At 42.3% G+C, this 72,089-nt stretch overlaps 1 protein-coding gene across 1 annotated transcript; it reads right to left on the bottom strand.

The window, feature by feature from the left end:
- Window positions 1-12,765: 12,765 nt before the first annotated feature.
- On the bottom strand, window positions 12,766-68,397 carry LOC126356323 (leucine-rich repeat-containing protein 15-like). The gene is made up of 5 exons (XM_050007295.1): window positions 68,276-68,397; window positions 50,143-50,454; window positions 46,737-46,874; window positions 15,935-16,212; window positions 12,766-13,478 (listed from the first exon to the last, which is right to left on the bottom strand). Exons 1-5 carry the CDS (start codon window positions 68,342-68,344, stop codon window positions 13,157-13,159), a joined length of 1,119 nt encoding a protein of 372 aa, XP_049863252.1. The 5' UTR covers window positions 68,345-68,397; the 3' UTR covers window positions 12,766-13,156.
- Window positions 68,398-72,089: the final 3,692 nt, after the last annotated feature.

The raw sequence follows: 72,089 nt of genomic DNA, 5'->3' as shown, positions 1-72,089 counted from the left end.
GCGAAGTCTTGCCTGGAGACGACCAGGACGGCGGTGGGATGCCAACCTCATTATTGTCAGCCATATAGCTTAACAAACCGAGTGATGGTTTGGTGTGCCATTTCTTTTCATAGAAAGACCCCTTACGTTGTCACCTGCAGCAGCCTTACAGCACAGCGCTACGGTGACGATGTTCTACACCCTACTTTGTTGCCTTCATGGCAAGCCATCCTGAACTTACATTTCCGCAAGATAATAGCCGCCCTCACACGGCGACAATTTCGGCTCCTCAACTCCGTGCTTGTCAAATCGTACCGTGGCCAGCAAGGTCGCCAGATCTGCCCCCTGAACGTTTGGAGCATTATGGGCAGGGGACTACAACCAACTTAAGATTTTGATGATCTAAAGCGCCAATTGGGCAGAATTTGGTTCGATATCCCTTAGGAGGACGTCCAACAAATATATCAATCAAAGTCGAGCTGAATAACTGCTTGCATAAGGACTAGACTGAGACCAGTGCCTTGTTGACTTTCCGAATTTGTGAAGTTCTTTCTCTTGAACAAAAATGTTGTTGCTCTACCGATATCCGTCCCTTTGAATAATTCCTAAGTGGTGCATTGTTTTTTTTTTCTTAGAGTGTATGTATATACATTGAAGAGCCAAAGAAATAGGTAAAACTGCCTAATATCGTGTAGGGTCTCCGAGAGAACGGAGAGGTGGCATAAAATCACGTGAGGTGGACTCAACTAATGTCTGAAGTAGTGCTGGAGGGTACTGACGCCATGAATCCTGCAGAGCTGTCCATAAATCCGTAAGGCTACCAGCGGGTCGAGATTTCTTCTGAACAGTACGTTGCAAGGCATGCCAGAAATGCTCAATAATCTTCATGCCTGCGGAGTTTGGTGGCCAGCAGAATAATTCAAATTCAGAAGAGTGTTTCTGGAGCCACTTTGCAGATATTATGGACGTGTGGGGTGTCGCGTTGTCCTGCTGGAATTGTCCAAATGCCTCGGAATTCACAATGGACATGAATGGATGCAGGTGATCACACAGGATGCTTACGTACGTGTCACCTGTCAGAGTCGTATCTATATGTGTCAGGGGTCCGATATTACTCCAGTTGCACACATCCCACACCATTACAGAGACTGAAAAATGTTCAAATGTGTGTGTAATATTATGGGACTTAACTGCTAAGGGCATCAGTCCCTAAGCTTACACACTACTTAACCTAAATTATCCTAAGGACAAACACACTCACCCCTGCCCGAGGGAGGACTCGAACCTCCGGCGGGACCAGCCGCACAGTCCATGAATGCAGAGCCTAAGACGGCTAGGCTAATCCCGCGCGGCTTTACAGAGACTCCACCAGCTTGAACAGTCTCCTGCTGACATACAGGGTCCTTGGATTCATGACGTCGTCTCCATCATGTACATCCGCTCGATGCAATTTGAAACGAGACTCGTCCGACCAGGCAACATTTTTCCAGTCATCAACAGTCGAATGTCGGTGTTGAAGGGCCGAGCCGAGGCGTTAAGCTTCGTGTCGCGCAGTCATCAAGGGTACACGAATGGGCCTTCGGTTCCAAAAGCCCATATCGATGATATTCAGTTGAATGGTTTGCACGCTGGCAGCACTGAAATCTGCAGCAACTTCCGGAAGTGTTGCACGATTCCCTTGAGTCCTCGTTAGTGCTGTTCTTGCAGGATCTTTTTCCGGCAGTAGTTCTGTCGGAGACCTGATGTTTTACCGGTTTCCTGATATTCATGGTACACTCGTTTCATGGCCGTACGTGAAAATCCCACGTCATCGCTACCTCGGAGATGCTGTGTCCCATCGCTCGTACGCCGACTATAACGTGACGTTCAAACTCACTTAAATCTTGATACTTTGCCATCGTAGCAGCAGTAACCGATCCAAGAATTGCGTCTGACACTTGTTGTCTTATATAGGCGTTGCCGATAGCATCGGCGTATTCTGCATGTTCACATATCTCTATGTTTGAGTACGTATGTCATTACCTGTTTCTTTGGCACTTTAGAGTAACTTACGTGACCGCAGAAATAGAATTTCTCTCTTTTCATGTAACGGCTGATCACGTGTTTAATGGGTGACGTTTTGCTGCCTTTGAGGACGATGGAAAACGCTATTGCAGTGTCCGTGTTATTCAGAATAACCGTTGCGGCGACTACAGACGTTACGAATTACACTTCATGTTTTGCCGGACTAGGACTCGAACTCGGATCTCCCGCTTATCATTTGTGTGACGCTGATGCCCCATGTCGTCAGCCAAACGTTTCCAAAGGAACTTTGCATCGTAATTTAGAATATGACAGGTCCTGCAATATCGTATTTATCCGCCGACACTGGGCAAGCGACTTTCAAGTAAAATGTCTCGCCTGTATGGGGATACATACAATGGATGTACGAGTACATGTTGTGGACGCACGGTTGTTGACATACGGCAGTTGGGGCCTGGCCGTGGTTGGTGCACGGATAGCCAAATGGTAAGGCAACTACTCGCCAAAGCGGCAAATACGAATTCCAGTCCCCGCCCGGCGCAAATTTTCACTGTCTCCATTCCATTCTACAGCTCACAACTGCGAATACATTTAGTGTCTTTGAGGACGAGCCGCGTTGTCGACTACCTGAACACAATACGTAAGGGGACGAAGGCCTTCCGTTTCTCAGAAAACTGTCATATATTGTTCTTGCCGTTTCTGTCTGTGACACTTTTATCGCGACTTCGTTTATGTTAATAGGACTTATATGGTTCAAATGGCTCTGAGCACTATGGGACTCAACTGCTGTGGTCATCAGTCCCCTAGAACTTAGAACTACTTAAACCTAACTAACCTAAGGACATCACACACATCCATGCCCGAGGCAGGATTCGAACCTGCGACCGTAGCAGTCGCACGGTTCCGGACTGCGCGCATAGAACCGCGAGACCACCGCAGCCGGCAATAGGACTTATATATGAGGATGATATCTGTTCTTTTGGACACGTCCGAAAGAACAGATACCATCTTCATATATATATATATATATATATATATATATATATATATATATATATATATATATATATATATATTGGAAATTGAAATAAGAACACCGTGAATTCATTGTCCCAGGAAGGGGAAACTTTATTGATACATTCCTGGGGTCAGATACATCACATGATCACACTGACAGAACCACAGGCACATAGACACAGGCAACAGAGCATGCACAATGTCGGCACTAGTACAATGTATATCCACCTTTCGCAGCAATGCAGGCTGCTATTCTCCCATGGAGACGATTGTAGAGATGCTGGATGTAGTCCTGTGGAACGGCTTGCCATGCCATTTCCACCTGGCGCCTCAGTTGGACCAGCGTTCGTGCTGGACGTGCAGACCACGTGAGACGACGCTTCATCCAGTCCCAAACATGCTCAATGGGGGACAGATCCGGAGATCTTGCTAGCCAGGGTAGTTGCCTTACACCTTCTAGAGCACGTTGGGTGGCACGGGATACATGCGGACGTACATTGTCCTGTTCGAAGAGCAAGTTCCCTTGCCGGTCTAGGAATGGTAGAACGATGGGTTCGATGACGGTTTGGATGTACCGTGCACTATTCAGTGTCCCCTCGACGATCACCAGAGGTGTACGGCCAGTGTAGGAGATCGCTCCCCACACCATGATGCCAGGTGTTGGCCCTGTGTGCCTCGGTCGCATGCAGTCCTGATTGTGGGGCTCACCTGCACGGCGCCAAACACGCATACGACCATCATTGGCACCAAGGCAGAAGCAACTCTCATCGCTGAAGACGACACGTATCCATTCGTCCCTCCATTCACGCCTGTCGCGACACCACTGGAGGCGGGCTGCACGATGTTGGGGCGTGAGCGGAAGACGGCCTAACGGTGTGCGGGACCGTAGCCCAGCTTCATGGAGACGGTTGCGAATGGTCCTCGCCGATACCCCAGGAGCAACAGTGTCCCTAATTTGCTGGTGCGGTCCCCTACGGCACTGCGTAGGATCCTACGGTCTTGGCGTGCATCCGTGCGTCGCTGCGGTCCGGTCCCAGGTCGGCGGGCACGTGCACCTTCCGCCGACCACTGGCGACAACATCGATGTACTGTGGAGACCTCACGCCCCAAGTGTTGAGCAATTCGGCGGTACGTCCACCCCGCCTCCCGCATGCCCACTATACGCCCTCGCTCAAAGTCCGTCAACTGCACATACGGTTCACGTCCACGCTGTCGCGGCATGCAACCAGTGTTAAAGACTGCGATGGAGCTCCATATGCCACGGCAAACTGGCTGACACTGACGGCGGCGGTGCACAAATGCTGCGCAGCTAGCGCCATTCGACCGCCAACACCGCGGTTCCTGGTGTGTCCGCTGTGCCGTGCGTGTGATCATTGCTTGTACAGCCCTCTCGCAGTGTCCGGAGCAAGTATGGTGCGTCTGACACACCGGTGTCAATGTGTTCTTTTTTCCATTTCCATAAGTGTATATATAGTTAAGGCTCACCGTCCATTTGACCGTCTTCTTCTGTGCGGATGAACAAACAGTGCCCGAACTCTTACGGGAATCGGCAGTAAAGCCGCGAGTAATGAGTATAATGGGCAGGGGCAGTATGAGTATAGTGAGGTACAATAAGCTGCGAATGTGGGTCTCACGGGAGGCGTGCCAGAGATAATTCCCTGCAGTCCCTTTATCCTCTGTGTCCTCGGTAGCCCAGATGTATGCCGGCACGGTAGCTCAGCCTGTTCGGTCAGAGGCGGTGGCCCTCTCTAATAAAAAAAAACTGAGTAAAGGAATCAACGATCGACTTGAGCGGGAACGGTTGTCATGTGACGTCCGCCAAGACCAGACGCAACGTCCAACACTGGAAAAAAAAACAACAACAGATAGAGCGTCTGCCATGTAAGCACAGGAGATCCTGGTATCGAGTCCCGGTCGGGGCACACATTTTCAACTGTCTCCGTTGACTTATATCAACGCCTGTATGCAGCTAAGGGTTTTCATTTCATTGTAATTTAGTAACATTTGATTCAGTTGTTAATTTATGGTTTTTGAGATTTTGCCTGCTTAGCTAGGAGGAGAATAAATGTTTAAGTTTAGTGAAAGTAGGTGTATTAGTAGAAATTCGAGAACTTGCTGATTTACTGAGATAAAATTTTTATGAAGTTATAATTTTATAAAGTGATCCATTTTTCTTTACAAGCTGCAAAAGTAGAGGAAGACTTTACAAAACAATTTTGAACAGAAAGTGGTGGTTTTTGGAGGACTGTGAGTGTACTTCACGTGAGGGGAGGATTTTATTTTCTATGATTTTCGAACCGTATAAAGGAGTATGACACCACTACATGTACATTTAACGAATGATGCTGGCGACAGTGTATTAGACGTTTTTCACAGTCGAATCCTTGCTCAACGTATCCCATTAACGCTTCCTTCTCACTTTGCATGAAATCTACAGATCTACACCGGAAATCAGTATTTTCAGTCAGTGAGAAATTTGTTACACATCAGAGAACAAAGAACTTTGTTTAATACTTCTTTCTGTCCAAATAGTTATGTCGTGTTCAAAAAACTTGGAGGGGACAAAAAATGTAGTAACTAAAAGAACTCTGACGTGACACACCACAAGGGATCAGTTACTTTGCTGGTTCAGTTTCCCATTGGTGTAAGAGGAGTCGTGTTGAACAACAGTGTAATATGCGCCTTTGCTCTGAAGTGGCAGTAGGCGCTACGGAAATGCCTGCAGAAAGAAAATGGCTTGCTTATGGTCGGGCGGCAGTGAAAGTGAGTTCACGCAACGGGTCGCAGAGGTCGAGGCGGCGGAAAGTTGCTCTCGCCCGGCTGCAGGCGGGGGCGTCTCTCACCGAGCGCCGAGTCGTCTGGAGTCGCTCAGCCCTTCACGTGTGTAGCCCAGGCAAGTCACGCTAAACCTGCCCCGAAGTGAGTTGTAGAGTACGACTCGTTACATCAACTTGTTCAGGGTTCAAGCAACCATCACGGCCGATACTGCGATGTTTTTCAAATATTAGAGGTCGATGAAAAACTATTTCCGTCACTTTTAGTTGCACTGCTCTACGGGCATCACGTACTTACCTGGGTTTCCCGAAGATATTCGGAACATAAAACCGTATTGAAGACTGTAAGAAAATGAAACGCAAACAGTCCTCCTTATCATCTTATTTATTGTGTAGCTACCAGTTTCGGCGTTTCAACGCCCCCATCTTCAGTTTGTTATTGATGCTGAACGGGTTTCACGATGTATATACACTCAAGCGCCAAAGAAAATGGTGTTGGCATCCATATTGAACTACAGAGATATGTCAACATTGAGAATACAGCGTTGGGGTCGGCAACGCCTATGTAAGACAACAATTGTCCGGCGTAGTTGTTAGATCGCTTACTACTGCTACAATTGCAGGCTGTCAAGATTTAAGTGAGTTTGAACATGGTGTTATAGTCGGCGCATGGGCGATGGGACACAGCATCTCCGAGGTAGCGATGAGGTGGAGATTTTCCCACACGACCACGTCACGACTGTACCGTGAATATCAGGAATCCGGTAAAATATCCAATCTCAGACATCGCTGGGGCCGGAAACAGATCCTGCAAGAACGGGACTGTCGATGACTGAAGAGAACCGTTCAGCGTGATAGGAGTATAATCCTTCCGCAAACTGCTGCAGGTTTCAATGCTGGCAAGTGTCAGCGTGCGAACCATTCAACTGAATATCATCGATATGGGCTTTCAGACCCGAAGGCCCACTCGTGTACCCTCTGTGACTGCGCGACACAAACCTTTATGCCTCGCCTAGGACCGTCAACACCGACATTGGACTGTTGGTGACTGGAAACGTCACCTGGTCGGACAAGTCTCGTTTCAAGTTGTATCGAGCGGATGGACGTATACTCGTATGGAGATAAACTCATGAGCCAATTGACCCTGCATGTCAGCAGGGGCTGTTCAAGCTGGTAGAGGTCCTGTAATCGTGTGGGTCGTGTGTAGTTGGAGTGATATGAGAGCCCTGATACGTCTAGATACAAGTCTGGCAGATGACGCGTACGTAAGCACCCTGTGTGTTCACCTGCATCCATTCATGCTCATTGTGCATTCCGACAGACTTGGGCAATTCCAGCAGGACAATGACACGCCTCACACGTACAGAACTGCTACAGAGTGGCTCCAGGAACACTCTTATAAATTTAAAGGCATCTGCTGGCCACCACACTCTACAGACATGAACTCTATTGAGCATATCTGGGATGCCTTGCAACCTGCTTGTCAGAACAGATCCCCACCCCCTCGTACTTTTACGGATTTATTGAAAGCCGTGCAGGAACCATTGTGTCAATTCTGTCAAACGCTACTTAGTCAAGTCCATGCCTCGTCGTGTTGCGGAACTTCTGCGTGATCGCGGGGTCCTACACGGTATTAGGTAGATGTACCAGTTTCTTTGGCTCTTTAGTACATACACTGCATAGTTAGTAGTTGATGGTTGGATTGCTGACACCACAGTGACAGATAGTCTGCGTACAGTAGGCATGTTGGCCACTGACTCATTGTATATAAAAATCGTGGTAACCCCTTCAGCATCAACTACGGCCTGAAGATGGCCCGTTGAAGCGACGAAACTGGTAGCTGCACAATAAATAAGGTCATAAGGACGGCGGTAAGCGCTTAATTTTCTCACAATAGTGCACGGTCGTGGTCCCCAAGACCTCCAGTAAAAAGGATGGACAAACAAAAACCGTATTTAGGTGGAACGTGAACCGTGAGCAAAATACAGGATCGGCCAAATAAAGCGCCCGGAAAATATTTACAATAAAACTGACGCGGGGTAGACACCTGTTAGTAACCGCTGCAGAAGATGCTGGAAAAGACCACCGCCAACCCAGATGGTACGCTATGCTCGATTTATGAAACTGTCACGCCCGTGGTAACTCTGCGTAAGGGATAGAAGCAAAACGTTTACAGTGTTCTCCCAGTGTGTGAGGACTATTTCAGTACACCTGATCCTTCTGTTTGCCCCACAGGTAAAAATGACAAGGAGAGAGATCGGGTGATCGAGGTGGAAGGAGATGCAGTACGTGTGCTGGTTGTGCCCTCCTCATTGAAAATCACATGCATTCATGACAAGGTTGTAAAGATCCACAAAAGATTAATAACTTTCCTTACATACGGATTAGCACTAACATTTTGGTGAAAGAATCCTATTACGATGCAGGCACCAGATACTGCACACCAAGAACCAATCTTGAGATGATGGATTGGCAGTTCAAAGTACTGTTCGGAATTTTCTAATTCATAATAGCGCACATTCGGTGAGTTAACATATCCTGACACGTTCAATCAGGCCTTATCTGAAAAAATGAAAAATTGAGGATACTAAAGTCCTGATTCCTCTTCAGTCAGAAACCACCGGAAGCATACTACACCCAAAAGTTCGTCTAGACGCTTTAACTAGTGCACCACGTTTGTGAGGATACAGATGCAAGTCCGTTTATATAATGTTTCGACACTACGCTCTCTTAATTCTCACTTGCACAGATAAACGGCGTTGACATTTCGTAGGAGTTTGTTCCAGCTGTCCTTGACTCGAACAACATTTCCCGGTGTTCGAACTCTTTTCGGATTTTTACGGTTCTTATTCGCTACACAGCCCGTTTCGCTCCATTTCTAAAATTTCACGAAGTTCCCCTTAGTTGCGGCGCTATACGTTGCCTTCAAAATGGCATCTGTAACGAAGGTGCCATCAAATCAGAGAGCTATCAATGAGTTTTTTTGACGGAAAATCAGAGAATCGAAGATATTCTTAGGCGCTTGCAGAGTGTCTACGGAGACCTAGAAGAGAACAAAAGCACGCTGAGTCGTTAGTCTAGGCGTCTGTCAGCATTGAAACAATGTTGCGCATACCTGTCTAATCTTCTGCTTGCCGGCCCGCAGCACACAGCAGTGACGCCTGTTATGCAGGAACGTGTGGACTCTCTCGTTCGAAGTGGTTGACAGGTCGCAATCAAACACATCGGTGCAAAATTGGACGTCTGTGCTGCTAGTGCTGACACACTCATCCACTAGCTCACAAAACTTGATTGGATTGTTTTCCTTCAGTCACCCTACAATCCAGATCTCGCTACTTCCGACTTGCGTCTGTTTGGTCCAATGAAGGATTCACTCCTTAGGAAGCAGTACGTGGTTGATGGGATGGTTATTCATCCAATAAGACGTTGGCTCCGACGTCAACCAATAGAGTACTACCATGCGGGTATGCATGCCCTCCCAGTAAGATGGCGTAAGGTCGTCACATTGAACAGAGATTATGTTGAAAAATAGAGTTCTGTAGCAACAGGATGGGGAATAGTATGGTGTATTGGCACCCTGAATAAGACCAACCTACTTTCAGTAAAAAAAGTGTTGCATTACTTACTGAATGTCCCTCGCACATAAGAAAGTTCTGAGCAGCTACGAGGAATTCATGCACAGAGTACAAGGAGTGCGCTATAAGGAAATATATGAAGTAAAATTTGAAGGATGATGTTTATGAGCGGAAGAATACTGAAAAGTGTAACCTGATGAATAAAGCCCACATTTCTCTACAATGCTTAAGCAATGGTTATCTAATTGCAGATCATTTTTCCGTCAAGTGTAACAGCTTTTTTCCCATTGTATCAATATTTTCAACAACAAATCCCATGATAGTGTAAATGAACAGGAAGGGTAGGACTACAGTTCCGACGCACCTCAACAAAACACGATGATTGCGAAATGATACCGTAAATCTGGCTGGCTCCGTGTTTCTGGGCGGAGAATATTCTTCGTAAGGCAGAGAGAGCTACCTCAAAATACGATTTCATATGAGACAGTAGAGATTCAGGTCCTGCACAAGACGTTGAATGTGGTATTTCAGGAAAGTATTTTATCCAACGTAAACCCCACGAATTTAAGATGGACACTCTTAGTTGCTGTTGGGCGACCCTGGGACAATACAACTTGTCTTTTACAAGAGTTTCGTGCTGGAAAGTGTATGCACTAAATTTTGCTGCAGTTAAGCATTAATCCTGTCTCTGAAAGGTACTGAATGATCTTTACGCCAACATTATTAGCAGGATTATTTACACCAAATTCAGCGCTTTTTTGCAATAGCCTTTATGTCTTTCGCAACGAGAAAAACTTTGATCCATCTGTCATGATGGCTGGTCATTGAAATGTATCAAGAACGGCAATGGACTCAGTACAGAACTCTGTGGCACCTCTTCCATATGACTCAAATATACGTACTGTTTAAAGCCAATGTTAAGTGAACGTAATATTATTTTTGACTGAGAAGAACAATTTTTTGGTTGTTTTGTGCGACCTTTTGTAATTGTGCGTATATGTAAATCTAGTGTATTGAACGTAATTTTGGCTTTACACAGTCTAGGCGCAGAAACATAGTGCCAATGTTTCCCTTTCCTAATTGCATGTAAAGTTGGTAATATTATTTAAAATACTCTCATAATTAGTTGGTTTATGTTTATTCTCGGTGTTTTATTCAGATTTTGTTACTTCATTTCAGTTAGAGCACACAGCAGCTGATACGTAGTGACAAATTTTGATTCTGAGAAGGTCGACAAAATTAGCAAAAAATGCTAGTGAGTTAGTATAAAACCAAGCTTTATTCTGTCATTTTAATGTAATATTGAGCTTTATTTACCGTACATGGATGTAGTAGTTTCATTTCCAGAATATTTCACTTTTAACACATTTCACAGATACGAATGATCACCAAGACCGAAGCTCAGAGACGGAAAGTTCTTCAATATCACCTTTCCTAAGAGTTTATTGCAATAGTAATACAGTTTAAATGTTTCAGTTTGGAAGATCCTTAGGAGGAGATACCATTTAACGTTACTGAGAGCCTAAGCGTAACTAATGGTTATAACAGGTATTCATTGAATACGAATGAGAGGGGTTTAACTAAGAGTATGCCTGTAACTGAGACTTGAGATTTGAGTCTGAAGGGGAGTGGGGGGGGGGGGGGGGATGTACGTAAAATTCATAAAAAATGTTGACATTTTTTGCCACCAGATAGTTATGTGGCGTGCTAGAAATATTGTCTCCAATTTTCAGTGTTTGATTCGTGCTACAAATGATGTAAAAGCCACCTAATTTCAACCAACGTGCAATGCCACGCACCCTTTTCTACACGACGCTGTGCTTATTTGCGATATTTTATTATTTCCTGCCATCAGAGAAGATATCTGTGGAGCATAGAAGGCTGTGAGCCCATTTACAATGCGATTGATTACGATTTATCAAAGAAATACAACCATGGGGCAACATAAAACCCGAACAAAAGCTGTAATAAGCTACTTTACAAAAGACGCCCAAATACAATGTTTTGACATGTACTATTGTTAAAATTTTCTCATTAGTTACTTGCCTGTGTTCAACGATATCAACTTTGGAATAATTAGGGTCATTTGAAGACTAGGGTTTGATGCAGGTTTCAACCTATCTAAGAATTGTAGTGCATGTTTTGGTAGTTCTGGAATGTCAGTAAAGGATATTCCCGAAAGGGCACGCCAGAAGCATCAGACTAGAAGGAAAGAGTATCTGAAAAATTATAACAGATACTTTATAATCGAATGTTGTTTATTCAAAAAATGCTACCAGTTCTGACGCCAAAAAGCGTCATCCTCAGGTTCCAAGTGAAATCTGCCATCAGCGTACAAGTCACATTGACGGAGACGGAGTTTTCAAATGGAAACATGACGACTTTTTAAGCATTTTACGTCAGAATGTGCACTCGAGTGCAGCAGGACCAAAATCAATTGGTTTCCGCATCTTAGTTTCTGTAACAAACCCGCCAATGGTGCAAAGAGAGCTACGTGGAAGACCTAAAATATGGTTATGGCTAAAATTAAGGCACTTGTTTCTGGAATAAAGGCGAATGAAAACTTTCTTCTACATTTCCCGCAACTTTCATTTTTCGGTGTACAAGCAATATTTTCTGCTAAACCACTGCAGATAAAAAACTGAAATTTAAACAACTTAGTTTCCATCAGTAACCGTTGTGCACGGCGACCGTAGACTATAAGGAAGGAGAGGGGTCAGTCGCAATCTCAGTAGCTTCTGTTATTCTTGTAAATCTAGATTGTTTGACAACCTCCTCCGTGTCCTTCTGCCTATACACCTGTGAGAACGTTTGGTGACATGAACTGCCGTGAGTCTCTTGAAGTAATAACGAAAATGCGCTGAAGATGGGTATTTATAGCCGAAATGTAGATTTGCCACAGTAATAGTAGCTAATGGGATTACGACTGACATCTGTGTGCCCAGTCTTACTTAAAGCTGAAATTTACTACAGGCTTTGTATATAGTCTAATACAATATCCTGTGGTATAAAATTTTTTTGACGGCCTGTGTGGCCGAGCGGTTCTAGACGCTACAGTCTGGAACCGAGCGACCGCTACGGTCTCCACTTCGAATCTTGCCACGGGCATTGATGTGTGTGATGTCCTTAGGTTAGGTGTGCCCAGTCTTACTTAAAGCTGAAATTTACTACAGGCTTTGTATATAGTCTAATACAATCTCCTGTGGTATAAAATTTTTTTGACGGCCTGTGTGGCCGAGCGGTTCTAGACGCTACAGTCTGGAACCGAGCGACCGCTACGGTCTCCACTTCGAATCTTGCCACGGGCATTGATGTGTGTGATGTCCTTAGGTTAGTTAGGTTTAAGTAGTTCCAATAGTGCTCAGAGCCATTTGAGCCACTATAAAATTTTTGAAAGAACGTTATTGACAAATTTATTTAAATTTTTTGAAACGAAAATTGCTTTGTGTCATAGAAATAAATAACAACTTTCTTTTTGAGTTCGGAAACTGATATTAAAAAACTGGTACAGAGATGTATTTATTTAATTACTAAGGAGATCCTACCACATATTGGAAGTGACACGTAAAGCAAAAAATAATCCATATTATAATCAATAACAAAATTACAACATGTGCAAAATTTTCTTTGGCTATCTCTGAAATTAGTTAGCTGTGTATTTACTCATAAATCGCTGTTTAAATGCCGCATTTTGCAAACTACATATCACGTCCTGTTTGTAGTTAAGAGAGACAGTTATGGTTAAATGCTAGATCGTGGCGTGAGCAGTAGTCTCCACGGCGCCTCGGTCTATGGCTGACCGCTCGCAGTGGTGCTGGTGTCTGATTCTTCCGTGGTGGTGGAGTTGCAGTCGGCGCCGCAGCAGAGGGGCGGCACGGCGTCCGCCAGCAGCTGCCCCTGCAGCTCCGGCGGTGCTGCGCAGTAGCCGCTGGGCACGCCGGCCCACAGCTGGGACGACAGCCACTGCACGGCCGGCTGCAGCGAGCAGTCGCACAGCCATGGGTTGCCATAGAGACGCATCCCCAGGAGGCGCGGCCACCCAGACACCAGCGCCGCGTCCAGCGCCTGCAGCGCGTTGTTCTCCACGAACACGTACTCGATCACAGAGCTCCTGCACACAACGCCACACACAGCTTCAGTCCAACTGTCGTGTTTCTGTAGTGAGAAAATAACACTGAGGTGGCAAACGTCATGGGATATCTTCTACATTGCTGCGGCCGGCAAAAGATCCTGCAAGGACAGAACCAATGACGACTCAAGAGAGTCGTTCAAAGTGACAGAAGTGCAACCCTTCCGATAATTGCTGTGCATTTCAGTTCTGGGCCATCAATAAGTGTCAGCGTGCGAACCATTCAACGAATAATAGTTGATATGGGCTTTCAGAGTCGAAGGCCCACTCGTATACCCTTGATGGCTGAATGAGACAAAGCTTTACGCCTCGCCCAGACCCGTCAGCACCATTGGACTGTTGATGACTGGACACATGTTGCTTGGTCGGACTAGTCTCGTTTCAAATTTTATCAAGTGGATGGACGTGTATGGGTTTGGAGACAACCTCTTGAATCCATGGGCCCTGTATGTCAGCAGGGGACTGTTCAAGCTGGTAGAGGCTCTGTAATGGTGTGGGGCATGTGCACTTGGAGTGCAATGGGGGCCTGATACATCTAGATATGACTATGGCAGGTAAGATGTACGTAAGCGTCCTGACTGTTCACCTGCATCCATTCGTATCGATTTTGGACTCCGACAGACTGAAGAAATTCCAGCAGGATAGTGCTACACCAAGAATTGCTACAGAGCAGCACCAGGAACAGTCATCTGAGTTTAAATGCTTCCGCTGCCAATCGGACTCTCCAGACATGAACATTACTCAGCAAATCTGGGTTCTATTTATTGCGTTCGGTGTTACCAGTTACTCTTGTAAGAGGAAAAACATATAATCTGAATTTATTAAGCCTCTTGCTTAAAATACTTACCATTCTGGCCGTATGTTGGTAACAGTGACCGACCTTGCACGGGGTAGATATCGTTGATATTGAAAGACTTTTTTTTTCAACACAAAAAAAGAGAGAAAAGGCCACACCACAAAACATGAAATTGGTTACTTCACCAAACTGAATTCTAAGGTAAGCTACGGCGTCGCAATTTTTTCGACGCTGGAGATATAGACGCAGCATCTAGCCATGACAATTCATGTTTGTTATTTTTTTTCGATTCTTAATACAGGCTGGTGATCCTTCGTTTCATGGTTGTTTAAATTAGGGGTCCACCCAGTGAGGATGGTTAGTAACGTCCTTGTCGAAAGTAATGGAAAACTGTATTTAACTTATTTAAGCCCGTAAACGTTTTCGCAATCTGTGCCCTTTGTTAAAATACATACAGCCTGAAGTTTAAACGATTATAACATTTGGTCGTGGTTGGACATTCAAGATTTCCAGTTTATGAGCTTGTCTATAAGAAATTATAATTTAATAAAAAGGCACTGTTTCATTTTGGAACTGTTGTTGGTATCCAAACTGTTGTTCACTTTACGACTGCTGTTAAAGTGAATATTGCTGATGTCAGAAATTGTGTCTGTTACTGTATATACGGTGCTTCTTTAATGGTAATAATGTTTGGGATATGGTGAATGATGTGTTCTTAAAACCCCGGAACAATCCTTTCGAGTGTTTTATTTTGATTAAGTAGGAATCTGAAAAGTAGCATTTCGCATAGAAACTGTCTGGCACTATCTGCAACAGCGAGTGAGACGTAGCAGCCAACATCCCGGCAGTTTAGTGACGCTACGGGTTTGAATCATTAACGGATTTCAGCTGAATATTGCATATCGAAAGAAAATTGATGACTATCTTTCAAGTAGAATCGAAGGAAGGAAATAATATTCGACATCCGTCGACAGCGAGGTCACTAGAGACGGAACACAAGCTCGGATTGTGTCAAGGATGTGGAAGGAAATCGGCGGTGCTCTTTCACATGCACCATCCCGCCATTTGCCTGGAATGATTTAGGGAAAGTGCAAGAAACATAAATCTGTGTGGCCTGATGCCGGTTTGAACCGTTGTCCTGCGTAATATGAGTCCGCTGTGTTAACCACTACGCCGTCCGCCCCTGGTAGCTGAGTGCTCAGCGCTACGGAATGTCATACCTAACGCCCCGGGTTGGATTCCTGGCTGGGTCGGAGATTTACTGCGCTCAGGGACTGGATGTTGTATCATCATCGTTTCATCCCCATAGACACGCAAGTCGCCGAAGTGGCGTCAGCTCGAAATACTTGTACCAGACGAAGGGTCTATTCGACGCGAGGCCCTAGCCCCAGGGCATTTCATTTTCCATTACGCCATCTAGCTCGGTACGCAGGATCAAGAGCAGTGTGAAGGCTCAACGTCATGACCGTGATATCTTTCTTGGTAACAATTTCTTGTCCAGTGTGCTTATGTATGAACGAATGCATGTTATTTTGCTTCCAACTGAGTCAAGTTACTTGAATTTCAAAACAATGTGTTGGTTCTTTGTCGCAGTACACCTACTAAGAGCACGCCTAGGACGCTCACCGTTCCTGTAGCTTACCCGTTTACGAAGGCGTCTAGCGGCAAGTCGACGAGGCTGTTGGATCCCAGCCAGAGGATGGTGAGCTGCGGCAGGGGCGAGAACAGCCCGGGCTCCAGCTGCACCAGGCTGTTCTCGCAGAGGTGCAGCTCCCTGAGCAGCGGCAGGTCCGCGAATGCGTCGCCCGCCACGTACTCCAGCCTGTTGCCGCACAGCAGCAGGTACCGCAGAGAGGGCACTTCCGCGAACGAGCTGCGGTCCAGGCTCGTCAGCAGATTGTACTCCGCACTCAGGTAAGTCTGTCGACGAACGAGGCTTGTTATTGTATTTATTTTGCACGTCTAGCTCCGTAGGACCAAAGTGAGGAGCAAAACCCCAACGTCATAGAACGCGTCATTGCATGAAATTGCAACAGAAAGTTAATAATGGAAAAAATAACATTTTTATTAATAAAAACGACAAGCGATAAGTCCATGTAAAAGCAATCGACGCTACCATGTTGTTATAATTAAAATTTCCAAATTTAACACGGAAAGGAGGGTATAAGATGAACATCAACAAAGGCAAAACTAGGATAATGTAATGTAGTCTAATTAAGTCGAATGATGCTGAGGGAATTAGATTAGGAAATGAGACACTTAAAGTAGTAAAGGAGTTTTACTATTTGGGGAGCAAGGTAACTGATGATGAAGTAGAGAGGGTATAAAATGTAGACTGGCAACGGCAAGGAAAGCGTTTCTTAAGCAGAGAAAATTGTTAACATCGAGTATAGATTTAAGTGTCAGGAAGTCGTTGCTGAAAGTATTCGTATGGAAGTGAAATATGGGCAATAAATAGTTTGGACAAGAAGAGAATAGAAGCTTTCGAAACGTGGTGCTACATTACTAATGAGGAGGTGCTGAATAGGATTGGGGGGGAAGAGAAGTTTGTGGCACAACTTGACTAGAAGGAGGGATCGGTTGGTAGGACATGTTCTGAGACATCGAGGGATCACCAATTTAGTATTGGAGGGCAGCGTGGAGGGTAAAAATCGTAGAGGGAGACCAAAATATGAATACACTAAGCAGATTCAGAAGGATGTAGTCTGCAGTAGGTACTGGGAGATGAAGAGGCTTGCGCGGGATAGAGTGGCGTGGAGAGCAGCATCAAACAGTCTCTGGACTGAAGACCACAACAACAACAAGACGGAAACTAATTACTGTACAAGTGACAGACGTTATAGCATTAATGTCAAGGACACGAGGAAGAGAAATAATGCAGAATAAATTCAGTTGAAACACTGTTAATGTGCTACTACGGTACATCATACCATTACATAGCAGTACCCTTACTGCTACAGCCGGCCGATGTGCCCGTGCGGTTCTAGACGCTTCGGTCTGGAACCGCGTGACAGCTACAGCCGCAGGTACGAATCCTGCCTCGGGCGTGGATGTGTGTGATGTCCTGAGGTTAGTTAGGTTCAAAAATGGCTCTGAGCACTATGCGACTTCTGAGGTCATCAGTCGCCTAAAACGTAGAACTAATTAAACCTAACTAATCTAAGGACATCACACACATCCATGCCCGAGGCAGGATTTGAACCTGCGACCGGAGCGGTCGCTCGGCTCCAACTGCACCGCCTAGAACACCACGGCCACTCCGGCCGGCGTTAGTTAGGTTTAAGTAGTTCTAAGTTCTAGGGGTCTAATGACCACAGATGTTAAGTCCCATAGTGTTCAGAGCCATTTGAACCATCTGAATCTTACTGGTACAAAAGGGGCACAATATGATTAGGAAATGAGACACTTAAAGTAGTAAAGGAGTTTTGCTATTTAGGAAGTAAAATAACTGATGATGGTCGAAGTAGAGAGGATATAAAATGTAGACTGGCAATGGCCAGGAAAGTGTTTCTGAAGAAGAGAAATTTGTTAACTTCGAGTATAGGTTTAAGTGTCAGGAAGTCGTTTCTGAAAGTATTTGTTTGGAGTGTAGCCATGTATGGAAGTGAAACATGGACGATAACTAGTCTGGACAAGAAGAGAATAGAAGCTTTCGAAATGTGGTGCTACAGAAGAATGCTGAAGATAAGGTGGATAGATCACGTAACTAATGAGGAGGTATTGAATAGGATTGGGGAGAAGCGAAGTTTGTGGCACGACTTGACTAGAAGAAGGGATCGGTTAGTAGGACATGTTTTGAGGCATCAAGGGATCACAAATTTAGCATTGGAGGGCAGCGTGGAGGGTAACAATCGTAGAGGGAGACCAAGAGATGAATACACTAAGCAGATTCAGAAGGATGTAGGTTGCAGTAGGTACTGGGAGATGAAGAAGCTTGCACAGAATAGAGTAGCATGGAGAGTTGCATCAAACCAGTCTCAGGACTGAAGACAACAACAACAACATGGCGCCCATCAGTTCAAATGTCTCTGAGCACTATGGGACTTAACATCTGAGGTCATCAGTCCCCTAGAACTTAGAACTACGTAAACCTAACTAACCTAAGCACATCACACATCCATGCCCGAGGCAGGATTCGAACGTGCGACTGTAGCGGTAGCGGCGCCCATCAGTGTCCAGAAGAGTCTAAAAGTGCAGGATTGCATTCTGCATAGCAGAAAGAAGCTTGTCCGTAGATATACTGGCTACCTCTCTTGATATGCTGCGCTTCACATCAGCATATGTGTGAATGTTCCTGTGGTAGAGCCTGTCCTTCATGTATCCCCTCAACAAGAAATCAAAGAGGGTGAGATCAGGTGTTCGTACCGGCCAATCATTTGGAAACGATCAGCTGATAATTCGATCGTTTCCAAATATGTTCCAGAGGAGCAGTTAGACTTGACGAGCTATGGGCGGTGGCGCCCCGTCTTGGATGAAAACTGTTGAGTTCACCGCCATTCTCTCTCCTGTAGGACGGGTATGACATGCTGGCGAAGCATATCACAGTAACGTTGGCTAGCTACACTATTCATCTTTGGTCCTCGAGGGCCAACCACTTCAAAAAAGAATATAGTCATGCGGCCACAACATATGGTGACACATCCACCATACAGAGGAACTTTGTACAATCACTGGAGGTGAAGATCCCCACACCCGACAAATGTGTGTGTTCACCTCACCCATAAGAGAAAAATGAGCTTCGTCTCTCCACAGGATGGTCCAGGGCCAGAGCTCGTCAACTTCAATCCTTCCGAAAAAGTGGAGAGCGAAGTCAACACGTCGTTGTGTGTACGGTGGCACAAGTAGCTGTACGGTATTAATCTTGTACGGATACAATTTGAGAGTGGTTCAAAGTATCTTCCGTACAGTGGATTATGAGATGTTCAACTGTCGTGACACAGCACGCGCACTGCCTGACGACTGGGAATTGAGCGCAGCGTTGTCTGTCATAGCAACAGCGATTTCATCAACCACATGCGGTGCAACCGGGCGTCAGTCTCATCCCTGAGAGACCCCCGGTTCTCCAGTTATTTAAAATTCTTCGTCATGTTCCGCACAGCATGCGGATACATGACACCCTTCCATAATCCTTTCAGCCGGCTATATTTTCGAAGTACCGCTGAAGCATTACTGTTGTTTTTATAATAGAGCTTTATAATAGAGCTTATGATAGAGGTTCTCCTTTTGTCCAGCTGTGGTGTTCGCACTGTAAGACCTTCGGTACACAGACCATCAGATTATTTGACTTGTCGCTCTAACGAAGTAGGCGAGTGTCAGCAATATGTCTCGTGGTCTTATCGTGGCGTGTTTATCTTCTGCCGTTATGTCAGACGATAGAAATGCCACTTGCACGCTTAGAGTATCAGATTGACAGTGACCAACTTTAAACAGAACTTGATTGATTTTCACACACATTTATTAAAATAATAAAAAGCATAGTAGACATTACGTAACTTGATTCTGGATGCTATTCACACTTGACACTCTGAAGTTCCTTTGGTCGTGGTACGTTAATCTTATTCTCACATATCTCTGATACTTGACAAAGTGTCTATACATTTCTCTTCATGGCAGGAATATGGTAATCTTATTAGGCACAGACTGAAACTTGACTATAGGCTGGTACAGACTAATGCAGACAAATGCAGACTAGTGCAGACTGGTACAGACTGAATGATCGGAAGTCTGTACACTCGTTATAATACCTCGCGCGGTCAGGTATCACTGCACGAGTGTGATCCGCGAGGAGAAAAGGTTCTACGTTAGCAGCAATCTCATTGGCTGCATTACATATTAATACGCGGATCGGCGAAAGTAGAATTTGGTCCGTCTCTAAGACAGCGCCATCTCGTAGTGCGGAGACGGACGAGCGCTGCGCCTGCGCTGTTGTGTTTAGCGGGGCGAGCTCTAGTGGGAAAGTAGTGTGCCCGCTGACTACGCGGAACTATGTACACAACACCACGTTCATGTAGATACGTCAACAAGTGCACTGCGACTGGTCAAGTGTGTGAGACTATGAATCACCATGACTAATCACGGCACCTGAGGCCATAGTTGGAACTGGTCGGTGGCGCTGTGACGCATAGAAATCATTCACCCCATACCCAAAGAAAGTAATGCTACCAAGTTCGGTACTCATACAGAAATTAGTTTCCATGTAATAACATGTTAAATAGTGAAAGTTTAATTACTACCACCCGGTATAACGCAGGAATTAGCTTAATTTCTCAAGGAACTCCTCGACAGAATATGATTAGTAACCCATTAAGAAACACTTCAGTTTGGACTTGAAAGCGCATGAATTTTTGCTAAGATTTTTGAGTTCTTGTGGAAGGTTATTGAAAATGAATACAGCAGTCTACTGCACGCCTTTCTGCACAACAGTGACGGAAGTACGATGCAAAAACAGATTGGATTTGTGCCTAGTATTAATCAAGCGAATGCTACAAATTCTTGGGAATAAACTACCACGTACTTCATACACTGTTCCGATTACAAGAATGACAGCATTAAGTCTTTGAAGAAGATGTTGAACATAGGCTTCCCAGGACAGTTTGCTATAGAAACTGTAAAAACTGAGTCTTACTCTGATTTAAATTTGTTTATTTTCTACAAACTATGAACTTGTTTTGAACTGTACTATTTGAAACAGTTCCAACGTTGCACAGAACATCCATTACTACCAAACTACAGTCATGAGCAGACAGAAATATTTTAGTTACCTGTAACAATAGAGGGGATTTCATTACTCATTACTTTATGGACACGTTGGGGTTGGGTTCTCAGACTGGTATGGTGCCACATTACTCGCTTCTCATTTCACAGAACAAGTGCGCCGAAGAAGAAAAACCTACAAAATATCCCAGGAGACTTAGAATAAGCCTGAAAGAAGACCATTTCGGAATATTTACGTGCGGATTTCCAATTTTAGCATTGGCCTGATAACCAAAGAGTACCTCCTGAAAACGTTGGTCGAAAATTCGGAATTATTTTAATTTCGTTCTGTAATAGCTTTCACTCTCCTATCTTTTTTGAGGGAGAGAGGAAGTAGATGAAGAGAAGAATTATGACACTGCCCGAATAATTTAAGAGATCTCTGAGAGAGTCGAAAGACAAAATTAGACAAAATTTGTTAGTAATTGTAGAGATATTTGGGTGAACATACAATGACAAGGCTATTCACCTGGTATGCAAGGCATATGCTAGAAGTGAGATAATCTCAGACTTCAAGGACAATGTAATAATTTCAGTTCCAAAGAAGGCAGAAATTGATAGGTGCGAATATTATCGGATTGTGAGTTTAATAAGTCATGGGTGCAAAATATTGACACGAATTACCGAATGTGGTGGCGTAGTGGTTAGAACACTGGACTCGCATTTGGGAGGACGACGGTTCAATTCTGCGTCCGACCATCCTGATTTAGGTTTTCCTTGATTTTCCTAAACACTTCAGGCAAATGCCGGGATGTTTCCTTTTCAATGGCACGGCCGACTTCCTTCGCCATTCTTCCCTAATCCGATGAGACCGATGACCACGCTGTTTGTCTCTTCTCCCAAAAAAACCAACCAGCCAAACCCAAACACGAATTATTTACAGAAAACCGGCACAAATGATAAAGTCGACCTCGAGGAAAATCAGCCTGAGTTCCGAAGAAATCTAGGGAACACGTGGAGCAATGCTGACTTTGCAACGTAGCTTAAAAGATATACCGAAGAAAGGGAAATATACTTTTACAGCACTTATAGTTTCAGAAAAAGCTATTGAGAGTGTTGAGTGGAATACACTGTTTAAAGGTGGCAGTAATGAAATACAGGGAGAGGAAGGTTATCTACAACTTGCATAAAACCCTGGCTGCCGTTGTAAGAGTCAAAGTGAATGGGAGGGAGCAGTAGTTAAGTATGGAGTGAAAGTGAGTTGTAGTCTGTCCCCCTTGTTATTTAGACTGTACACTGAGCAAGAAATAAAGGAATCGAGGGATAAATCTATAAATGGAATTAAAGTTCTGAGAGAAGAAATTTAAGATTTAAGGTGTGCCGATGACATTGCAAATCTGCAAGATACAACAAAGAATGTGGAAGAGAAGTTAATCGAAATGTTTTGTATCTTGAAAAGAGATTATCAAGTGACTACCAACAAAAGTGAAGAACGAGTAATGGAATGCAGTCGAAGTGAAGAAGGTGAAGCTGAGGGAATTGGATTAGGAAGTGAGACACTGAAAGTAGTGGACTAGTTTTTACTCGGTCAGAAAAATAACTTACGTTGGAGGAAGTAGAGAGGATGTAAAATATAACTGGCAATGAGCAAGAAAAGCCGTTCAAACAAAGAGGAATTTGTTAAGGCAGTTTTTGAGTTATGTGTTAGGAAGCCTTTTCTAATTGTAAAAATCTGGAATGTTTGCTATGTACAGAGTCGAGCTCGTTTATTTGTCTAATTTTTCTGGCATCTAGATAGGCGGCGTGATTGTAGCGCAGTGTCTCTAGACTTATCGCTGCTGCCACGACGTGAAGAAAAAGGGCCCTGAGCGCCCGACGAGAGTTAGTAAGAGCCGAGTCCCAGAGTACGACGCTGCCGGTAGACGGTTAGCTCTTTGAAAGACAAGTCCTGCGCTCCGAGAGAGCCAGTGTGTGACGTGGAGGAATCGTGGCCGTTGTTGGTGTTGGGAATCGTCTCCGTTTTTATTGGATTGCCGTAATTGCGGATTTGGTCGTCCGTTTGTTGACTGAAATTTTAAATGTTTCGCCTGGAGAGCACTTCTTGTGCAAGGGTCGTTATTGTTTACCTATTTGGTCACTCGGTTGCTGCCTTGCACGGCTCTCTCGCATTTGTTGCAGTTTAATTTGATAGAACAGTTACCATGCGGTTTTTTCACAGTAAACTGGTGTATATTTAGTTTTCGATACGTGATTTTGGGATTTATAAGGTTTTATAGATCAAGCTGTGGCGTAAAATTGGAAGATTTATTAGTAGTTAGCGATAGTTTTAAAATTTGTTGCATCCCATTTATTATTTTATGGAGATATGTATCTTCCTTAAAATGAAATTTTGTGATTTTAGGGGCCATTTTAATATGTGTTTGAATTGTTTTTGATCCTACTGTGCGAGCTTAAGACTTTGATGTATTTCTTGGTGACGAAAGTTTATGATAAATACCATCATTTAGAGCGGTAAGGCTTATGCATCCTTCAAAACACTGATTATCTAAACGGCACGGGGGGGGGGGGGGGGGGGGGGGGGGAAGCAGGACGTGAAGCGGGCCTACCTACTTAGAGCAGGAGAGACACCACAGGACATTGTAATTACCACTGTCCACACTTTTTACAAATAAATTCATAAAACTTTGTCAGCATGACCAGGATGGATTCAGGACCGACACTCATAGCAGTGGAAGTTCAAAAACAAAATAAAATAATATTTTTTAATGTGTAATTTCGTAATTTTTTCACTTACTATTGGCTGCATTTGCGGCATCGATTAATTTTGCACAGGGGCATGAAACTCTAGAATTTTCCAAATCTATTAATAACTGTGGTAAAAATTGAGATAATTAACTATAAAATTTGAGTTTTCTCTGAACATAGAGTTTAAAATGTAACATCTCATTCAGTTTTTCATGAATTAAATAAATTTTACGAATAAGATAAACGAAGTCTTTACACTTTTATTTTTTTACTGAGGATGTCCATTTTCATAAGACGTTGACCCTACTTTCCTCAGTTTGCAACTAAATAAGCTTACTAAATCTCTGTTTTAGAATTCTCTGGCAATTACGTCTGCACAACATGTTAGCGAGGTGAGATTGTGTGCCGGCCGCTGTGGCCGAGTGGTTCTAGGCGCTTCAGTCTGGAACCGCGCGACCGCTACGGTTGCAGATTCGAATCCTGCCTCAAGCATGGATGTATGTAATGTCCTTAGGTTAGTTACGTTTAAGTAGTTCTAAGTTCTAGGGGACTGATGACCTAAGATGTTAAGTCCCATAGTGCTCAGAGCCATTTGAACCATTTGAGACTCCGCTGAGTTTAACATGGAAACAAGATAAATGTGTAAATTTTACTCATAATTCCCCAGTCGTGACTCCTCTCTGAAAGTTACAAATGGTTAAACAACTAGGCGCAAATAAATCGCTGCATTTTCCGCGGAATTCTGTTTGGATACTAACCAAAGAAGAGGTGACAGACCTTTTTGAATGGTCACCAAGCAAGTGAGGGTGTGAGGGGCCCCTCTTAATAGTTATCAAAAAATGCGAGCGTGGGCTTCAGTTTAGAACGGCATTTTCCCTACAGCGCTGTGAGCGACCACACACCACTGCCACCTCCCCACGCTTCCCCAGCCGACTGCGCACTTAGCGGCCATAGCAGTATGTCTGGGGCGGCGCCGCGCCGTGGTGCGAGAGCTTGTTTATGTCGGCTGTCTGGAGACTGAGTTGAGTTTTATCAGCCTTTCTCTTTCCCGCCTAAAGATTATTGTTTTAACGTCTGCCTGTATATCTAGGCGTCATGTTTTCAGGTTGTTGTGAGCGTTAAATTCAATCAGCTGTACTTATTTCACTCTGATTGCTAATGAGCTTTATTGTGTAAATTTCCTAGGGCAGTGTCTTGCATACAGAATTTTCCCTTAATCTAAATGTTAATTTTAAAGTAGTAATTAATGTTTTAACATAGATATATGTGTCTTCCTTAAAATCAAATTTTGTGATTTTAGGGGCCATTTTTAATATGTGTTTGAATTGTTTTAGATCCTACTGTGCGAGCTTAAGACTTTGATCTATTTCTTGGTGACGAAAGTTTATGCTAAATACCATCAGTTAGAGCGCTAAGGTTTATGCATCCTTCAATACCTTGTGTCATTTTTAATTTTTGAAGAAAATTTGTCTCTTGTTCCACTTGTCCAAAATTAAATCGTTTGTTAAAGCCAGCCCGCATCTCGTGGTCGTGCGGAAGCGTTCTCGCTTCCCACGCCCGGGTTCGATTCCCGGCGGGGTCAGGGATTTTCTCTGCCTCGTGATGGCTGGGTGTTGTGTGATGTCCTTAGGTTACTTAGGTTTAAGTAGTTCTAAGTTCTAGGGGACTGATGACCATAGATGTTGAGTCCCATACTGCTCAGAGCCATTTGAACCATTTTTTTTTTTTTTTTGTTAATGCCATTTGTGTCTACCTACCTCAGTGCCAAGACTCTCTGTTAATGGAATGGAGATTATGTTTTACAGAAATCTTTTGTTTAACAGTCATTAAATATTAACTATCAGGTTAACTGAGTTAGTTTGATACTTTTTTAAATTATCAGTTTTTTTAATTCCGTTATGGTTCCATTGAATTAAATATAGGTCAATCTTAAGTAGTGAAATCCACAGCATTTTTAAATTGGCACGTATTGTTCATGCACTCTGTTAAAGTATTATATTTATTAAAAGTATATATGTATTTGTTAATGACAAATGATGACAGTTGTGGGCTTTCCCTTCCAAGTCGTGTTTTCTCATCATGTTGTGTGTCCAGGGATAGACTTAATACAGGAAAAATTTCTCAGTAGCAAATTGCCAAGTTAACAAACTACATTCAGCTTTCACATTAATGCGACCACATGCCAAAAGCCTGAATAACCAACCACATTTTGCAGTACGAGGCATGCAGAAAGAGAGTCTGTAAGGTTGTGGAAGGTCTGACAGGAGTGTGGGGGCACACCGACTCTGACCGAGCGAGGTGGCGCAGTGGTTTAACACTGGACTCGCGTTCGGGAGGACGGCGGTTCAATCCCGCGTCCGGCCATCCTGATTTAGGTTTTCCGTCATTTCCCTAAATCGTTCCAGGCACATGCCGGGATGGTTCCTTTCAAAGGGCACGGCCGACTTCTTTCCCCGTCCTTCCCTAATCCGATGAGACCGATGACCTCGCTGTCTGGTCTCCTTCCCCAAAACAACCAACCAACCACGACGACTCTGACACCGTGGCCAGCTGTGCTAGGTTTGTTGGCTCGGGATCCTTGGCGCGAACAATCTGATCGACGGTGCCACAGATTCCAGTGAGTTTGGTGGTCAGGGGAGTCTAGTAATACCAGCCTACTGCTTTTCGAAGTACACTGCATGGTGTGTGACAGGCAGATGCCATTTTGCCGAGGGAAAACAAACAGCATGTATGGGTGTACATGGCTTGCAAGGATAGAAGAATACTTTCATTGATCCATTGTGCCTTCCAGAGTGACTAAATCACTCAGAGAAGATCACAGAAACATTTCCAAGACCATAACATTCCCTCCCCTGCCCTGGACACTTCAGCAGATTGTTAGAGGACTGTACACACCAATGTCCCTCTGTCCAATGGACCATAAAACGTGATTCATCTGAAAGGGCCACCTCTCACCACGCATTGGACCTCAAGTTGTGGTACTGGCGTGTGAATTACAGCCTTCATCGTCAATGGGTGCTTGAATCTGGCGCCTGCTGTAGAGGCACGTACCAAGCAACGTTCGCTGAACAGTCGATGGGAAGACACTGTTGGTAGTCCCTTGGTTCATCTGGGCAGTCACTCGCTCAGCAGTATCACGTCTATGCGCCTGTACACATCTCCGCACCGATTTTTTACCCATGTCATTTATGGATCATGATGCAGCACACTTGCCTCAGCGTCCTATTTGCAAAGTGCCGTTTTTCCACCTACGGTGTACTTCAACGACGATGCCTCGCGAATAGATTACGATTTTAGCCATTTTGGCAATTCTTCCACCTTTACCCCAAAGGCCAATGATCAGATAAATCGCTCAGTTTCCGCATTATGATAACGACTGCACTGTTGTCAACGCCTCCGACTCGTTTTACATACCCTCCACTGTTAGTTACGGTATGTGCTGTGTGTGAGTGTTTGTTGCACGTTCATGTCACGTTAATGAGACTCAACTATGTACATTTACCATCACTAGAATCAAGAAACCAGAAATTATTACCACTGGGATTGTTTTCTGGCTTGACTAACGCCTTTGACACTGTAAACCATGATACCCACATGAAAATATAAAATATTATCGAACCGTAGATTACGACATGTTTTTTTCTTATCTGAGTGGCCGGAAACAGAGTGCACCGGTCCCATGTCGATCAAATAGCAATAGACGGTTAAACCGCGTGTGTGATACAAAAAGGTAGATACAACTCTAATCAGTAGAGATAATAAAGCACTCATACCGTCAATAAGAACAGCAACATAAAAAGAGAAGCCGAAACAGGAGACAGATCCAAGATATCCCTTGTTCGGATGTGAATAGCAACATCCAAGATTAAGATTAAGAAAGAGTTTCCTCCGCTCAATAGAATCACTCTTAACGTCACCTGCAAATCGTCGAATACAGCTTTGTCGTAACTCACCATCAGAGAGGCACTGGAACAACGTTAAAGAAGAGTTTGCTAAAGGACGCCACCTCTCATATAAAACATGGAAGTTCCCTAACAGGTTCAGAACTGGTGTATCCCAATGCAAGGTCGATTTGAAGAAATGGGGTTTCTCCCCAGGAAATGAACTACGCGAATGTGGCGAACAGCAAGATCATCAACACCTGCTCAACTGTAGAAAACACCCAGCCCCATGCCCGTTGGACGATCTGGTTATCGCCAATGAAACAGCAGCTCAAAGGGCTAAATTTCGGATGTCACATGGAATTTAATCACGTACTTAACATTGTTTGTAAATTGATGTCTTATGGAACTAATCATGTACTAATATTGTTTGTAAATTGCTGTATATCGGCTATATATGTTATGTTCAGGACACGAGAAAAAATAAATAAATCTTCAAGCTATGCAAATCTATAAATCTTATGCCACGAAAACGATTTTGAATGTCTGTCTAACTCGTGAAATTGATCAGAAATAGTCATACACACAAGCTCTTTCATAAACTGAGCACAACGGAAAAGAAATGGGCTTAAATCGCTAATATTGTATATTGCAGAGTGAGTGCTGATTCGTAATGGTAACAATCCGAACTGAGAATGTGTTAGCTTTCTGTTCCTAGAGTCCACCAGTGAAGCAAGAACGTTTGCTGAGTTCTGTAAGCATCGAATCGATACGCAAAAACAATTAAATCATGGGAGTGAGCATCTAAATATACTAACATTCTTACGTAACATCACAACAGTGAGATTACGTTGCACAATGCATGACAAACAGAAATCAACAAAGGAGCACCCACTGACTTAGGTCTAACAACATCTGGAAACTGATAGCATTGCAAAGAAGACTCACTAATTATGTGTGTCTCATGAGATCAGCGTTTAGTGTCTGATTTCAGATACACCTTGAGTAACTGTGCATCGTAAAGCGATGCCGAAAGTTTCAGCAATATGACACCCATTCAACGCGACTCGCTCTACTGACATAATGCAAAGAATGACAGGATATATTTCGAAGAAAATGCGGATGAAGCAGATTTATAAGAAATTGTATTGTAGCTGAGCATAAGAAAATAACTTACAGCTCCGAAAAGATCATAAGATCCACAACTGCAAGATTTAGATTTTCGATAGGCAAGAGAAACATTGTTTTCTCATCTCTTAATACTTGAATAAGTGAAAACTACTTTTTACTTAAGGAGAGGGCAACATATTTGAATTTAAAGTACGACGAAGTGAAAAATAACTCATAACGCTATAACCTGCTTCCATTCGACTCAGTATTAGCAACTTATAAGCCTCTATTTTAATTCGTACAAGCATATGGCCCCACTCCTAGCCGCGGAGTGATCACAACTTAGTAGCGACAATCTAGCCTCGTCACAATAACCAAACTAAATGATAGCAAGTGAATTTAAATGATCTCATCCGACTATTTCTATTAATTTTATAATACGGCAAAGTCGTCTTTTCTCCGAATATGACTCCACCAGCAGGCATCATACCACCCCAGAACAAAACACAGACTCTAATGTAAGGTAATAATGGCGAATACTCTATGAAACAAGCAGGGCTACATGTCCTGCACCCAACGAACGGTTTCCTTCCGTAGAAAGCAAACTGAATCGACAGAGACGTAAAACTGTATCAGTTCTCAAGTAGAGGGGGATCTGTCATGGTTCTAGGGCTTAATCGAAAGTGATTGTAATGTCTCGCATTAAGTATTTTATATATAAGATTCTCTGTTCTTGAACCCGCACACACCAACCAAGACTCAATACACCATCAAAAGAAGAAATCCTCGAGCACATCCACCATCTCAAAACAACAAAGCGGTTGGTGATGACAACATAGTAGCAGAACTATTGAAAAATTTACGCCCTAAATCATCTGAGGGGCTCACGGAAGTTATCAAAGAAATTTGGACAATAGAAGAATTATCCTTCTCCTGCACAGGAAATGCGACAGAACGGATGTCAACAATTCCCGAGACATTTCACTACTACCAGTCACCTACAAGACCTTCTCTTCATGCCTATTGCAGAGCACACGGGAACAAACTGAACACAAGATTGGAGAGTATCAAGAGGGTTTCCGACTCGGACGTACCTGCCTTGAACAAATTTTTGATCTAAAAGCAACGGTGAAATACAGAGATATTAAACATAAGCCCACCATATGTACATTCGTCGACTTCTAGAAGGCGTATGACTCAGTCGATCGTAAATACCTTTTCAATACTCTAATAGAACTCGGACTTGACAGAAAACACGTAAGCTCATTGGACAGACACTCTCCAACACAACCTCTAAAGTAAAATTCATGGGAGAAATCTCGGAATGTTTTGAGATCAGAGCAGGAGTTAGACAAGGAGCCGGACTGTCTCCAATCAGGGGACTGATGACCTCAGAAGTTAAGTCCCATAGTGCTCAGATCCATTTGATCCATTTGGTGTTCATTTGTGCTCAATATAATTTTGGACGAGGTAATAAGGGAATGGGGGAGTGGGCTTAGAAAACGTGGCCTATGGAAACCAGTGAGGGTTGGAAGGAAAACTTATGTTACCTGCCCAGCCTTTGCCTATGACTCTGCAGTTTTGACGGACAGTGAACAAAATGCACTACACCAAATAGAAATACTCAAAGAATGCGCCGAAGAAGTTGGCTTGCAAATTTCATTAGAGATAACGAAGTTTATATGTACACTCTTAGACACACAGAATCTCACCACAAAATATAAACGGATAAATAGGGTTCCATATTTTAAATACCTGGGGGAAATTTTGGAACTCACTGGACTAGAAAAAAAAATCTCAAGAAACTTGAGCACAGAAACTAAAGACTGCCCACGGTCGAACATACCAACTTTACCACAATATGAGCACATTCATGCATGCAGAAATCAGGGACTGCAGCACTGTCATTAAATCCGAGTTGCTATACGCAGTAGAAACCTTGTCACTCCATAGCAAGATGCTACTACAAAACCTACAAAATGAAGAACGAAAGATCATTAGGTATATCCGTAGACTGCGAGAAACTGAAGCTCAGTATAGACTGCAAACCAAAAAAAAAACTACAGAGGAAATTTCAAATATTACTGCTGACTTTAAAACAAGACCTTAAATTCTATGGACACATACACTGATTCTCTGGGTGTAGAATCACATGCCAGGTACTCACAGTCACTGAAAACCTGAGAGGTATGACATGAGACGAATAAGTACGAAGAGACCATACTGATGCTCAACTCAGTATTCAGGACACTGCAGACCGTAACATTTACAGAAGCAAAATAGACAAGTGGGATGACCAGCCAGAGACAGGAGCCAAAAAGACCGGTACAAAGTGGGCGTATGAAAGGAAGAAAGCCATGAGCGAGAAGATGAAGGTCTCATGGAAAAACCGCAGGAAGAACTGTAGAAGCTTCCCGTGATCGACAAAGGGTTTACTACGTATATATATATATATAGGAAGAAACGGAAGTGTCGAGTGTACAGACACCTTTCATAGTCAGAATCAAAAGACATACCGAGGGTTGTAAATTTGATCCTCTGTTTCTTTTGTTGCACATAAATAATACCCTGTTTACATTCTCAAAAGATGAATATTTTGTCCTTTTTGCATGTCATAGAAACCTAGAAATACCTACTAGTACCAGTACACTTCCCAAAAAGGCAACTAAAGCCGTATTTGAAAGTACAACATATAATTCTAGAAAGGGATTATAATTATGACAACATTCAATACACACAGTTCAAAATGTCTCACTGAACTCAATGAATAATACGCTCAAGCAGTGAAAGAGTATTCAAGTAAAGAGTGTTAAGGTTTTGTTGTTGCACACAGAACACAACCTCGTTTGGAGAATCATCTGTCTACAATTAATGAAGCGCCATAGTTCATGTAAGTTTGATGTAAGCCTGATTAAAACTTTAAGCATTTAAAAAAAATTGGTTTTTACTCTGTATTTATATTTACTAATGAGTTGCGGAGACACTTTCAGCGAACCTCAACTTGCAGGGACAGTATTTTTATACTACAGAAATGTGCGTTTTCGACTTTGAGAATCGCTTTCAGAGACCTTTGCAAAAATATTGAACTGCAACAAGTACCTCATGCCTTAAAAATTCATTGAAAACATGGATATAACACTGGGACCGAAAACAACCAGTGCAGAGATCAAGGACTTAACATTATTATTGAAAGGATTCGGATACACAGGAATTACATGTGTTGAATGACTCTCCATTGCATGTTGAAAGGCTTTTGGGTGGAATTTAAAGTCAAATTAAAGAACACTCTGTTTGATAACTCCTTCCATTACATCGAAGAGTACCTCACAGAAACTCTTTAACCGCAATGTTTTAGATTGTACTGCAATTAACGTTATACTGCACTAAAATATTATTTCAAAATCTGGGGTGATTTCATTGTATCCCACTTTAAAAAAATGAACATATTTGACTTATTTCAACATACCAAACACCTTTCTACGTGGGGTCTTATGGAATACGAATAATGTAAAGTAATAAATTTTTTTCATATTACGTTTTTCGTAGGTAGATGCCGTGCGGTTAGGGCCTCCCGTCGAGTAGACCGTTCGTCTGGTGCAAGTCTTTCGAGTTGACGCCACTTCGGCGACTTGCGTGTCGATGGGGATGAAATGATGATGATAAGGACAACACAACACCCAGTCCCTGAGCGGAGAAAATCTCCGACCCAGCGGCGAATCGAACTCGGGCCGTTCCAGGCATGATATTCCGTTGCGCTGACCATTCAGCTACCATTGGCGGACTACGTTTATCGTGTAAAATTTTCTGTAGAGATTCTTATGATTTGACTGTGGCGTAACGTGCTTGACAATCATACAGACGACTTTCTGGATGTTTTTGACAGTTGTCGGATCTCTGGGTTGACATTAGCATCAATAATATTCAAGATAATTACGGTTGCGTAGGAATTAAGTATCAAATGTTAAAAGTAAAGGAAGATATTTCTTGTTGACCCTTCCTATTTTGGGTGAATTCCCGTCACCGATGAATCGTCCAACAGAGAATTGTTTAACTTCAGTATATACGACTACTTAAAAAGAAAAACACTGATCCGCAGACCTACCTGACACTTGATATGCATTATTGCCAACCATGTACCTCTTTCGCCAGGAACTCTATATCTCTCCTTACTCTTCTCTTCTTTATATTTTAATGTTGAGTAAATTTGTACATTGGTTTGGTATTCAGGTAACGTGTCACGTTGAAATTAGCCACTAGATAATAAATTAACATCGAGTTACACATTCCTAGTAGTAGTAAACAAGAGCTGCCAAAGAGCTACTAGAAGTGTACAACTAGACAACTAAAAAATAGAGCAGAGTTTTGTTGCTCTGAAATATAATTTCTCAAGCTATCCGGTACGGTTACAAATTGAAAGAAACTAAAAAAAAGGTTTTAATTAGCAAATAACCACTTTAGCTTGAAGCAAACGAGCGTTCCCATCCAGAGATGCTTCTGGAAGGTACTCGAAGGGAGGGAGGTGGCACATTGTAAGACACTGGAATTGGTTTTTGGAGGAAGGCGCCTCAAACCCTCCTTTAGCTTTACAGCTTTAGGCTTTTCGTAGTTTCTCTAAGTCACTCAAGATGGATGTCGGGATGGTCTCACTGAAATGATGCGGCCGATCTCCTTGCCCACTCAGAGTTTGCGTTCCGTCTACGATCTTATAGTAGATGGGACGTAAACCATAACCTTCCATTTTTATGTGCGTATGTTATGTGACTAGAGAAACTGTATTTATCTCTTTCCATGTAATGGCTGACAACGGATAGAGCGTGTGCCTCCTTGAAGGCGGGCCGCACCGTCGTATATCTTGTCACAAGCCGTAATGGGACGCAGGACATCGTCTCTCAGAGCAATGTTCACAAACCCTTTTTTTCCCAAGCGTCTCGTATTTTAATCCTTAAATTTATATTACTAGAAGGATTCTGAGTGGACTTAATATTATCTGACGGGCTCGTGCACTCATATGTATGTACAAATTTTGTACCATCAGTAAATGTTTTCTGGAGTTGGAGAGTTAATGAAGTAGTTGTGTTGCACTTGTATTTATTGAATTTTGTGGAGGAGATGGAATTAATTTTACTGGAATAACACATTATAATTTTTATTATACTCTGCAGTCTGGACAGGTTTCTCTCGGCTTTACCAGAAAAGGTTAGTGAATTATTTAACAATTTGAAAAATGCTTTTGGAGAGGACAATTTGATTCATTATTTTCGAAGCATATAGTTCTGTGCCCCCCACCGAAGATTTAATGAATACTGCAGACAACAGATGTATTAGAAAATTATTACAGTCGCCATCTCTGTTCGGCGTAGCCTATTATCCCTTCAGCCTCACTTTGTCCATAACGGAACTAGCAGATATGCAAATCGGTATTAATATTATTAGTTAATAAAGAATTTTGCTACAAAGCAGAGAACATGCATTGAAGTTTTTTGCTGTCTTAATGGTAATGTGGAATCATCAAAGGTGAAGGTGATAAACTATAATAGTTAATAATTACGGCCACAGTGTTGCGCCAGTTCACAGCAGAAAGTAACCAAAGCGTGCTGGACCTAAAATAAATACAATGGTGTTCTGAAATGCACAGCTGGAAGGAGACATCTTAACCCTTTCGTGTTTCAAGTTTATTTAGCATATATTTCAAAAATAAAAGTAAAAATTTCTTTTCCTTTGTGATAAATAATACACATTCACCGCAAAATTTTTAAGCTGGCCGATTTTGAAAACAGGCGAAGTGAGACAAATTCAACCCTGAATCTGACTGGATCCATGTTTACATGTTCATCTAGGATTTTCAGAATAAAATGTTTCATTTCAGACTGATTTTATCAGGCTGGCGATTATGGAAAAAAGTAGAACAGATCTGTCCCAAAATACATCAATTCTTCTAACGACAAAAAACATGAAATGCCACACATATGTTTTCAACATGACACTTGAATATGGCTTTGACATATCACACACCAATGTTTTCTACATTCTTTGAAATTTTCTGGGGCATATAAGACCCACTACATATAAATTAAGCGCAGAACAACAGAATTATTGAGGTGTGTAGGAATGCTTCAAAACAACGTCTATGATGTTATAAGAAAACACAGTTACTTACTTCATACATTCTCGGAGTGGAGAAGACGGCGAATTGACCTGATTTTCGTAAACAGACACACTATAATCACGTTCCGCTTCATCTGATCGCTTATAGCCTTCTAAAAGCATGTCGCTACTTTATAGCACTAAACAGAGGCGGGATACAGACGTCCCAATGATCAAAATTTCGTATTGTATTAGTGGGATACATGTGTTCCATCAATCACTAAAGGGGTAAGGAAATAGAGTGGAGGAAATAAAAAACATGATAATCCTTGCTCTTAGATACAAAACGTTTAATGTAAAAATATTGTAAAGAAAATTACTGGGGGAAAGATCAAGAACTTTAGTACTAGAGTGACTCCAGGGCACAGATTTTTAATCACTACATATTCATTACATTGTAGGTTCATCACACCTGAACGGTTTGTATTGATATCATTTTACGTCATGCCATCTACACTGATTTCATATCTTTCCATCCAGCCATTCATTTCAATTCAGTGTATTAGCTCATTTGAAAAGACGAGTACATGCTATATTAAATATTTAAAGAGAACGGCGGGATGCATGAAGTGTGACGAAATGAATTATGACGGGAAAGACACATGTCTACGGTTACACTGACAGCCCAAGGGATTTAGAACACAACATGAAATGACACGAAATAAAATTTGAAAACAGGGTCAGAGCGTATGTTCGTAGGGCACCTTTGTACCCAGTAGAGGGTATCATTCAGCGTGTCTCGGTGTATAAAGCAGCGTTATCAAGCTGCGGGAACAGCGCTGTCAAACCCCGGGAAGCACGAGGTGCTTCGGCTGACGATTACGAATCGCTAACCCGCGCCGCGCGGCCATCTGTCACCGTTATGCGCTGCCTGCGAGGCACTAATGCGACGCGTAAATCTGGCTGAGGTACGGGGCCAGGGTCCGGCGCAGCACAGCACACCACAGCGCAGCACAGTACCGGTCTTGTTACAGCGTTATGAATTACTGACGTGGTCACGCCCGGCCGGCACCAAATTCTGGAAGAGCTGCCTTGTCACCAACGTGGTATACAGTGACGGGGTTTAATAGCGTGCATAATTGAAATATTGCGCTCAACGGCTTCCGTTCTGGTGGTGGTGAGCATTGCAGGGGTATCACCAACGGTTTAGTGTGTACGGAAATCACGTGGAAATCCTACGATGCACATAATAGCTCTCATTATTAACCTTCAGTCTCAGTGATAAGTAAAGAGACCTGTTTGACGTTTGGACTTTTTCCTTGTGTAGTTTCTGTTATCTTTGCAGTATCAGAAACACAATAAATACAATATCTGTAAAACGTTGTTATAAGTGATATGAACACTAGAGGTTTCATGGTTAAAGAAATCCCCAGCTGGACCGCAGTTCGCTCGTCCCAACAAAGAATTAAACATGATCGTTTCCTCTTATGACTGTCAGAACTAGATATTTTTTTATTTATTGCGATCGCAGTCTTGGAAACCACGACACCAGTCTTCATAGTGTTTGTCTGTCACATTAATTCTCCAAATATCAAACTGGACAGTACGAACGTGGAAAATACGAATGTGTAATGGAATGTAATGCCTCGAATCTTGTATGTGAAAACGCTGAAAGCTTTCCAAACAAAACAAACGTTATTAAGATTCTACGTCTTTGTTCTTCACATTTACGTATTTTCAGCTGTCTGCAGCTAGAGCGTTCCAAATTGTGGCTTGAACATGGTACTTGTAATGCAGCTGTGTCGGTGAATGAGAAACAGTTTGCTGTAATCGAGTTTCGAAGTCAAAGAGTTTGTCCATACATGGAGCATCCTTCAGCATGACAATGCCATACTACGCACGAGCGTTGCGACATGTGTAACAATCCGACGCCTTGGGTTCACTGTCATCAGTCACCATTCATACAGTCCCGACTTGGTCACATCCGATTTTCATCTGTTCTCAAAACCTGAAGAACTCATTCGAGGACTTCATTTTCGTAGTGATGAAAATGGGCAAACAGAGATGAGGTTGTAACCATTCAACCAAGCCATACGTTCTACAGTGGCGGTATCAAAGAACTGGTCTCTCGCCAGGGTGACGTGTTAAGGATTAAATATACAGACATGAAGAATAAAGATGTAAAATGTTAACCACATTTCTTTAATATAGAATGCCTTAAGAGTTTTACAATAAAAAATTCGGAGGCATTACTTTTCAGCATGCACTCGTATGTTATGTCGTGGTGCACATCTGGTTTTGGGTTTATTCTATTCGTGTATTTGAACGTTATTCTTACTCGCTTGATATTTGGATTAGCAGCTGTATTTATGTATATGTGCATATTTCCTTCCTTAAAACGGGTGATACTAGAAACTGCAGTCTCAGTAAATAAAAAATAATTGTTTGTTCACAATAACATTCCTCAAACTGACTGACCTGCCCATTGTACCGACGTGAACCCAATTCTTTTGCTCTGAATTAGAGCGCCAAATTCGCTCCGGACCTAATGACCAGCATTACTTCATTTCCTGGATTCGGCTATTGAGGATGAATGGGCTACCATTCATCTACAGACATATAGATACCTCATTAAATGTGTCCTCAGCACAGTTCAAACTGTCACAAAAAAGGAGTGGACGTATTAATATCTTGTATTGGTATTTGTATACTTTTGATCAGATACTATAAATCTACTCACAGGCCATACAATTACTGTAAATTACTGGCCGGTAATTTGTAGTGCTGAAGTAAAGACCGGTAGTATCCCAAATTTGTTTAATTGGGTTCACATCAAAGAAATCTGGGGATAACAGCAACGTGAATTCACTTTCGTGTTGCTCGAGCCACCGCACCACCATCCTGGGTTCGTGACATGGACAGTTATGCTGCTTTCGGTTACTACGATAGGTTCCATGGAAGTCCATGCACAATACTCCATTGCACAATACTGTCCACACCAACCTATGCATGCTTCGATTAGCTTTTCGCTGGGATTATATGGACACGGCTGTCGACCTGGATTAGCAAGAAACTTGATCCATCTGGCCAGGGGTCGCATTTGCATAGATCCGTGCCCATCACAATCGTGGCTAATGAAATCGTTGGTTCAACATGGGAAAACATGGAGATCGTATGCTGCGGAGCTCCACGTTCCACGGTGTGCACTGAACGGTGTGTTCCAAAACACTTCTGCTCCAACCACTGTTGTTCTCTATCACCATATCTGCACTAAATCCAGTCGTATCTTACTTCACACTGTGGTGGAAAAAGTTATGGCATAGCGATATGTACATATCACGTACACAAGCTATAAAAGAGTGGTGCATTGACGGAACTGTCACTTGTACTCCGATGATTCATATGAAAAAGGTTTCCTGTGTGGTTATTGTTGGTTGGTTTGGAGAGTAAAGAGATCAAACCTTGTTCCTCATTCGCACAGGTCTCGAGTTAAAAACTGACCAAAACGTGGTCGGGGAAAGTGAAAGTGGGTGATTATGGCTGCACGAGGGGAATTAACAGATTTTGAACGGGGAGTGGTAGTTGGAACTAGACGCTTGTGACATTCCATTTCGGAAATAATGAATTCAATATTCGGAGGCCCAGAGTGTCAAGAGTGTGCCGAGAACATAAAAGTTCAGGCATTAGCTCTCACCAAGGACAACGCAGTGACCAACAGTCTTGTAGAGTTGTCAGCGCTGAAAGACAAGGAACATTGCGTGAAATAACCACAGAAATTAGCTTGGGACGTACGACGAACCTATCCGTTAGGACAATGCGGTGAAATATGGCTGTAATGGGCTATGGCAGCAGACGCCGAACGCCAGTGCCTTTGCATACAGCACGACATAGCCTGCAGCGCCTATTCTGGCCTCGTGGCCATGTCCGTTCGACCCTAGACGACTGGAAGCTTGTAGCCCGGTCAGGTGGGGTCCGAGTTCAGTTGGTTACAGCTGCTGATAGCGTTAGAGTACGGCACAGACCCCACGAAGCCATGGACCCAAGTTGTCAACAAGGCACTGTGCAAGCTGGTGGGGCTGCATAATGGTGTGGGCTGTGTTTACATGGAACGCACTAGGTCCTTACGCCCAGCTGAACCGATCATTGACTGGACATGGTTATGTTCGGCTACTTGGCCGTGCGATTCTAGGCGCTTCAGTCCGGGACGGGCTGCTCCTACAGTCGCAGGTTCGAATCCTGCCTAGGGCATGGGTGTGTGTGATGTCCTTAGGTCAGTTACATTTAAGTAGTTCTACGTTCTAGGGGACTGATGACCTCAGATGTTAAGTCCCAAGTGCTCAGAGCCATTTGAACTATTTGAAGCGATTCATGGACTTCATGTTCCCAAACACTGATGGAGTTTTTATGGATGACAAAGCACCATGTTACCGGACCACACATGTTCACGAATTGTTGAAAGAGCATTCCTGACAAAATGGTGCGAATGATTTGGCCACCCAGATCGCCTACCCTTGATCCCATCTAACATTTGTTGGGCATAACTGAGAAGTCAGTTTTGGGGCAGAATTCTGCACAGTCCCAATTATGGACGGCTATAGTGGCAGCATGGCTCAACATTTCTGCAGGGGATATATGAAGACCGGTGGAGTCTATGCCACGTCGATTTCCAGCAAGACCCACCATCGAACATAGGCCAGTGTGAGGTGGAGCGTACACCATTAAGTTAAGTAGTGGTTTTGACTTTGTGCATATGTACTGTTTGTGTTTCCCTTTTCTTTTTCATTTATAAATGTACAGCTATAATGTTCTTTTAATCATTGACAAAGGTCTTCTTTGGCACTTGTGGGTTTTATTGTTGTTCTGAAAAAGGTGTCGTTATCTACGCCGAAACCTGGGTTAACACTTAACACTAGATACTTTTTCCGCAATCGAGGCGGGTTTTTAGTTTTTTGTTGTGTTCCAAACCTTCCGGAAGTCCGGAATATGGGGACGCCGTTCACTAGAAAACGCTTCAGTCCTATGTAATCAAAACGACGCCTGACGCAAGAGATCGACACGTAACGTCGATCATGCGGAGGAACTCTCGACATGGACCTGAACTTCTATCCGTGCCCAGTATCAGTTGTTCGTGCATTAAAACCAGCAGATGCATCTCAGCGCCTCCAGCTTTCTTAAGTGGTTGTTCACTGAACTAACAACGAACGCATGGACATTCTTTATGTCTGGTGAAGCCTGGAATGGTTACATCAACTCACAAAATCATAGGTTCTGGGCAGCGGAGAATCCGCATAACTTCCACGGAGCACCATTGCATGATCAGAAGGTTGGGGTTTGGCGTGCAATGTCTGCACGCCGATTTGTTGGTCCCATCTGCTTACATGAGACGCTGATTTCGGCGCGTGACATTGCTAACTTTTTGAAACCATTTGTGGCAACATTAACGGAGGAGGGAAAGACCTACAGTTACTTCAATAAGGATGAAACAACTGCTCATACAGGTGGCCGAACCTTGGAGCACATTTACACAGTCTTCAGGTCTGACAAAAGTTGTTAGCAGAGATCAGTCTGGTCGCGGCCCTAGCTGTCCACCCAACACACCAGATCTGTCAGTGTGAGACTACTTTGTTTGGGGAGCTATCAAGTCTAAGGTGTATCGGAACAACCCTCACACTCTTCAAGAACTTCAGCAGAACATTTCGGCGAGACTGTAGCAGTTCTAGCAGTCCAGCTTCGATCCACCTTCACCAACGTGCTTACCAGGACCAAGAAGGGCCAATAGATGAAGTGTGGTGACTTTTAACATCTACTGTAGTCAGGTTAGTACTGTATTTCCTTTCCTCTGCTATGTTTCCTTGTGCCCTGTAACTCTGCTCTCTGGGTCACTTTTATTTGCCCCGCACTGTATGAAATTAAATGTTGCTCTGTCGTGTGCATCCCACATCCGTTGTCTTTCTGCAAGGGCAAATTACTCCAGCAGCATAGGTGAAAGTTCCTGTAAGTATTTGTGATAGAGCAGGTGTTATTTTAACCACCAAAGTAGTTTAACCTACGAGACTCTCTGTCATAATTCCTACCCACACATTGATACTAAAACGAGCTTGATACCTCAATGATCGTTCAAAAATTTGCATCAACCCATACTAGTTTGCTGCAGTAATTTATTGTCAAGCTGTTTGTGAATCCAGTCTTATCCATAAATACAAGCCAAGCTGTGGTCGGCTGATATTCAGTTTCCTTCTCAGAATCCATTAGCAGAAATGTATTCTGGCATCATAACGTTGTGACGTCGTAGCTAGCACACGCTGTAAGCAATATGCATAAAGCTTGAGCACCTCCGATTCTCGGTAAACTTATTTCAGGATCGTTTTCTTGTCAGTACAACACTCGCTCCGCCATTCCTCGTGGGATCTGCACGAGGTATACGGTGACACCTAGGCCGTGGCGCGAGTACTGTCCGTCCTTGACATTATAAGTATCTCCCACAACAAGTTTTTGTTTCCGAACCTAAGTCTACGCGAGGTTATTTTCTAGTTTTGGCCTGAACTACAGCTTGAAAGACTTGAGGGTCATATTTTAAGCACCTTGAATATAATTTCATATTTTTCGAAACAGACTGCTACTCGGTATATTCTTCCTTACCTCATCGTCTAGATATCAGATAAGCCATCAAAGGTTGGTTTCAGGGCTGTATTATCACATCTGTACTGTACTAAACGGCCAAAACGGTTACCCAGTCACATAGTTGTTGTTGCACTTTGTCTATCTAAACGCTTCTAGGAGCAACAAAATTCTTATTTTCAGCATTTTATAAAATTATTGACCGAATTTAAAAATTTGAAATACTGTCTCAATCTCTTCGTTATGGACCAAAATCTGGTGTTAAACGCAGTAAGTGAATCATTACAATTAGAAAGAGTTTATATGTCACAAGGTAGTGCAACTCATGGCGTTCAAATTACCCAGACTATATTCATCCATTATCTAAGAATGAGAGCACTTAGCAACTTCTGACAAACTCTTGGCGCTGTTTTTAATCTTTATGAAACTTATTTTCCTCTAACACCCTCCTAAAAATGATAAAATAAGAAAAGTTTATCGCTTACCACATCTTCGCTGTTCAGAAGAGCAGCATGGGACATGACGTTTTTAAGTGATTACTTCTGTATTACTTTATTTGCAACAAATTTTGCAGACAATATCCACATATACCACGGAAGATATCTGCATAATTATATCATATGAAGTCGGAAATATTGAGATGCGAGGAAAAAATACCAATCTTAAAAAGCAGTGCAAATAAGCCACCCTACAATGTTCCAGATTTTGGTAATGAGAGCACTTCCAAGCATTAAACATAATCTGAAGCTGTTTTATACATGGAAGATACAGTTTTAATAGAATGAGGGATGGGTGGTTTCTGATTTCCTTTGCAGCTGAGAAGGGCGTGCACGAATAGGAACCTTTGTGTACAAGACACGGCGTGTTAGACATACAACCATATCGTCGGCGATGCCGCGTGTCGAACAGTCCTTTTGCGCTGCTAGTTCTAGTTCGTTAACTGTGCTGTATACGAATTACTAAAGGCTCGATGGTATTTCGGCTTTGGGAAACAATACCTCTGTTGATTAAATTTTCTCCCAGTTCAATCTCCACTGATTCTCTTGTAATGCAATCCCATCAGTGGAAAGGAGAGTGGAATCCTAGTTTAAAGCGTTTTACAATTATCGGTACGTCGTCTCCGTGTACCGTGTCATGTGTACAGTGTCACACAGTTCTGTTTTCTAATCAAATTACACACGTTCGTTTCTGGGTATTTGACGTCGAACTAGCTCAGTGGATGGCATGTATGACCAGCAATAATACAAGCTCACGTTTTTAGTGAAGACTGTTTTAATAAACTGGCTGCTCAGATTCTCAAAAGAGTCCTCGCTGAATTTGAAATTACATGTAATATCTTCAAAGGTTAGTTCAACAATTAAAAATTATAATACGGATCATAATTACGTGAAGACTAACGTAAAATTTATGCGCATTTCTATAATTTAATACAGAAATGGAAGGTGTATTTTATTTTATAGCACATAGAAATCTTACTGAGATTCACTTTGGAGGTCACAGGATCTTTCAACGCAACAAAAACATAGTAATTGTTGTTGCTGCCCTGATTCACCTTGTTAACGAAACTATGGAGTAGTAGTTTCTACACATTATCTTATTAACAGATGTATTATGTTTATACCTGCTAAAATGTAAGATACTGAAAAGATATAGCAACTTCCACTATTACAAGCCAATAAACTGAAGTCACTTGTTGGTAACCTATAGCACGCGACGGTACATCCATCGACCTACATAGGTAACAGTCTTAGTCTTTATAAGACACAAATGTATTGCAGACGCCAGCTGACTGTGGAACTGATTTCCGGTGTTGATTCTTAGTTTACCGTTGCTTGAGAAGCCTCCTGTTGCTGACTTCGAGCGTAACTGACCCTTTTCTATCTTTCACACAGTCTATCAATGCATGCTTCTCTTCTTCCACTGTCTGACTCATCCCCAAGACTCCTCTACTGCCAGTTTTCCTGGGAAAACATATCCGGCCGAAGTTAGTATGAGGTTTCGAGTGCGTGGTGAATTATCAGATGTTTTGTTGTTTTCTGTATAGATTATACGACTTTACCCGGGGCCAGTTCACAATGCCTGCGGTGTGTCTCGTGACGGGTATGGCCATGATGGTGTTGCCTCCGTTTAGTTTGCTTTTCAAAATTTTTCTTAGTCTTTTGGTGCACACATTGTTGACAACATTTTTTGTGTCACTGCCTGATGTTGCCCACGTGCAAAATGCCTTGGCGGAGATGAACAGCAGTGGGAACAACGAACCTCCGTGGAGAATGCCTCACCTGACGTTGAATGGCCCATAACTTTCTATCCCGGCAAATATTTCGTTCTACTGCACCTTTCGTGATTTTCCTGGTGTTTTTTTCTGACGGCCTTCAGGCACTTTGTGATCCAACAGTGTGGCACTGTGTCAAAGGCTTTTTTGCAGTCAATACGTGCCGTACATAGATTTTGTTTACCGAATTTTGCACTATCCAAGAATCATTTGTTGGTAAGGAACGGATCCGTCGTGCCCCTGCTACTTCGCTTGTTACCTTTTTATTCTACTGTAATGAATTCATATTTCGCGGAATGTATTAGATTATGTAGGCTGCGATGCCTGTAGGCAATCTGAAGATTTTTTATTTATTTATTTATTATTATTTTTTTAAGGTCATCAGTCTTCTGACTGGTTTGATGCAACCCGCCACGCATTCCGCTCCTGTGGCAACCTCTGCATCTCAGAGCAGTACTTGCAACCTACGTTCTCAATTACCTGCTGGATGTATTCCAAACTCTGCATTCCTCTACAGTTTTTTTCCCTCTACAGCTCCCTCTAATAACACGGAAGTCGTTCCCTGATGTCTTTCCAGATATCCTATTATCCAGTCCTTTCTCCTTGTCAGTGTTTTCCACATATTTCTTCACAATCCAATTCTGCGCAGAACCTCGTCATTCCTTACCTTATCAGTCCAACTAACTTACAACATTAGTCTGTCGCACCTTATCTCACGGTTTTCACACCGTCCATGTTTCACTCCATACAAATCTGTGCCCCAAACGTACATTCCCACAACTCTCTTCCTCAAATTAAGGTCTATGTTTCATAGTAACAGACTTATCTTGAACAGGAATTTCCTTTTTGCCAGTGCTAATCTGCTTTTGACGTCCTCTTTGCTCCGTCCGTCATTGGTTATTTTGCTGCCTACGTGGTGTAATTTCTTGACGTCATCTACTTCGTGACCATCAAACCTGTTGTTTAGTTTCTCCCTGTTCTCATTTATGCAACTTCTCATTAGTTTCGTCTTTCTTCGATTTATTCTCAGTTCATATTCTGTACTCACTATATTGTTCATTCCATCAGATCATGTAATTCTTCATCACTTTCACTCAGGATAGCAATATCATCCGCGAATCGTATCACTGATATCGTTTCAACTGTAATTTTAATCCTATTGTTGAACCTTTCTTTTATTTCCAACATTGCTTATTCGATGTGCTGATTGAACAGTAGGGGCGAAAGAGTACATCCTTGTCTTACATACTTTTTATTCCGAGCAATCCGTTCTTGGCCGTCCACTCTTATTATTTCCTCTAGACTCTTGTACATATTGTAAATTACGCGTCTCTCCCTATAGCTTGCGCCTATTTTTCTCAGAGTTTCCAACATCTTGCGCGATTTTACATTGTGGAATGCTTCTTCCAGGCTGACAAATCCTATGTTGGTAAGACATTTGAGCCAGAAGCCGTGCAGTTGACCGTTGCCAGGGCATGTGCCAATCTTGAATTTCTTCACCCTTTTGTCAATCATTTCAAGTGTTATATCCAGCTATTGCATTCTGCTCTCAGAATTTTTTTTTTTGCGAAGTCCTTAATTCACCCAGGAGTTTTGTTACCTTTTTCGGTTTCCCGGACATCTTTCCAGAAGTGGGTTCTTACATTTGTCTCTGGTTTTTTAACTCTTGTGTCGGCTGGCTGATTCATGCTGTGGTAGAACTGTCTCTTATTAGATTGGAAAGTTAGTTCGCCTATACTGGATTATCGTGGCCTCGTTTCTTTCGATTGTCCTGACTGTTACAACTTTTATTCCTTCATAATTTCTAAAGATTCAATTTTTCTCGTACACACACTGTACCCTTTTATCAGGTACTGACAGTGTTGGACATGGAGGATAGTTTACATAGGAACAGATGATGTTTTCTCGTCGGTGTTTCAGTATAGAACAGATTTCAGTATCACATGAAGGTATGCGCATCAGAGATCGCAAAACGCAACTGCTAGCATTTTCTACAGATTTCGTTATGGCTAGACATGAGGTTGTGTTTTGCGCAGCATTTGTAAATATTTGGTGTTCTACAGAATTAACTGCTGAGCAATATATTATTGTTAATTTATGACGAGTAAAATGCTATACATTTTTACAACCATCTACATAACAAGTGTACAGTGAATCCATATTTCGTCGTCGTCGTGGTGCACCTCCTTGTACTTCGAAGAGGAAGGTCTCCTACCACGGAAGACGAGAAACTTGCAAATGAACCGAGTTTCTTTAATATCGTAACAATTTTCATATATTGAAAATGGAAATTTGTGTTAGTTGCCAACAGTTTCTGTTTCAAGTTTTTTAACTGGTCTCTGGTTTTTGATAATATTTCTCCCTAATTTTATTTCAATTACTGATTAGTGATCGTATGTAACTAACAAACTAAAAAATACAGCAACGACAGACCTTATCGACTGCAAAACTTTAAAATTTCAACAGAATATTTGTCCCTAGGTACAAAATCATGTTGTACATTGTAACTTTTTCACACCTGGAAAGTCCTTTGTCTTCCTGAGTACTTTTTTTGTAATTTCGGAAAAATATTGGAGCACACATAAAGCGAATGCTTGCATTTCAAAGTGGAATAAAAAATATAATAAACTTTTATTATGGGGCTAGCTTGGAGACTTCTTGGTCCTCTGTTTATTCAGTTTATGCTCTTTCAAGCTTAAATCAAGTAACAAACTTTTGATTTTCTGTTCCAGTTGAACTTTCCACTTGGGTTTCCCAGTTGATTATTATTTTTATTATTGTTATTATTATTATTATTATTATCCGTCCTTAGTAGCTACAGTCTGTGACTACTCTAGCAAGAACGTTACCGACTGTCGGAAGATCATGGTAACTCATAAACAATAGTATAAATTTTTATACGCAAGATGCTCTCTTCATCATAAATAAATTAGAATAAAGAATAATGAGGTAATACGGAATCACCTCAAAATTCAACAGTTAAATTGGAGTTTCATAAACCAGAATCGTACAAAATTCATTGGTGTACGAAAATATCTCACCAGTTCGGTGTTGTTGTAGAAGATGCTGCCATCCAGCTGCGTCAGATTGTTATAGTCCAGGTACAGCGAGTTGAGTAGGGGCGTGTACGAGAATGTTCCGGGTAGAAGCTCCGTGAGGTTGTTGATGTTGAGGAAAACCTGTTCAGGAACCATTTATCTGAGCCATCAGTTTTACTAAAACAATCTCTCTTAATATTCTACGAACTTTCACAGTGAGAATTAGTTCTGAAATTATTACTCAAGTTTTACATTCAGGAATGGGTTGGCACATATATAATATTGTGGTTACAATTAACGTTAGAGTTATGCAGTTTAACATCCACTAAACGTGTAAGAGGATAAATAGATACACATATCTGCAATAACTTCATACCGTGAATTAAGTCACGTTACAGTACAAATGATTATGATTATAGCTGGAATGAAAAAAAAATCTAACGATTGTCAATTATCTACAGACAGAGGTACGATCAGTTTGCCACTGGCCTATACCACTCGATTCGTGAAACAACAAACAAAAGGGTATTTTATTCAAAATGTAGCAACAGAGAATTGGTTTCAAAGCTAAAAAATTCAATGCAACGTTAAATCCTGCTTACTGGAAACAGTTTTTGGCATGGAATCAGATGGAGTCTGCATACGTTTCTTTTCATATAATTGATATATAAGTTGACAAAACATGAACAATGCTTGCTGGATTAACATGCCGGTAGAGTTCCCGAGCAACCATGTCCACGACATGTCCGATGGACGACCTCTACGTCAGACGTGCCATACAGAGAAGCAGCCCATTGTTCTTCGAATGAGGCGTCTAGTTTTCTGATACCATGTGGCCAATCGATGTTTTTCTGAAAGACGGCACATGGGTGTTCGTGAAAAAGTCAGCACCGTGGTCTCTAAGGTTCCCTGATTTATGTGTTGCTGCTCAGTCTGTCCTCCATGCTCTAGAGGTAGCGTGTTATACCCAGTGGTGCCCATGGCTACAAATTTCCCACGGGAAATGTAATTATCAAGTGGAGAAAATCCTCTGGTCAGAAACCATAGAAGAACGTGACAATCCCTTAAATTCAAACTATAAATTGAAAAAATACGTATATTTACGCTGCTGCACTAATCCAGGATATCTATCTGTACACTAAGTCATAGCTGAGACAGATACATTGATGAGATATGAGGGGCTTCTCTGGCTAGAAGAAAGGACAGGATAAGAGGATATTTGTTAAACATATGGGAATGACTTTCATGGTAATGCAGTGAGGCGTAGGTGGCTAACGCTGATGTAGTGGACACATACCTGGATATATACAACAGATAACTGAAGAAGTCGTGTAAGTGCTCTAGCACTACTCTTCAATCAAACGTCGACAGAAATTGCTCATATCAGAAGTGGTGATACTCTTACTACAAGTCGTGGGCGAAGTCTGCGCTACTTACTGTCTCTCCCTTATAATGACGTACAGCCTGCATTTTTAAGAAATGTGAAGGTCCCACCAGTAAGAATTCCTAACAAACACGCTATCTGATCAAAAATATCAGGACACTTATTAGTGGGAATTAACATGAGACGTGTCCACTGTCCGCCTTTGTCACCTTGAATTCAACTGGCGACACTTCAATAAGTGTCTGGATGTTGTGAAGGAATGGGACTCCATGCTCCTCAAGAACCTACACCACAGAAGGTAGTGATGGACCTGGGGTCTGGAGCGAAGTCGACTTTTTAACTCATTCTAAAGTGGTTCTTCTGGGTTCAAGTGGAGACGCTGGATGGATCGGGTTATTTCATGTATGTGTCCATATCTTCTGCATTTAGCATTTTCTTAAAGGCAATACAGGAACTACGTCATAACCACGAATTTTCGGACGCCACTATAACAGAATGAGGTTTTCACTCTGCAGCGGAGTGTGCACTGATATGAAACTTCCTGTCAGATTAAAACTGTGTGCCGGACCGAGACTCGAACTCGGAACCTTTGCCTTTCGCGGGCAAGTGCTCTACCAACTGAGCTACCCAAGCACGACTCACACCCCCTCCTCCCAGCTTTACTTCCCCCAGTACCTCGCCTCCTACCTACCAAACTTTACAGAGGCTCTCCTGCGAACCGTGCAGCACTAGCACTCCTGAAAGAAACGACACTGTGGAGACATGGCTTAGCCACAACCTGGGGGATGTTTCCGGAATGGGATTGTCACTCTGCAGCGGAGTGTGCACAATATCCTTTGTTTCAGGAGTGCTAGTCCTGTACGGTTCGCAGGAGAGCTTCTGTAAAGTTTGGAAGGTAGGAGAGGAGGTACTGGAGGAAGAAAAGCTGTGAGGAAGGGGCGTGAGACGTGCTTGGATAGCTCAGGTGGTAGAGCACTTGCCTGCAAAAGGCAAATGTCCCGAGTTCGAGCATCGGTCCGGCACACAGTTTTAATCTGCCAGGAAGTTTCACCACTACACCATCTCCACCGTACTTCTTTGCTGGTACTACATATGACGGTAACGTTAACCACGTAATCGTCTAAATTCAAACCCTTCCATCGATGGATATAGCGTGATTCCTCAGCACAAAACAGTCGTTTCTAGTCATCAACTATACAGTAGCGTTATTCTTTACGCCAATGCAAACGTCACTTGGCACTGAACATAGAAATGTGTGGTTTATGTGGAGCTGCTCGTTCATTGTACCCCGTTCGCTTTAACGCCCTACGCCCAGTCATTCTGCTAACTGGACTACTGATAGCATTTTTAAGCTCATGACTCACTCCTTCCGCTGGTTTTATGCGATTTTTTTACAACTTCGCCTCCGAATTGCTCGACGGTCACTGACCGCAAGTGCCTGATATATGCTTCCTTTTGGTTTAGCTGTCGTTATTTCTTCACATTTCCACTTCACTCACATCATCAACAGCCGAATTTGGCAGCCTTAGAAGTGTTTAAATGTGCCTGTTGGATATATTACTCAGGTCACATCCAATGAGTAGTCCGCTTTCGAGGTCACTGAACGCTCCGGGTTCAGAAATGTTTCAAATGGCTCTGAGCACTATGGGACTCAATATCTGAGGTCACCAGTCCCCGAGAACTTAGAACTACATAAACCTAACTAACCTAAGGACCATACACACATCCATGCCCGAGGCAGGATTCGAACCTGTGACCGTAGCAGTCACGCGGTACCGGACTGAAGCGCCTAGAACAGCGCGGCCACACCGGCCAGCTGAACGCTCCTGACCGACCCACTCCGCTATTACCGCTTCTCTACCGACAACGCACTATCACCAGTCTGTCACCTCATTTTGTACTGACGAATCCGCCACTCGTGACATCTAGCGTACATACTACTGACTGTCCACTTACTTCTTTTGGTTAACCCGTGTGAATGTAAATGCATGTGTCACATATAGTAGCTTACCAGGGAGGACATACCTGTATGACAGCCGGGTTGTTGACGAAAGTGTCGGCAGCAACAGAACTGATTTGGTTCATGTAGAGCTCGACGCGCATCAGGTCGGGCAGCGAGGCGAACGTCGTGTTGTCGAGCTGGGTGATGAGGTTTCCGGACAGCCGGAGGATGGTGACGTTGGCGGGCAGGCAGTCCGGCAGTTCGTCGCCGATCTGCTGGGTGTCGCAGTCTGCCACCTCGTCCCTGCCAGAGGGGCCCACGGTGCAGGGACACTCGTCCGACTGCGCCACGGCAGGTGTGGCCACAGCCAGGGCGCAGTACAACAGCAGCGTCACCTGCAGTAGCGTGTGTACTGAGGCGTCACAGCGAGGCTTACACGTAAACTAAGGGCTATTATTTGTATTTAAAAGATTGTAGCTCACAACAAACTTGGATGGATGCAGGGCCAACTATTGATTGTTTACGAAGCCTCAGAAGACGTACTGATTGAGTAGTCGTTTGATTACGTAACATCAAAATCGGGAACCACGAGCTAGATGGAATGAACAAGTTCTACTATGTAGTGAAATGGGACTATCTTTAAATTCCGATCTGAAATTCCTTCCCCATATCAACATTCTCTGGAGATGTCTTTTTAGCTCGAATTTTTAACTTTCGGTCTTTATACTGCTATGTCTCTCCCCAGTAACAGTAGTAAACGTCCCTTTAAAAAATTAGTGGAAATCAGTTTGCTACTTCAGATGAAATTTCGCAGAAATGTATTACCTGATCTATATTAAGAAAAAGCGGAGTAAGCCGTTCGTATTAATCCAAGTTTGAAATTTCGTGATATGAACTGTGCAGCCACGCTACACTATAAATTCTTGAAAATTTATTTATCCTCAGTTTCCTAAAAGCTACGGTATTTTTTCATTATGATTATTTAAAATGATAGCTCTACTAGAGAACTATCCTTGACACTAATAACAGTACCGTGTTCAAAGTAATTTGTTCACCATTAACTGAAATTTCATCTAAATCGTTGTACTGTAAAACTCATTGGAACTCTGTATGAAATTAAGTAAACTCTTCCACACAGCATTTCAGAACATTAGGTCAAAATGTGGCCCATTTCTTGGTGTAAGTAACTCATCTAATGAATTTTCGTTTTTGTTTTGTTTTGTTTAACAATGTATTCAGTTGTTTTGTTTTATATAAAAGGTAGTGGCGCATGACCCGCAAAGGCAGAGGCACAGTCAGTAAGAATGTATTAGTCGGCCGGCCGCTGTGGCCGAGCGGTTCTAGGTGCTTCAGTCGAGAACCGCACTGCTGCTACGGTCGCAGGTTCGAATCCTGCCTCGGGCATGGAAGTGTGTGATGTTCTTAGGTTAGTTAGGTTTAAGCTGTTCTAAATTTAGGAAACTGATGACCTCAGAAGTTAAGTACTATAGTGCTTAGAGCCATTTTTTGTAGTAGTCGACGTAAGGGACAGTCACAGAGAGAGTCAGTGAGTTTCCATTTCGGAAGCTGTGTGACACTCTTTCGGAGGTTGTCAGGCGATAACAGGTATTTACCATCAGTGTACTGTATATACTATTGAGTTATAATACACAAAAAGTGATATAAACTATGTTTCATTTAAAAATTAGTTCTTCAGCAACGACGTACTCTGGTCTTTCTGGAGCAACAACCCCCAGAAATATCAAAGTTGAGTATCTCATCAGACGGAGTAGCTAAGTCATTATGTGACTTTTTATTTACTGTGCTTTAAATTTTCTAGTTTTCATTCGTCTTCATACCTGTGAATGAAACTATTGCGTTGTTCCGGTGATATGATTGAGAACTTTCTATTACCTCTGTCCGGTTATAGGTAGAACTATAAACTGTGTATTTTATTCACACTCAGCGTCAGTGGTAATTAAAATGCTTCCGTCCACTCACACATCAAGGGTGGCATTTTCGAATAAAGCAATGAAAAAACAGACCAGCATCTGCAAATAGGCTTTCCTGGCCAAAATAAGTCTACTGGTGTCGATCATTGGCTTTAATCGGAGAAATAAATTTCTGACAATACACTTTTCGAGTACAGAATTCTATGGAAGAAGATTTCGGGCTGTGGGAAAACCGGAAAACTATAAAATCGAATAATTTTGGGTGTGATGCTGTACAGTGAAAATTAGGGTGAATGATAAAAAATGTGGAATTTCTCCGTTGAACCGGCATCAAGAGGAACAGGTGAGATGAAGATTGGATGGAAGACCCAGTATTCAGCGCTATGATTGCCAAGGTACCATTATCTCGTTTCGATCAGGGCTTTGTTCCACTTGTTGCATGATTTAGCCGAAAATAGTGCAAAATTGCACCAAAGATATAATAGTAATCGAAAATGGGTGTTCTGGTTATCGTCCAAAATGTGGCCCAGAACGTGGGATCTGATTGAAGATAGAAATTGGAAATTTGTGGTTAATTTCCTGTGGGACCAAAGTGCAGAGGTCATCGGCCCCTAGTGTAACGCCCCAACGACCACCTGAAAGTCAGTTAAGAAAGAGCATGAAGTAGGAAAAGTTATCTTGGCAGTTACGACATCTTTGCCGATGAGCTAACACGAAAGAGTTTTGTCAACAACTACATTGCACACCACTGAGCATATTTGTTAGCGAAAGAGAAAGAAGAAACATCGTATTTCAGCAATGGACAAATATCCATGAGACAAATGTGAAATTAATATCTCAAAAGTTAAGTCCAAAGTAATGCCATCAGAGATAACTTTTATGTGGAAGAGAGTTGTAAGCGGAACGAAGAAATTCAATGCGCCTACAATGCTCTTCCACAGAAGAAGTCGCTTGCTAGAACTAATACAGTGCAGACGTACGAGAGCAGTTGTGATCTAACTTATTGAGATTGAGAATCGTGACGAGATTGTTTTCGAGTTTAGAAGTGTTTGTTGCGTGACGGGATTCACGGCTTAAGAAACTGATTTTATGAACTCAGACAGGAACAGATAGACTAATTTAACCGTGCACTATGGGTTAATTGAAATCTAATAACGGAATCAGTGAACATTGGGCTTGACTTTAAATTAGTTGGACCTTAAGGAGAAGGGAACATTCTATGAAAGAAATACACCCAATTAGTCTTGAGTAGGACCCAAGTACACGACATCATGAAGATAAAACGATTACGCTAAAGTGCTGACTTGTGGTAATTGCCAAAAAACTATAACTCCAACGGACTGACTTAACTAAACTATTCCGTGTGCGTGTGGTGCGGGAGTTGTAAGTATTTAGTGACAAAATAACAATAAACTGTTCGTTACCAGTTAAATACCCGGTGTGGAACTACATCATTAAATAGTTTGATAAATGACTACTCATGAAAGACAATTTAACTGAAGTGCAAATATTGACGTCATTAGTTGAGAAATGAACTTTAAAATATTTTCGTATTACGACGCAATCTTACAAAGACCGAATCAAAGAGTATCTCTGGATCTCGCTGCATTCCAGCACAACAATTCCATAACAACGAGACAACAAAGTAAAAAAAAAAAAACTGTTAACTAAAATATTTCCTCGCAATGAGTGGTGTGTGCTATGCGAACGTGAGAAGAATTAATAATTACTGCAAATCCGGGCATTTAACAATACAATACTAATAATAAAAAACAACAATTATACGAGTTCGCATAAGTGGAAACGCTGCGGACTTGTACTTGAGATACAACGACTACGCGTGGAACGCCTTTTCGGAAATTTTTCAGGTTTTTCTCCCGTTAATCTACGGGGACTGACGTTATATCGCATCGCGTCTCTACTCTGCCGCCAGAGCTGTGGCAGTAGCAGCTCTACGGCGTCGCCTACATCAGCACCCGGTTCGAGTCCGGAGGCACCCGCCACACCAGGCTTACACACCACTCAGTCTAACTTGAACTGACTTACGCTAAGGACAACACACACATCCATGCCCGAGGGAGGACTCGAACTTCCTGTGGGGTAGCCGCGCAAACCGTGGCAAGGTGCACAAGACCGGGCGGCTACCACGCCCGGCAAGATAGAAAACTGATGCTCTGGCTCTTGAATTTTTGCATGTTGGACACTAAACTGGGATTAAACATGCAGATTAGAAAACTCATGAAACTATCTTATAGTATAGTTCTCCTCCACTCCAACTCTCGTCCACTTACCTCAGTCTGTACTAACTATAAGGTTGTCATTACAGTCGGAAAATGTTCGACTTAACGTTCTATAATCCTGAACTTGCAGCCAGCGACTGCTATCTCTTGTTGCACCTATAAAAACTAGTTTGGTCGACGTCTGCAATTTTCGATGAACTCAAGATAGCTGTCGTGAAGTCATTCAATTTCTAGGCGAAGAATTTCTGAGCAGTGTGGTTGGTTTGTATGAAACATATCACTAATAAATCTGATGAGATCTGTTTTGCTTTGTACATTCAAGCAAGCAGATCAGTAAGCGGTAAAAGTCAGTCCCCAATTAAATATGAATTCATCAACCAGCCTCGAGTTGTAACGATCGCATTTCAGGAGTGCATTTCGAATAACTGTTCGTTTGTAGCGGAGATAAACATGAGCAGCTAAAAGAAGAAAGCTGAAAATATATGAAACCTAGCTTCAAACCCGATTCCAGTGAGGCTGTAGTAACACATATAATGTAATTAAAGATCAAGGTGGTATTAATCATGGTATGTTAACAGTTATTACCTGTTTCGGATTTAACACCAAGAGAGAGGAATGTTTCTGCTATTGCCGTCATTACGACTCTTGTAATATTCTAAATCTGAAGAAACAGTAAGACGTGATCTAGATTGTTTAGTTCTTTAAATAACAAGGCATATCACCGACTTCTTTTGCGGTAAAATGCTTCCTGTCTATAGATCCAAAGAAAATTCACGAGTTGTTATAGAATCAGCCCATGCGTTTCCGAGTTAAGAAAAGTTGAAAACGACCACTGGGTTAACAATAAAAGAAGTAAATTACAAAGAAAAACTGTCCTGGAAGGATTTTGGTAATTTATATAGCGTTGTTAGACACGAGCTTTCGATACGACTGAAGATGGACAGTTTACTATCAACGTTTATTTTCAGTTTTAACGTATAGCAGTAAGAGAAGAAATTTTAATTTAGAAGCCCTTCAGAAACTGAGGATTACACAGAAAACAATGAAGAGGCGCATGGGAGAAGGTGGGTTGCGAGTAGGATCGACAAGCTATTAAATAAATGGACCAGGCAATAAAACGGATTGTAAGATGTAGTATAATATGAATTTCCACGAACCTACTATGCTGTCATAATAGGAGGAGAGGTGATACTCCTACGTGGCGCGTCCCAGGTGGCGGATGGGGGAGTCCTCACCGGTTTACAGGCGAACTTGACAGAAATAAAATAGCTCTCGCGGACCAAACACACCCTCTGCGGTTAACAACCGTAGCTGTAAATCGGAGCTTGCTCCAACTAAGTTTGACAACCTTCTAAAGTCAAAAATAGAAAGGTCTTTGAGAAAAAAAATTCCACTGTCCTGCTCAAAAAGGCAGGAAAAGGCTAAATCGGATTCGGTGGGTATTCAACTAGAAGACAGCAACGAATCGGAGCGTTTACAACCATTAGAATACACAATAAAACACAAAAAGAAGATTAAACATGAGCAAATAAATTATATAGTAACACACAACATAAACTCACTACCTCAGACAGGAAAGCAGAAGGAGCTCACAGATGAACTAAATAAACAAAAAATTTTAATAACAGGGATCCAAGAAATGAGAAACACCACAGACGACCCATTCGAATCACAAGGATATAGAATTTATAATGGGAAACCAGGACAGAGGGCAATGAAACAATGTCCACAGTTCGGAAGAGGGTTTTTAGTAAACATAAAAATAATAGATTCAGTAACGGATTTCCAAGCAGTATCACCAAGAATAGCGACTCTAAGCTTTGAAACAATGAAATACAAAAATAAATGTTCATGCCCCAAAAAATGAAAAAAATTGTCTAACAAAAGCAAAGGAAGAGGTAGTTATATTTTGGGACTTTCTAGAACAAACTGTGAACGGAGTAAATAAAAAGAATGTAAAAATCTTATTGGGAGATTTCAATGCTCAGTTGGGAAAAGAAAGGAAATATAATGATATAATTGGAAAATGGAGGCCACATAAATTTACGAACAAAAACGGTCAAAGACTTGTAGAGCTCTGCAGAGAACACAACCTAATATCTAAATCAACATACTTGAAGAGGAAGCCAAGTAAACTTAAAACATGGAAAAATCCAGACTGGAGGAAGGGGGAATGGCAGCTAGACCATGTCTGTATGGACAAAAATTTTCATAAGGAGATCCACAATGTTAAAGTACTGAGAGGAGTAGACACAGGCTCAGACTATTGTATAGTGAAAATTAAAATCAAATTCACTCCGTTAAAGAAGAGGACCGGAAAAACTAATAAAATAAAAAGGGGGTTTGACCCACATCAGCTAATTAAAAATAATAAATACCAACAAATAACACAAACCATGAAATTAACAGATGATCTAGAACAGCTAGTGCCTAATCTTAAAAAAGAAGCAGAGAATCTAGCTCCCTTGAACCCCTGAAGGAAACATGCCTGGTGGACATCAGAATGTGACAAATTCCATGAAGTTAGACACCAAGAATGGTTAAAGTTTTAAACAAATAAAACTGAAGATAATGCCATCAAGCTAATAAATGAAAGAAAAACATTCACACAAAATATTTGAAGAATCAAGAGAGGATTCTAAACAGATATTATAAACACTATAGAAGGTAATTATCATAAAACCAACTCCAGGAACTACTATAAAATCTTTGGGAAACAACTACAACAATATGAGGCCCCTACACTAATACTGAAAGATGAAGATGGAAGAATGACACACACTAACAAGGAAAATGCAGAAATCATGGCAAAGCATTTAACAAACTTCTGAATTGCGAGGAACCCAAAGAACTCTTACAAATCATCATAAATACCCCAATAAAAACCAAACATAACAAACTTGACCCTCCAACTTTCCAAGAAGTAGAAAAAATTCTTAAAGAACAAAACAATTATAAGGCATGTGGAGAAGATCAGGTTTTTGTTGAAATGTGGAAATATGCAAGTGACACAGTGAAGACCTCCTTACACACGGCTTTCACAAAAATTTGGGTAACAGACGATTCCTCGAACAGTGTACCACAGCTATCATCCACCCACTACAAAAAATGGGAGTTAAAAGCAACCCAGACAACTAGAGAGGAATCTCTCTCCTAGATTGCACATACAAAATCTAATCCAAGATCCTATATGAAAGAGACAAAGATCAATTAGAACAGGAGTCAGGGGAATATCAGGGAGGTTTCAGACCATGGAGAAGCTGTGCAGAGCAGATAATTAGTTTAAAATTGATTATGGCGTACTACAAGAAACGGAACAAACCTCTGGCAATAACATTTGTAGATTTTAAGAAGGCATATGACTGTCTCCACAGACCTTCAGTATTAAAAATTTTAAGAAATCTAGGACTCCATCCAAAAATAATTAAAATAATACAACTCACTCTAACCAACACCAAATCAAATGTGAAGTTTAGAGGAGAAATTTCGCAACCATTCCTCATAAAAACAGGCTTAAGACAAGGTGACTGCCTATCACCATTACTGTTCAACTGTGCATTGGAATACATAATGAGAGAATGGTACAAGAACAATCCAAAGATGATAAGGATTGGAAGTGCAAAAGATGATATTAGCTTAAACTTCTTTGGATTCACTGATGATCTTGCTCTCCTAGCCAACACCGTTCAGGAAGCCAGGCAACAAGTGAAATTACTGCAAGAAATAGCAGAGAAAGTAGGCCTTAGAATATCATTTGAAAAAACGGAGATTATGGTAACTGATCCACCAGTTGCAAACAAAATTACAATAGGAGAACAGGAAATCAAAATTGTCGATGAATTTAAATATTTAGGCGAAATAATAACATACAATCTAAATGAGAAACCATCATGGCAGAATAGAATTAAAAAACTGAACTACGCAAATTACATTACCAAAACTACATACAACAAAAAAAGCCTATCTATAGATGCAAAGTTAAAACACTATAAAACAGTAACACAACAAGAAATAATGAATGCAGCTGAAACTATCTTCAAAACAACTAATACAGTAGAAATTGACAGAAGACTAAAAATACAAAGAAGAATAATTAGGACATGTATAAATAAACAGTATAAAATAAATGGATATTGGAGAATAGCATCAAATGAAACAGTATATAAGAAAACAGAACCAGTAATGAGCACGGTCAGGAAGAAACGCATCTCATTCTTTGGACATCTGGTGAGAACTCCAGAAAACAGAATTAGTAAAAAAAAATACAAAAATTTTGGAATAGCAAGAGCGACATTAAATGGATCACAGAAATTAAGGGAGATATAAAAGAACTCCAAATTACAGTAGATGACCAAAAAAAAAAAAAAAACAAGACAGAGAAAACCAGAATACTACAAGACCTGCAAACCAGACTACAAATGAAAATCAATAAAAGGAGTACAGGAAGAGTAGTCTCAAATGAAGAAAGAAAGAAAATATCTGAAAGAATGAAGAAATATTGGGCAAACAGAAGAGCAAAACACCTTTCATATAAGAATAAACGCTAATAATTATATTACTTAAATATCATTATTGTTGAGCCAAATTGTATCCCTGTGTAACAACTTGTTTATAACTTTGTATTTTTGATTACTGTGGTCCAATGAAGGCCATAAAATAGATAATAATAATAATAATAATAATATGAATTTCCGCCTAGTTATCAGTGAACAGTAAGAATGTTCATTGAATTCGCTTTAAATTTGATAACTTCAACTTTATTTGTAACACTAAATCTCACATTTTGACGTTATCAGTAGCATACCTTCTTCACAAGTATCCCATAATCATCTCGAATTATATAAACAGTAATTTCATTTTAATCACTTTTTGATCATGTTGAAATTGTCGAGCATTTGCATTCACGAACAAGATTCATCAGAAAGGCATCACTTTACAGTTGCTCAAATATTTTGTTTAATATTCCGTATGTACAAAGCTGAAAGTATCAATTTCGAAAATTATTTAAGACTCTAGAATTGCAATTCTCGATGAATTAGAACTACTGCAAACCTCAATTAAGAAGTAAAAGTGCATTTAAAATTGGGATATTTTGGTAGAATCAATAATGGAGCACTCTAAAAGTAGTCCAGCTACCAACTGTGTGGTCTTCTTAAAAACACGTAGTGGAATCGCTGTATATTAATAAAGAATTGCGCCACAGTAAGTTACTTAGTGTGATGGCTAGTCAGTTATAACACACGATGTGTACAATATTCTGACTGAAGTGGCTGAACGGGTAAGATACTCGATTCGAATTAAGGAGAACGTAATTCCAAATCCTCATCTACCAGTCCTCATTTTTCCCCTGTATCACCTCAAACATCTCAAAGCAAAAGCCTGTATGGTCACTTCGAAAATGGCTGTGTCAATTTACTTCCGTATACCTCCTCCCTTCGAGCTTGTACTCCATTTGTACCATTTGTTCAGCAATAGGATGCTGAAGTCCTAATCTTACTTCCCACTTTCATTCAACACACGTATTATATGTTATCAATCCACAGAGAAGATGAGGTTATCAATAGCACAGTTCTTTCACTGGTGCTATGACCTGCACTGACGCATGGTCAGCATTGTTAAGAACGGATTTGGCAAGGTTAGTATGAAGGGGTGGCTGGATGCCCTTCCTGCCGCCACCCCATACACCCCCCCTCCCCCCCTGGAGAATTAGTGTACCCCAGCTGTCTGCGTCTAGTGTAATTCATGGAATAGCGCGAACGTGTTCAAATGTCAGCGAGACGTGTAACTGAGGCGGCTGGGGCGGAACGTGGGGAAAAGTTCAGTATTCACCTACAGGATGTGGAAAACCGCCTAAAAACCACATCGAGGCTGGGTGGCACACCGGACCTCGTCGTTAATCCGCCGGGCGGATTCGATCCTGGGCCCACGCGCCTACCCGAGTCCGGGGAGCAGCGCATTAACGCTCTTTTTTTTTAATCTCATTTTGTTCGCTTTCGTTCGTTACATCTGCTCGGGGCGGACGTCGTAAGACATCCGTTTTAGTTCGTTGTTGATCGGTGAACTCAGTTTTTTTTTTTTATTACAGAGGGCAGCTAACCCTCTGACTGAACACGCTGAGCTGCCGTGCAGGCTGCGCTCTCAACTATCTTGGCGGGTGTTACCAATAGCACAGTATAAGTTGTATATAAACGGAAAAAAACAAGCTCCTGGCCAGGTGTCGAAAATCAGTCAGTTTACTCGCACCACAAGCCAGTTACAAGATCGTTGACTCAGTGAGAGTAACGAACAGCATCTGGAGGCAAATCGAATACAAATTTCTCAAGTGCGATGCAGTCGAGTTTGACTCACTCAGAGTTTGCACACAATATGATTTGGAACGTCAACAAAACAGACGGCCAAACGCGACAATTCGAACGGATCGTTTGTCGTTCAGACACGATCCAACAGTCGCCGTCGTCGCGAATGTGTTGTTCGACTTTGGAAGACTTAATAATATTTGTCAACATTGCAATGATTTGAGGTCTCCATACGAAGCACCAGGATTATGTTGTGTGAGCGGAAAACGTCAAATTACCGCAGTTGAAACCGCCACCAGGCTCATTGGCGTATTGTTTTCTGGGCAAAAACCTCGACCGAAGTATTTGTTGGAAATATAGAAGCAGAACAGCCCCTTCCGAATGATATCATTTGGGGCGAACATTATCGTAGACCGTGGTTCTAACCCAGCTTTTAAGGAAAATTCTTTTGCGACTGCATCACGCATTAAATACGCCAGCACATCGCACAAACAAACATCAACAATTCTCGCAGTTTCACCTCATAAACCAATAATCTGCCTTCAGTTTCATAGATACAGTGACAAATTACGAGAATAAATTCATCATCTAGCAGGAGCCACCATTTAAAGCTGATCACAGATATCTTGAGATTTATTTCCTCGGAAATTCTGATGATGAAATCAGTGTTGTACCATCAGTCGTGCGGTTAACCGAGACCTTCTTGAACAACTGCAGCTCTTACGTGAACACAATCGGTTGGTCAAATTGTTCAAGATTTAACGAAAAATTATGCCGTCGGATGATCACAAATGGTGATCGGAACAGACACAAATACCGTTCCTCGCCAAGAGTTGCGATGAAAGCATGAAAAACTCCAATAAATTATTCTCAAAACAATGAATTCCGGTTTATGTCGTTTCAATAAATTTATGTTCTTACTAAAAATGTTTTGTTTCAGTTCACACAAATTCAAGGAAAGATTCGGTTAGATGAATCCCTTCTCGACCAACTGACTGTCAGACAACGTACAGCCTAAAACACTGGATGTATAGACTTGTTACACAAGAAACACATCCTCTTAAATCGGCTGCGAGAAGAACATGCAAAGCCATGCTGTGGAAATGTGCTGTTTTGTTTCCTTCTTCCCAGTTATTTTTAACAGGAAAGAGGAAAGCTATGTTTATGGCTAACTTTATAATTCAACCTCTTCGTAAATGAAAACCATGCACAGTGTACTAATGACTCCAACCGATTTACGATTCATTTTGACTTCTATTCCCAATCAAGGTTCCGTTTTCAGTAACAGTAAATAAGATCAGAAAGAGGAGAGAGGACGGCAGAAAAGTTGCGAGGAAACGGATATAAAGAAGGGGAAGGAGGATATGGACAGAGAGATGTGGGAGAAATACACTCCTGGAAATGGAAAAAAGAACACATTGACACCGGTGTGTCAGACCCACTATACTTGCTCCGGACACTGCGAGAGGGCTGTACAAGCAATGATCACACGCACGGCACAGCGGACACCCCAGGAACCGCGTTGTTGGCCGTCGAATGGCGCTAGCTGCGCAGCATTTGTGCACCGCCGCCGTCAGTGTCAGCCAGTTTGCCGTAGCATACGGAGCTCCATCGCAGTCTTTAATACTGGTAGCATGCCGCGACAGCGTGGACCTGAACCGTATGTGCAGTTGACGGACTCTGAGCGAGGGCGTATAGTGGGCATGAGGGAGGCCGGGTGGACGTCCCGCCGAATTGCTCAACACGTGGGGCGTGAGGTCTCCACAGTACATCGATGTTGTCGCCAGTGGTCGGCGGAAGGTGCACGTGCCCGTCGACCTGGGACCGGACAGCAGCGACGCACGGATGCACGCCAAGACCGTAGGATCCTACGCAGTGCCGTAGGGGACCGCACCGCCACTTCCCAGCAAATTAGGGACACTGTTGCTCCTGAGGTATCGGCGAGGACCATTCGCAACCGTCTCCATGAAGCTGGGCTACGGTCCCGCACACCGTTAGGCCATCTTCCGCTCACGCCCCAACATCGTGCAGCCCGCCTCCAGTGGTGTCGCGACAGGCGTGAATGGAGGGACGAATGGAGACGTGTCGTCTTCAGCAATGAGAGTCGCTTCTGCCTTAGTGCCAATGATGGTCGTATGCGTGTTTAGCGCCGTGCAGGTGAGCGCCACAACCAGGACTGCATACGACCGAGGCACACAGGGCCAACACCCGGCATCATGGTGTGGGGAGCGATCTCCTACACTGGCCGTACACCTCTGGTGATCGTCGAGGGGACACTGAATAGTGCACGGTACATCCAAACCGTCATCGAACCCATCGTTCTACCATTCCTAGACCGGCAAGGGAACTTGCTGTTCCAACAGGACAGTGCACGTCCGCATGTATCCCGTGCCACCCAACGTGCTCTAGAAGGTGTAAGTCAACTACCCTGGCCAGCAAGATCTCCGGATCTGTCCCCCATTGAGCATGTTTGGGACTGGATGAAGCGTCGTCTCGCGCGGTCTGCACGTCCAGCAAGAACGCTGGTCCAACTGAGGCACCAGGTGGAAATGGCATGGCAAGCCGTTCCACAGGACTACATCCAGCATCTCTACGATCGTCTCCATGGGAGAATAGCAGCCTGAATTGCTGCGAAAGGTGGATATACACTGTACTAGTGCCGACATTGTGCATGCTATGTTGCCTGTGTCTATGTGCCTGTGATTCTGTCAGTGTGATCATGTGATGTATCTGACCCCAGGAATGTGTCAATAAAGTTTCCCCTTCCTGGGACAATGAATTCACGGTGTTCTTATTTCAATATCCAGGAGTGTAGATGGATAGAGAGAGGGCATGGAATATGAGATGGAGAGAGAGTGGGGGGAGTTCGTAAATAAGTTTCCCCTGACGACTATGGTTAGAGTTGTATTAGAAAGGAAAATAAAAGAGAGAGAATGAGACATTAAAGATAAGACATATCTTTATTTTTCTACATAATTTCCAAGTGCATTGAGACATTTCTCATACCGCTTTATAAGTCTCATAAAGCCTTTCAGGGAAAAATCAGGGCGTTGCATACAGAAGAAGCATTGAACGGCTTGTTTGACGTCAGCATTGCTGCCAAAGCGCCTACCGCCGAGAGTCTGCTTCAAAGCAGGAAACAGATGGAAGCGAGATCCGGACTGTAAGGCGGATGGTATAGAAACTCCCAACCAAGAGTTGCAATATGGTTTTGCGCTGCCGTCGGCGTGTGCGGCCCAGCAGCAAAACTCCTTTGGCGTCCTGGAAAACGGTGAGTAGAACTTTAACTGCAGACGGAGTGCACGAGCTGTTCGAGGCTGAGCGCCATGCGTTGTTCAGTGGGTGTCGGGGTCAGGTGAAGGGGCACCCATCGTGCTGACACTTTCCTGTATCGAAGAACGTCGTGGATGATCTTGTGAGCTCGCTCTTGTCCAACTCCATCGATGGTGGCTCGCCGGTTCGCTTTAACCATGTCATCCACCTTCCTGACGTTTGCTTCTGTAGTGGCCGTGCGCATACGTCCAGGTCTCGGTATGTCCTGCACTTGCTGACGTCCATCACTGAATTGGTGGCACCATCTCCGCACCATTTGCCCCGACATCACACTTTACCCATACACCTCAACAAGGCGGTTATGAATTTCTGTGCCTGATACTCAACATGCATAGTTCCGCCTTTGACACGACTCAAAAACGCACCTTCTCTCCATAGCTCCGGGAAAAGACTGAGCGGCTGGCCTCCGCTTTGCGCATTCACTGCGACAGCGCCATCTGCTTGATCGCGGTCGACCCCTACCCAATGGTGTATCGGTGTCTTGCACGTGCGCGTTCACCTGCCGTGGCGTCTTTCGCCCATATCACACAACTCTGTGCACAGTCGACAGGGGAAACTTATTTCCCAACTCCTCCTCGTATTTAGCCATTGCGAGGACTTGCGAGTTTGCTGGTATGAGATACATCTGACAAATTACGGTTGTTCACAAAGAGTGCTGAATTTGATATGAAGTCGACTACCTCTAACCTTACGCACTTTGAGGAACAAACACTGTTTCATGTCATTGTGAGTCAGCAACAACGATAAACAGTTGGTTTCCGAACAGTGGAGCATGGCATTGTGAAAGAATGATTAGTTTTGTTAACTTATCGTTTCCTTCGGGTACTAAAATGAGATTCACAATTCCTTGATTCAGTTTTCATCAAATTCGTGCTTTCCTTCAATCTGTAACATTTGATACGTTGAGGCCCTATGAATGCTTTTCACATAGTTGTGAACACATGGCAGTGGAGACCGTTTAACTTCAAGCACTGTTAGCTCCAATAATGTTTTGTTAACCTTCTGACGTGTGTCTTCACTAGTCGTCATACATATCTTTGCCCTCACAAGCTTAAAATTGGTATAGCAATGGATATTATTCCTTTTTTCCACAATATCTGAAAACTACGTTGAATATAAGAATGTTGCATTTTAACAGAAATGTCAAGAGAAATACCATGGTTTCTCACTAATTAATGCAACACATTTTGGTTTTATTTAGGTCTCCAATTCCCCACACTATTCCCCAGTCTCCTGGTTACAAAGTCTTATTTTTCAATATAATTTCCGTTCAATGCGACGGCCTTGCACCACCTTACTAGGATGGCCTATATGCCTGCATGGTACCTCTCTACTGGTCGACGTCGGAGGCAACGTCTTGCTGCATCAGTGAACTGCTCATCACCCACGTTCTGCTTTCCGCAAAAATTGCGTACTTCATTGGGTCAAACAGATGGAAGGGTGGAACCCGTACTGGAGGGTGGATTAGGAAGAACACTCCAATGTAGTTTCTTGAGCTGCTCTGTGGTCCAGAGACTTGTGTGAGGCCTTGCATTGTCATGAGGAAGGATAAATTCGTCTGGATTTTTGTGGCGACAAAAATCTGTCAACACTACCATCAGTTGAGTAGCTAGATGTTTGACTCTGATACGTTGATCAGTTCGAGTGAGAGTGTCTACACGTTCCAGCATTTTAGGAGTCACAGTTATGTGCACCCGGCAGACACACAGGAGATAGAACAAGTTTGCGCTATCTCGTTGCGATGATGACAGGCGTTTAGCCCATCGACTCGCCATGCTTTTGTTCACTGCCACGTCTCAGTAGAGGCCTTGCATTGTCATGAGGAAGGATAAATTCGTCTGGATTTTTGTGGCGACAAAAATCTGTCAACACTACCATCAGTTGAGTAGCTAGATGTTTGACTCTGATACGTTGATCAGTTCGAGTGAGAGTGTCTACATGTTCCAGCATTTTAGGAGTGACAGTTGTGTGCACCCGGCAGACGCACGGGAGATAGAACAAGTTTGCGCTATCTTGTTGCGATGATGACAAGCGTTTAGCCCATCGACTCGCCATGCTTTTGTTCACTGCCACGTCTCAGTAGAGACCTTGCATTGTCATGAGGAAGGATAAATTGGTCTGGATTTTTGTGGCGACAAAAATCTGTCAACATTACCAACAGTTGAGTAGCTAGACTCGCCATGCTTTTGTTCACTGCAACGTCTCAGTAGACATTCTAGAAGCACCCATGAATATCTGAGATGCTCTGATTTCCCGCCAAATGAAACTCAATAACAGCTCTCTGCTTGTAACGCACCTCAGTTGCAGACGTAATTTTGAAAGCTGCGTATAGAGTCTCCACCTATCGAGTTTCTTGAACTTGTAGGGGCTGAAGCGGTAATATTCCGTGACGTTTCACAACATATTCCGCATGTTTTCATCCGAAACTGCCAGAGAGAAAAAAATGTGTTGCATTACTTATCGAACGCATATTGCATAATTGCGTGTCACATATGTCAGACATTACACTGAAATCAGATCTGTGGCCCGATTGTTCAGAACTGTACAATGTGAGATGTTCCGAGTAAGACGTTCTTTTGTCTTACTTCAGAAGGATATTGCGTCAAGGAAACTCATAAATTGCTGTTCGTAATTTATAATTAGCTTCATGGTTAAATGTAATTTTTACATTTCGGAACGTTTTTTAAATCTCAATGAATGACAGTAGCGAGACAACATTCAAGAATGTTGTGTAGTTTACAGCATGAAACGAGGTTTGTATTCCGTTAGTAAACTAAATTAACGTATTTAATTTGTACCAAGGTGTCATTTTGCTTCTTAATAATGTGATGTGTCACGTATACTGCATGACCTAGACCAACGTGTGGGACACAATCGACATGTATATCCTAAAGGTGCCACGCATCAAACTTTAAGGTTGTTTCCTTCAATTTATTCTATAAATTTAACTTCTTCACGTCTCAGGTCTCTGTACGATGTAACAGGCTCGCAAAATCACTGTGAAAACGAAGTTCTCATTTTTAAATGTTAATGGAAAGCTAAAAACGGTCTACATACATGGTAAATAGATTTTTCCGTACGAATCTTTTCTGGCATGAACATAGTGTTTATGCCACTCCTGATTGAGGTTTTGTCAAAGGTAACACACAACTTTTGCCGTAACTCTTTATCTCTGCAAGGTATAATTCCTCTGATATTAGTCATATTTTCGTTTATTGCGTCACGTACAACAGTGCTATGTCAGTTATTACTACATTTTTATACCATAATTTATCATCAGATTTATTTACGTTTTTGAACTCGTCTCATCATGCATTGCTCTTCTGTTGTTAATGTTGTATGGCTACATTACAATGAGAAACAAAGGCGATGCCTTTTTCTCGGTATTTAATTTAGCTGAAAGAACACATTCTTCAATATTTTTTAATTTGAGCCCGCATCTGGTGGTCGTGCGGTAGCGTTCTCGCTTCCCAGGCCCGGGTTCCCGGGTTCGATTCCCGGCGGGGTCAGGGATTTTCTCTGCCTCGTGATGGCTGGGTGTTGTGTGATGTCCTTAGTTAGGTTTAAGTAGTTCTAAGTTCTAGGGGACTGATGACCTAAGATGTTAAGTCCCATAGTGCTCAGAGCCATTTTAAATTTGATCCCAACGTTCATCGTCGACTGGAAGTGAAAGTCGAGCCAAGTAAAGCTGAAAGCTGTAGGAGATGATACACAATTAAATTTGGGCACGTGAAAGCTAAGCAAACAACACATTTAAGTGTCTCGTGTCAGGCACTGAAGGGGAACGGTGCCTACACGTAGCAGAGTGGCGCAGTGGGAGCGTCCAAGGCCCATAACCAGGATGTCCGTGCATCGAAACCACAAACTTTTGTCTTACTTTCTTCTTTGAACGCTGTAACTATTCCTATATTTATTCTAACATTATGTCAATACTTCTGATGTGTCGTAAAGTATTTGAAATTAAACGGAATATGGGTTTGTAGTAGCCCGACAAAAAATGTTAATTCGTCTCAAAACTAAATTCTTTCACTTAACACGAAACGATACCTATACTGCCTGTTCTTAACAGACGAGTTCCAGGCGTTCTTACCAACGTTTGCAGAAACTGAAACATTTTGATCAAATATAAGCTTGCTTGAGCACAGTTACAGTTCTTCATGAGTTTCCCGTTACCCACGCATGTTGACAGAAAAATTTATAATTTAGTTCAAACATAAACCTAAGATACTTCAGACGCTCTCACTTATTTAATTGTGGGTTGCATATGTAGTCTAAGAAAGGAATTAAATATTTTAATAAGCATGGAGCGAACGAAATACAAGGTATTAGAGCCAGAACTAGATTTATAACAGTAATTTTACGCTGTGCAGCAACAGATATTGCGCTGGTACGTTGATGTTTGATTTGCTCACTAACCTGCATGTGACAGAAGATCGTGCGACGCAGATTCGAAGAAAGCGTATTGTGAATTGATACCCGCACCATAGTCGCCTTGTCCCCAAGTACTCAGATTCTTCTGCGAGTTCTCACTAGCGAATGTTTTATCTCGGTCACCCGCTCACTCAGAACACAAATGATAATACCTGGCAGATACTGTTGCTATCTCGTTTCAATCTCAGAAGTACCGATCTTGTGTAATTAGCACTAACTGCTCACACTGAGAGGCAACACATTCTGTTAGGTCGTGTTATCTTGCTTGCCTGTGATATCACCCAAGATAATCTCTTTGATGGGAAACTTATCTACTTTGATGTCGCCACACCTTTCTAATTCTAGATTAATTCAGACTGTAGACGTGCCCAAAGTCAAATTAGACCATTGCTATCTGTTCAAATAAAAAGAGCAATATCCATGTCTAATTACACATACACATATTTTCATATCCAGAACACAGGATTCTGTCATTAGGTCTAGAATGATACCAGTTTTTGCCATATACAGACAAAAAAGTTCTCAACACTGGTCTGCGCTGTGACTGAGTATTGGACGTATTCAATACGCACCATAAAATAAATGGTGAAAGGAATTCGAAAGACAAGAGAGTTTTACCTATGTGCTGAGAACAAGATGGAAACGAACAAGAGTAAATGTGCGCTCATACGAACAGAAACGACAATCGACAACAGCAGAACTACTCCTATTTTCTGACGGAAGAAGAAAAGAAGAAAATATCCAGGCTGTAAATACTACAGTATCTGTAATGCTGGAGGCAGAGAAATCAAATGGAGAGACAAGAAAAATTATTGAGCATATAATATGAACGACATTTATGTGGTAGGTTACCCAAGATGGAGACATTCATTCTGAAAGACAGAAAGCGAGCTGAGTATTCCTCGGACTGTAACGTGGAGCTCAGCTGTTTATATGGTGCTGGTGGTATATCAAAGGACGACCCTACATACCTGCGATGTCAATCTCAATGGATGTTATTATTTTGTAGTTGGTCTACATGCACAGTGACCTCATACGAGAGATTTCAGTCGACAGTGTAGATATAGACACGAATAACACTGGTGAGAATACAGTGAAGGGAATCAGCATAACAAATGTGGAGTTGACGAATGATGGTGTCAGCGATAGAAGAGATGACCGTCCAAATGAACAGTAGAAAGACTGGACTGGAGAAAGGTTAACCGTAGGTTCAAAGCCAAATAACGGCGGATATGCTGCGTCTCCTTTCGTGAATTGTTGAGTGTATTAGTTCTTGCGCTCCGTGTCGCTGCAAACGTATTTCAGAGTGCTCTAGCGAATGGGAATGTCAGCTCACAATTTAGAGATTTAGGGAAAATAAACTAAGGTTTTATAAGATGGTGGGCGTCGTATGAAAAACTCCATTTATCGCTGTAAGCTTGGGGATCTGTGTTTTGAATTTATTTATTAATAAGCACTTAGGCCTACATCTTTCAATTTGCGGGTGATTGTTGTTCCGTGAGAATGGAAGAAGTAGAGTGACTGTGAGAGCATTAGAGTAAGGTCTAGGTAATTTCTTCATTCTGCAAAGAAAATGATGTAGATTTGGATTCAATGTCCCTCCGTGGTGTAGTCATTAGCATTCTGGATTTTTTTCCTTTAGCGGTTTAGGGAATGCACCAAAACGCAATCGTCCATGGCAAAACGAGGATTTTAATCGTCAACCGACCGAAAGCGAATCGAGCTCGGTACCACTGCGCCTTTGTTCAAGATACAGGCGAAACTTTCACGTCCAGCCACAGAGATGACATGCAAAAAAAAACTATCGAGTAATAAACAAGTCTTCTCGAACGAATGGATAATAAGCGTGAAAGAAAAGGCTGGGCTCCAATACAAACAAAATGTCTTTACACATGTTCCAGCTCACTGACATGTTTTTGGAACATACATCCAGGTTTGGCATCAGCTAAATGCTACGTATTCCAAAATACAAAAATAGTTTCGGCTGCAGGTGCGTATTTTGCATTTATTGCAAATTTGAACATCATGTATGGAATCAGTCTACTTATAGACCGCAGGCAATGTTCATTAAATTAAAGTGAAACTATGTTGGAAAGTCATAGAAACTGTGACGTAAGAATACCAGAACAAAGACACAGACAGTCTGAAAGTCACGAAGAATGCCAGGGATTTTCAGTTATGTATAACATGTAGCCATCATTGACAGAAATACATAGGACTTCCTCCGTTCATACTGCTCCGTCATCCTGTAAAATATTTAAAATGCTAAAAACCTAAAACAACCGATTTTTTGGTGGTATTGCAGTTTCTTTGTGGAGTAGACTGTAAAAACTTGGGAAGCAAGAAAAATCGAGCTATAACATTCGCTTCTGTTGTGTCTTGTCTATGTACCAATGAACGACACGACATAGTTACTTTCGTCTTACAAAGACAAACTTATCGCTTCTTATATCTGTCAAAGACCGATTAGTAGACCTATACCGACATGCTTTGGATTGAATCCAACTGAAAGCTCTGCGTTCCTAGTCAAAATCGTAAATGGAACAGTGTTTTAAGATCAGGCTTTGTCGGACTAGTTCACTGAAAATAAAAGGTTCTTGTGACTTCCACTCAATATTAGTTATGTTACGCATAGTTTCAAACTTCTTTGAAGCAGTTTAGGTATCACACTCCAAGAACGAGGACAAAAATCTCGTTACACGTACTAGATTTCCACAGAATGTCTTTTAAGTATCCTTAATTGATATGCCAAAGAGAATACTTAGAAAACTGGAAAAATCCATTGTCTTGAGAAAATCTGATTCCACGTCCGCTTTCCCCAAATTTAATTCCATCACTAAACATTCATGTGAGTAATAACATTCCACGCAGTTTTTTGGTGAAATTTTACAGTGAATTTTGTTTCTAGCCGGTCAATACCAGTGTCAACCCAGTTCAATAAGAATATTAGAAACGTGATTAAAATTGTAACAGAAACGGTGTTTCTGTTGAGTATGCTGAAAAATTGAGAAAAGTGGCTTTCAGTCAAAAGTGTAAACTGAAGCGTGATATATGGCTCGGTTGACACCGTATCAAGATGATGTGAGTCACCATCTAGGGTCTGGTGGTCTAGAGGATCTATTTACAACGAAATAATGAATACAAATGTTACAGTTTCCCAAGAATTCAGATAAGGGATAGTCATTTTTATTCCGAAAAGATCAGATAATATGTCAGTTAAAAAGTTGGGACCTACACCACACCAAGTAGCGGCTACAAAATCTTAGCGGACATCCTATCACGAGGAAGTAATAACGTAAAGAAGATTGCAATTCGGCATTTTTTCACCTCAGCACATATACATGGTGTCCTCGGAGGAATGGTGGTCAGTATTCAGGGATATGACAAGAACGATCATTCGAAGCAAAAATGCTAGTAAATGTGGGCTGTACAATGCATGCCTCAAGAGCTACGAACATTTCTTCAACTTCGATACTGTGAAACATATCTCTTGAATTGCAACCTCTTTGCTTTCCGTATTTTGAAAGGTGATAATATGAATCAAATCAATAAAAATGTACAGTATACAGGGGCTCTAATGAGCTTGTCTTAAGAGCTATAAGCTCTTGTTCATCTTCGATACAGTAAAACACATCTCTTCTACTGAAAAGATACTCGTAGCTCTTAAAGTATGCATTTTGGCTCTCAAAGTTACTAAACGTCTTTGCTTCGAATGATCGTTCCTGTCATAGCTCTGTATGTTAACCATTCTTCTTTGGACACCTTGTTGAGACGTCCAAAAGAAAGTGGTTCAAATGGC

Source organism: Schistocerca gregaria, chromosome 3, assembly GCF_023897955.1.
Source record: "Schistocerca gregaria isolate iqSchGreg1 chromosome 3, iqSchGreg1.2, whole genome shotgun sequence".
NCBI lineage: Eukaryota > Metazoa > Arthropoda > Insecta > Orthoptera > Acrididae > Schistocerca > Schistocerca gregaria.
Note: the sequence above shows the minus strand (reverse complement) of the source record. Positions and strands in the feature narration are given on the sequence as shown.

What these genes read in the sequence shown, in the direction of transcription:
- LOC126356323 (XM_050007295.1), bottom strand. Translation starts at nt 68,344, where the DNA reads ATGGTGCGGGTATCAATTCACAATACGCTTTCTTCGAATCTGCGTCGC. An exon ending in ACAACCCGGCTGTCATACAG is followed by an intron (nt 46,875 to 50,142) that starts GTATGTCCTCCC and finishes GTTCCTGAACAG; the next exon opens with GTTTTCCTCAACATCAACAA. An exon ending in CTAGACGCCTTCGTAAACGG is followed by an intron (nt 13,479 to 15,934) that starts GTAAGCTACAGG and finishes CGTTGTGTGCAG; the next exon opens with GAGCTCTGTGATCGAGTACG.